The sequence below is a fragment of the Natator depressus genome, chromosome 5, assembly GCF_965152275.1.
Source record: "Natator depressus isolate rNatDep1 chromosome 5, rNatDep2.hap1, whole genome shotgun sequence".
NCBI lineage: Eukaryota > Metazoa > Chordata > Testudines > Cheloniidae > Natator > Natator depressus.
This window is the reverse complement of record NC_134238.1, coordinates 124,026,530-124,098,618: the sequence shown is the minus strand read 5'-3', so window position 1 is coordinate 124,098,618 and position 72,089 is coordinate 124,026,530. Positions and strand designations below refer to the sequence as shown.

At 44.5% G+C, this 72,089-nt stretch overlaps 1 protein-coding gene across 1 annotated transcript; it reads left to right on the top strand.

Moving 5' to 3' along the window:
• The first annotated feature begins 19,313 nt into the window (after positions 1-19,313).
• MELK (maternal embryonic leucine zipper kinase) lies at positions 19,314-58,695 on the top strand. The gene is made up of 18 exons (XM_074952147.1): positions 19,314-19,417; positions 21,723-21,823; positions 22,127-22,212; positions 22,710-22,826; positions 23,751-23,894; positions 24,807-24,875; positions 26,041-26,133; positions 27,732-27,830; positions 32,625-32,693; positions 33,817-33,915; positions 35,088-35,174; positions 37,515-37,646; positions 42,820-42,960; positions 43,847-44,075; positions 48,441-48,540; positions 49,039-49,207; positions 56,986-57,089; positions 58,412-58,695. Exons 2-18 carry the CDS (start codon positions 21,760-21,762, stop codon positions 58,587-58,589), a joined length of 1,980 nt encoding a protein of 659 aa, XP_074808248.1. The 5' UTR covers positions 19,314-19,417; positions 21,723-21,759; the 3' UTR covers positions 58,590-58,695.
• Positions 58,696-72,089: the final 13,394 nt, after the last annotated feature.

Here is a 72,089-nt window from a genome sequence, read left to right as displayed (position 1 = left end):
GCTGCAGAGCAGATGCTATAAGCTAGAGCAGCTCAGAATTCAAGGACTGTGCCATCCCCCAAAGCAGCCCAGAATTCAGGAGGCACAAAAATGGTGCCTAGCTCTTTGCCCCTCCCAGGCTGTCCTGTCAGGAGGCTCAGCACAGGATCTGGCTCAGTGGGGCCATTAGAATTCACACATTCTGCTGAAGCAGGGAAAGGGATGGTTATTGCATTGTGACTAGATATCGGGCCAGAGTATGGCGTTTGGCCACTGGCCCCAGGAGGGGGCAATGCAGAGCTGTGCTGCCCTGTGGGGAACTTGGGAGGAACTGGGTATCAAGGAGTGGCCAGTGTGCATGAGGAATGCCCAGGCTGCACTGTCTCTGAAGTGGGGCTGCCTGCTCCCCTGGTGCAGAGGCTAGTGCAGAATTGGGGGAGACCATGGCCCCACTTCCTTTGGGGTGCCAGGCACAGAGGGAATAATATCTAGGATCCCCTGTGCAAAGAAGCACCGTGTGAGAGCCTGAGACAATCCAGCTTGTGGTGGGGTGTGGACGGAGCAGGGAGTGATGATAGAAAGCCTCTCTATCTCAGGTCTGTAAAATAACCCTTTGCCAATGGCACGCACATTGCCCAGAACTAGGTTTTCCAGTACAATATATGCTCACGGATAAAGCACATGCATCAAGGCTAGTATGGTGATGTTGCTCTCTCCGCTTTGAGGGTGTGCGCCCACCATTCTGTACCTGTGATTGCAATCTGGGGGGTTATATTAGATCCCCCACTGCTGCTGGCACATAGCAGCAGCGTCCAGGAGTGCTTTTGATCATTTGTGGCTGGCCAAGAGATTGCAACCATTTCTTTCACATGTGGGGACCTCACAACCATGATCCAGACATATGTCACCTCGAGACTGGACTACTGCAATGCTCTCTATGTGGGGCTACACCTTAGGTCAGAAGCTGAAGGCAGCAGCCTGTCTACCAAGCATATGCAGCACATGTCTATTCTCCATGTTCTGCACTGGCTGCCTTTCCATTTCCGGATTGAATTTAAAGTGCTGGTTTTGATCTGTAAAGCCCAAAGGGACGGGGCCTTGAGAAGCCGCCTCTCTCTGCCTGCCGTACTGCCAGAGCTGCAGTCATTGGAGGCACTTGAGTTGGATTCCCCATGATTAAGAAAGTGGCCTGGCGGTAGAGCGTTTTCTGTGATAGGGTCTCGGCTGTGGGACCAGTTTGCAGGACAGAGCCCAGATCTGAAAGACATGGACTGCCTCGTCTGGGCGAGAGAGGCCAGACATGTTGGAGAGCGGGGAGTTGGGTGTTCTGAGGGTGATCTGGTTTTGTTTTTGTGCTCAATGTGAAGATGATGCACAGGCTCTAGCTGGTAGAGAGTACAGCTTCCTTGGCTGCTGGGAGCACATGAGGCCTCTGCTCAAGTCCCTCCACTTGCTCTCAGTCAGTTCAATGCCTTGGTCCTAATTTTCAAAGCAATTAATGGATCAAGGCCCAGACATCAAAGACCAAAATTCAGTCTCTGAAACAACTTCTCTGGACAATGAAGATCACAATGCCCCGGGATGCATGTGGGAACTGGGGACAAAGCATTTTCTGTCAAGGATCTGGCTATGGAACAGGAGAATCCTGAGTCTAACAAGTTTTTTCAAGGCCTTCCTTTTTTCCACCAAAAGTGATGCTCAAAATTCAAACCCCCATCCTACTGCAACCCCCGAAAACCTACTGTTAGCAGTTTTGACCCCAAAAAGGGAGGAGTGCCAGAGACTCCAGGACATCTACTAGGGATTTTACTTTTGCTATTGAATTTACATGGAAGGTGCTCAGATCCTACCTGGATGGGTGGCAATATCAAACTAAGAGAGCTAGAATGTCTGGTGCGATAGCTAGATAGATTATTTATGGCAGGGGTGCCTACAGCCTTGGCTAGGCCCCATTTTTCTCCTTTGCATACAGGTATCAATAATCATCACCGAATGAAGGGTGCTGTCAGTGTGAGAGGCTTGGTTCAGCTTGCCCTCACTTCCAAGAAGTCAAGTCAGAAGCTTGTAGTCTGAATTCCATGTGAGAAGAAGAAAGTGGAACCCTCTGAGTTCTCAGAACTTCACTACTGGCCACATCCTGCCCAGTTGTCTGCAGCGCTTGTGATGGGACAGAACCAGTGACGTTCTGCTAGCAGGGATTCGGGGGCTGAGGTGGTGCTGGCTGGAGGAACAAGAGCAGCACGATTAATGCTTGGGTGTCTGTTTTTTTTGGGGGGGGCTATTAATTTGGGGGGTTATTTTGAGCAATTTTTGAATTTTCTGTAGATGTCCAAAAATTGAGTTGGGAGCTCTTAGTTGGGGGCTGTAATGAGTAATGGGCCATGGGTCACTTGCAGGTTTAAACTAGTGTAAATGGTGGATTCTCTGTAACTTGGAGTTTTTAAATCATGATTTGAGGACTTCAGTAACTCAGCCAGAGGTCAGAGGTCTGTTTCAGGGGTGGGTGGGTGAGGTTCTGTGGCCTGCGATGTGCAGGTCAGACTAGATGATCATGATGGTCTCTTCTGACCTTAAAGTCTATGACTCTCTGAGTACTGTATATGATAGATGTTACTTATTAGAGTAGTACATACTGTAATGAGTAATTGCTTTGTACTGTTCCCTAGTATGCTTTAACGTAGTATTGTTTCAAACAGCGCAGTGTTGCAGTGCACTAGGGAACCTTTAGTGTGCAACATCAGGGTCTACAGGATCAATTAATGCACAACACGTCAGCACGCTTTAGAAATCATGCCCCATAGTCTACGTTACTGTTCTCTGTAGACAAGCCCTTAGATACGGGTAACTATTTCTGGTGTTTTTTGGATAAACATTTGTCATAAATATAAAGGGAAGGCTAACCACCTTTAAATCCCTCCTGGCCAGAGGAAATAACCCTTTCACCTGTAAAGGGTTAAGAAGCTAAAGATAACCTCGCTGGCACCTGACCAAAATGACCAATGAGGAGAAAAGATACTTTCAAAGCTGGCGTGGAGAAACAAAGGTTCTCTCTGTCTGTGTGTTGCTTTTGCCGGGACCAGAGCAGGAATGCAGGTCAGAACTCCTGTAAAGGGCTAATAAGCAATCTAGTTAGATACGCGTTAGATTCTGTTTTGTTTAAATGGCTGATAAAATAAGCTGTGCTGGATGGAATGTATATTCCTGTTTTTGTGTCTTTTTGTAACTTAAGGTTGTGCCTAGAGGGATTCTCTATGTTTTGAATCTGATTACCCTGTAAGAAATTTACCATCCTGATTTTACAGAGGTGATTCTTTTACCTTTTCTTCAATTAAAATTCTTCTTTTAAGAACCTGATTGCTTTTTCATTGTTCTTAAGATCCAAGGGTTTGGGTCTGTGTTCACCTATGCAAATTGGTGAGGATTTTTATCAAGCCTTCCCCAGGAAAGGGGGTGTAGGGTTTGGGAGGATTTGGGGGGGAAAGACGTTTCGAAGCGGGCTCTTTCCCTGTTATATATTTGTTAGACGCTTGGTGGTGGCAGCAATGAAGTCCAGGGGCAAAAGGTAAAATAGTTTGTACTGTGGGGAAGTTTTAACCTAAGCTGATAAAAATAAGCTTAGGGGGTTTTTCATGCAGGTCCCCAAATCTGGACCCTAGAGTTCAGAGTGGGGAAGGAACCTTGACAACACTGATTTCATAGTTTTTGTGTCAGGGTATTTTAAGTGTTTCTTGGGTAAAACTGAAAATGAGAAGCCCTATAATGCCCTGTATGTGTGCAGAGCAAGGAAGGAGTGGCAGATGGTACCAGACAGTGGCTCTGCGACCACTCCATGGTGAAGGGGGAAAGATTTCTTCCCCTTAGTCCATGCCAGACCCCCAGCTACCATGCCTAAAGACCTGAGCCTGGCACCACAGGAGGATTTAGCCACTCAAGTGCAGTTTCACAACAGCCAATGCTGCACTTGACACATTCCAATGCACTGAAATGATCTGGGGCTCTCACTAAGGAGATATTCACTACCTGCATGTTTATGATCTCTCCTGATAGCAGAAATACAGACTGTATAAATACACTTACTGGTCAAAAAAGGAAACCGGGGTTGGATTGTGAGTATAGCTTTAAAGTCTAATCTGTGAGGCCATGAAACACAAACTTCAGGAAGCTAAAAAGCAATGATATCTTACCTATATGACCACATTATTACACACACATTTCCCCAGGGAAGGTGAAAAATCAAGATTCATTTTGAACTAGTGGTGGGAAAAGCCACCACATGAAGGGTCACTCTTCCTCTCACATTTTCTTTGCTTGTATTAGGGCTTCCGGCAGTCACCTGCAGGGGTCAGGAATGAATTCCCACCACCCCTAATGTCTTCCATGTGGCGGGTGGTTTTTTTGTTTTGTTTTGTTTTTTTGTCTCCTTCCTCTGAAGCATCAAAGATGTCCATAGCTGGAGATGGGACATTGGATGGGCCAGAACTCCGAGGTGGTACTGAGCATTCTCTCTTTTGGCTGGCTGGTTCTTGCTCACATGCTCAGGGTCTAACTGACCACCTTATGTGGGCCTGGGAAGGAATTTTCCCCAGGTTAGAATGGCAGTGACCTCTGGGTTTTTTGGGTTTTTTTGCCTTTCTCTGCAGTATGGGGTGCAGGTCATATGCCACGATCAACTGGGTGTACCTCACTTTAACCAGTTCCTTACCATTACAGGGGTCTGGGGCATTGGTGCATCTTCCTCCCTCCTATTCTCTGCCTGTGGCACACAACAGCGTAGCCTCCAAGGGTTGTAATACTTTGGTCTACATTAGTGTGCAGGTGCTTGGTGGTGTTGGTGGCCTGTGATACACAAGAGGTCAGACTGGATGATCAGGTGGGCCCTTCTGGCCGTAACCTCTATCACACTATTGTCTCATCCTTTCCAATCTAGTTTTCCATATCCTCATTGCTACAACCCTTTACCTACACAGAAAAAAAAAAAGGAATCTACCTTCATTTGATGTTTGTAGAAGGATGCTCAAATTTTAAAACATCAAATGAAAGATGATTATTTTATTTTATTTAAGTATAAGTAGGCTTGGAGGGATTCAATTTTTATCAATAAATGTTGGTAAACATCGATTTCAACTTACACACAAACCAACAAAAATATTTCCATCAATAATTATCAAAATTTACCAGTAGGCAAAGTAAGAAAAATGCTTCTTGTGGATGTATTAGAGTTTGATGTAGGGGTATTTACTTGACTTTGACAATTTGTGTTTTAATGGTTATAAAACTTTATCCTTTTGAATCTGAACATCTATTGTCATTAAACAATTATTATCTAATGCTCCCATAATTCCATGCAACTGTGAACATTTAAAGCAATAATCTTAAATAATGCTTAAATATAAACACTGATAATTATTTGTCAAAATTATTTTTAAAAAATTGATTGTTGCTAAGCCTAAGTATAAGGAAAGAAATTGTGAGGATAGGAATGGGGAAAGCTATTTTGGCAGGTAAGGATCCACGCAAAAAGAAAAACTTAGTTTTCATTTCTCACTTTAACACATTTGCATCTTTTTTTTACAAATATCAAAATAGGTTAATTCCTCATTTCACATATTTTAGACAGCTGCCATCAATTAGTGACCAGCAGTTTGGATTTGATTCAGTGAATAACTGTGCAGCTGCTCTGAGAGGTTGAAACATTTCTGGTTTCCTTTAAAACACCAATTTGAAAATGGCTTATTCTCACAAATCGCATTTTAAAGCGAAACTAGAGCCTCTTATTCAGCTAGATCAGAGGTGGGCAAACTACGGCCCGCGGGCCACATCCGGCCCGCAGGACCCTCCTGCCCTGCCCCAGTGCCCCGGCCCCTCCCCCGTTGTCCTCCCACCCCCGCAGCCTGAATGCGCCACGCCGCGTCGCCAATGCTCTGTCCCGCAGCCCGTGGCTGGCTCTGGCATGGGAAGGGAGCGGGAGGTCCTGGGGCGGCAGTCAGCGGACAGGGAGGCGGGGGGGTTGGATGGGTCGGGGGTTCGAGGGGGGGCAGTCAGGGAGCAGGGGGTGGTTGGATGGGTCGGGGGTTCTGAGCGGGCAGTCAGGGGACAGGGAGCGGTTGGATGGGGTGGAGGTTCTGGGGGGGGGGCGGTCAGGGGATGGGGAACAGGAGGGGTTGGATAGAGCGTGGGAGTCCCAGTGGGCCTGTCAGGGGTGTGGATAGGGGTTGTGGCAGTCAGGGGACAGGGAGCAGGGAGGGTTGGATGGGGGGGGCAGTTGGGGGCGGGGGCTCCCAGGAGGGGGCGGTCAGGGGACAATGAGCAGGGGGGGTTGGATGGGTCAGGGGTTCTGAGGGGGGCAGTCAGGGGGTGGGGGCCAGGCTGTTTGGGGAGGCACAGCCTTCCCTACCTGGCCCTCCATATAGTTTTGCAACCCCGATGTGGCCTTCGGGCCAAAAAGTTTGCCCACCCCTGAGCTAGATTATTGTGAAACCTAACAAGTAACATTGGATCCACTTCATCACTTTTAATATCTTTCCTACCAATGAAAGTGCTGCCCAGCACTGAGCTATTCATGTACACAATATAGTTTTTAAATAACTAGCCTGACTCTGCGACCCTTATTCCCATAAGTATGTGATTGCTGCAACTGATTTCACAGGGATGATTTATAGTGTGGGTAAGGATTACTCATGTGAGTAAGGATTGCAGAACCCAGCCCAATATCTGTTATTTATGGTAAATAATCTACACAGCAATCAGATTGCATTAGGGTCTCTCCAGCTTAGCACAAAGAAGCCTTTTTCCTTTTAAATCTATCTAATATTTTGTAAACTACATAGTCTAGACATATTTAGGAGGCGACATTAATGAGACTCAAAGGCAGCACTCAGCACAACCAAGAGCCAAATGGATACACACTGTCACATCAGTCACACATGGCGATTTTGTTTCTTTTTAACTTTATAAATCACACAGATGGAACTTTCAAAACAAAACAAAACTAGCGATTCACAGTGTTGCCCACCCTCATAATTTTATCACAAGTCTTGTTGTTTTAATTTAAGCCTCAGCTCTTGGACCCTGTGATTGCACGGAGTCTCTCAGCTTTCTTTCTTTCTTTCTTTCTTTCTTTCTTTCTTTCTTTCTTTGACATTTCTAACCCTTATGAACATTGAGAAACACTGGAAAATGCAACCCCCACCCCCAAGCCTCCAAAACCAGACTGCAAATTAAGAAACCCCAACCTCTCTTACTTTTAAAACTCCCATGTGTTTCAAGGCCTGATTCACAATAGTTGAACAATCTGGACTGGCACTACTGAGGGGGAAGAAATACTTCTTTTAGAATCTTAGGATATTATTCCATATGGGGGAAGATCACCTCTATGCACAGAACCACTGTTTAAGCCCTACTCTGTGGGATCAAATGACGTTATTTTTCTTTAATGTAGAGGAGGGCCTTTAATATTTGTGCCTTATCTATGTGATCATTAGGTCCATCTCCCTGCCAGGATAGGACTGTTACCTGGAGGACATTTTAGAGTATTTTTTCCAGTCTAGCTTTAGAAGTCCCAAAGGGCAAAGCTTCTACTTCTTTCCTTGGTAGATTATGCCACAGCCTAATATGTGTCACCATCAAGATTTCCTTTTTATTCAGTCTAATAATACCTGGTTCTTACATAGCACTCTCTATAAGAGGTCAGCATCTTTCTGCCCATTTTGCAGATGAGGAAACTGAGCCACAGAGGGAGGAAGTGACTTGTCCAAGTCATACAGCCCAGCAATAGCTAAGCTGAGGAATGAATCTTGGTCTTCTGAGTCCCAGGCAGATGCTCTATCCATGTAGGGCAAGTCTACACTTAGTTGGGGTTGGTCCTGCTTTGAGCAGAAGGTTGGACTACATGACCTCCTGAGGTCTTTTCCAACTCTAATCTTCTATGATTCTATGATACACTACATTGGCATAGCCAGGGCTGTCCCTGGGGCAGGGGGGCGGGACCTGGGACAACCCCCCACCCGAGGGCCCGCCCCCACTCCACCCCTCCCCAAGCCTCCACCCTGCCTCTACCCGCCCCTGCTCCGACCCCACTCCACCACTTCCCCCAAGCCCCCATCCCGTCTCTTCCCGCCCCTGCTCTGACCCCACCCTGCCCCAACTCCATCCCTTCCTGCAAGCTCCCACCTCGCCTCTTCCTGCCCCCGCTTTGACCCAGCCCTGACCCCACTCCACCCCTTCCCTGAGCCCCCATCTTGCCTCTTCCTGCCCCTGCTCTGACCCTGCCCCAACCCCACTCCACCCCTTCCCCCAAGCCCCTGCCCCGCCTCTTCCCACCCTGAAACTCAGAAGTTTCACGGCAAAAAGAAAACCACCTTCACAAGAGGCATATAGCTCTTACCGCTGTTCTTTCTGCGCTGTTGTGAAAGTGAAGACACGTTCTACCAGCGTAAACTCCTTTTGGCCTCCGGAGGATATCCCACAGTTCCAAAATTGGCCACTCTGGCCAGCATCTCCGCTGCTTAGATGCCAGGTAAAGGGACGTCCGCCCCTCCCCCTGTAAGCCCCGGGAAGTTTGAAACTCCCTTTCTCTTTGCTTGTAGATGTGGCGGGGAAAGCAGCCAGACAGCAGGGTTTTTTTTAAAAAAATGCCAGGAAAGAAACAAGGAAGTAGTGGGGCTGCTGGGACATGAAGCAGGGCAGCACGGAGCACTGAGCAGGGACCCAGAATGCCTTCCGCTCACCCCCCCCTTCCTACAAGACCTATGGGGCGGGGCCGCACTGTGGGATCGCTCCTCTACAGCGCTGCTCTCATTGGTGATGGAAGTGCTGGTAGTGTAAACGCTCTCTGACGCCTGAGGAATTGAGTGAGTACACAAACCAGCGCTTTACTTTCACTGGTTCCCTATCACCAGTGAAACTTACAGCGCAAAAACTCTACACGTGTAGACATACCCAAAGTCGATGTAACTTACATCACTTGGGGAGGAGGGGAGTGTCGTTTTCACACCCTGAGCACTGTAAGTTACATCGACTTAAGCAGTAATGGAGACCAGCCCTAAGATCAGGATGGGGGAGGGATAGTTCAGTGGTTTGAGCATTGACTTGCTAAACCCAGGGTTGTGAGTTCAATCCTTGAGGGGGCCATTTAGGGATCTGGGGCAAAAATTGGGGATCAGTCCTGTACTGAGCAGGGGGTTGGACTAGATGACCTCCCAAGGTCCCTTTCAACCCCGATATTCTATGACACACTGCCTCTCATTCCAAGTTCTTCCCATTGCTCCTAATTATACCCCTAAATACCTGCTCTCTGTCCTTGATGTTTACACCCATCGTACAGCTGTAGACTTCTGTTTTGTTCCCCTCACCCATATTGATAGCTTTTGGCTAGCCAAGCTGCACTTATTTCTCTCTCCTAATCTTTCCTCTTAAATCAATCTCTCCAGCCCTTGATCTTTTTGTTGCTCTTCTTTGAATTCCCTTCAACTTGTTAGTTTCCTTCTGGTCTGATGGTGCTCAAAATGAACACAATAGTCTAGATGCAATCGCACCAGAGCCCTGTAGGAGATGGTACTGCCTCCCTATACTGTGGCTTGAGTCTCATCTTCTGCCTATGCAGCTCAAAATTGCATTGACCTTTTCGGCAGCCATACTGCTTTGTGAATTCATGTCTAATTTCTTGTTCACTAGGGCTGAGGTCTTCAAAGCTGCCTGAGGGACCTGGATGTCCAATACCCGCTGAAATTACTAGGCATCCAAATCTCCCATGTGGTTTTAAAAATCTCAGCCTGTCTCTTTCAGCATCACTGGTTCACAAGTCTCTCCACTGTGCCTCCATTGCAGTCAAGGTGTTCTAGATTATTTTTCCCCGGCTGTGTTAGTTTGTTTTTTCCCCAAGTGCAATTTCATGTTGTCATTTTTTTACTCTATTTCTAAACAGCAACCTTTGTATTATTTTCCTGTCCTAATGAGTGTTGGCAACTCCTTCCAATTTAACAGGATCTGCATAGGTTGTTAGCAATACGCTGCATGTTCCCTCTCTTAGGTCATCAGTAAACGTATTAAATAAGATATAGCCTAACATCACTCCTTGTACTACCTGCCGGACACTTCCCACCAGTTCAATACATCTCTGTCTACCAGTCCCCTTTGTTGGCAGTCTTTTAGCTTTCAGTCCACATGAAAGTATTCGTAGCATGCCAGTTTGGATTATTTTTTCAAGTGAGATTTTGTGAGACACGGTATCAAATAGTTTACTAAACACCAAATATGTGACATTTACTGCATTCTCGTGCACTAATTTTGTAATTGTTCCTAAAACGTTCTAATATAAAAATAAACCAATCAAATGTGTCTAACATGGCCCAGTCTCCATAAACCTAAGCTACCTATTCATTATGGAATCATTACATTCTGCTCATAACTAAAACTGTACTAATAGCAACCGTAGTCCTCTTAATTAACAACATTTGGATTCTGTTTCCATGTTCAAACCTACTATAATTAACTGCTGCACAACAATTTAGGAACAATGTCAACGTTTTAGGTGAAATATTTACTATGGGCTGTACAAATTAAATATTTGCATGCATCCTATAAAAAGTCTCCTCTTTTGAATGCCAAAATGGCAACAATCAGTATCATGTGATGTTCTCAATGGCAGAAGTTCCTATAGTATTTGTGTATAGATTAGAGTTACTAGAAATCTCCTTGTTCAATCTCTGGAGTACAGCAGGAACATAAACATGAATCTAGAAAGAGAGAAGAAGAAGGAGAAAGAATTATCAAATGAAACTCAGCCTACAAAAATACAAGCTAATCAGTTTCAGGGAAAAAAATCCAGAGCACAGACATACCATGTAATGAGAAAGGAGACAGCTGACAAGCAATAACATAGAGAAAGATCTAGCTAGGATAGTGGATAGCACATTAGGTGAGGGGCCAGATTCGCATTTGGTGTAAATCCACCTTACACCAGCTGAGGACGTTGCAGCTGAGCTTGCCATGGGAAACAGCATTACAGAAAAGCACTTGCTTTACTGGGCAAAGGCATCAGCTCACAGAATCAAAGCAGTTTGGTTTTAATATCCCATGTGATGGAACTTCCCCATTCCCTTTGGGAAACTGCTTAAAGGAAAGTGCCTTTTAAAAAAAAAAGAATTAAAATAAAGATCAACCCTTTCTTCCTTTTTGCATTGAGGAGTAATGGTGGAGAAGCCGTGGTGGTAGTAGGGGGGTAGTGACAGCTATGGGAGGCTCTTAGGCAGGATGTGTCAGGATACGGTGGAACATTTGGATTCTGTTTCCATACTATGTTGTAACCAGTTGGTTGCAAACGTAGTGTAGATGGCTCCTTAGATTACACGCTCGTCAGAGAAAGGACACATCTTCCTGCAAGTCTCTAAGGCCCAGATATCTAATAGTATTTAGGTGCCTAACTTCCACTGAAATCAATCAAGTTATCTTACTTTTGAGGATCTGGGTCTAAGTCACCTAGCACATGCTTTACTCCTACTGCCTGTCTCTAACTATTCTCAGGCTGTGACAGTCCTCCTGCCCACCTGTCTGTCAGGTTCTGGCTTTTGGTCACCCCTCTACATTAACTCAGGAGGAGGCCTCAAAGTTCAACTTTGTAAGATAGGGATGTCACAGCAGTTCTAGAAGACCTGGACCTAAACCTGGGTCTTGTAGATGGCAGTGAACAGCACTAGAACTAGGCCACTCAGATGTCAGATTTAGAAAACATTATTTAAGAATATCATTTATTTAGTTAAAAGAAAAGGAGTACTTGTGGCACCTTAGAGACTAACCAATTTATTTGAGCATAAGCTTTCGTGAGTTACAGCTCACTTCATCGGATGCATAAAGTGGAAAATACAGTGAGGAGATTTATATACACACAGACCATGCAAAAATGGATGTTTACCATACACATTGTAAGGAGAGTGATCACTTCAGATGAGCTATTACCAGCGGGAGAGTGGGGTGGGGGGAGAGAAAACCTTTTGAAGTGATAATCAAGGTGGGCCATTTCCAGCACATTTCCAGGAGTTAACAAGAACATCTGAGGAACAGTGGGGGGAGGAATAAACAAGGGGAAATAGTTTTACTTTGTATAATGACTCAACCACTCCCAGTCTCTATTTAAGCCTAAGTTAATTGTATCCAATTTGCAAATTAATTCCAATTCAGCAGTCTCTCGTTGGAGTCTGTTTTCGAAGTTTTTTTGTTGAAGAATAGTCACTTTTAGATCAGAAATCGAGTGACCAGAGAGATTGAAGTGTTCTCCTACTGGTTTATGAATGCTCTCAAAGAAACTGCGTAACCACCTGATCAACATCCTCTACAGCAAACAGGGAAAGATTAAGAATGAGCTCTCAAAACTGGATACTCTCATAAAAAACCCACCTTCCACACAAACTTCCTTGTGGCTGGACTTTACTAAAACTAGACAAGCCATTTACAACACACACTTTGCTTCTCTACAAAAGAAAAAGGACACTAAATTATCTAAACTACTACATGCCACAAGGGGCCACAGCAATGGTTCCCTCAACCCACCCAGCAATATTGTTAATATATCCAACTATACTCTTAGCCCAGCAGAAGAATCTGTCCTATCTCGGGGCCTCTCCTTCTGCCCCTCCACCCCCACGAACATGATACAGTTCTGTGGTGACCTAGAATCCTATTTTCGACATCTCTGACTCAAGGAATATTTCCAACACACCTCTGAATAACATACTAATCCACAGAGACCTTCCTACCAACACTACAAAAAGAAGGATTCTAGGTGGACTCCTCCTGAAGGTCGAAACAGCAGACTGGACTTCTACATAGAGTGCTTCCGCCGATGTGCAAGGGCTGAAATTGTGGAAAAGCAGCATCACTTGCCCCATAACCTCAGCCGTGCAGAACGCAATGCCATCCACAGCCTCAGAAACAACCCTGACATCATAATCAAAAAGGCTGACAAAGGAGGTGCTGTTGTCATCATGAATAGGTCGGAATATGAACAAGAGGCTGCTCGGCAGCTCTCCAACACCACTTTCTACAAGCCATTACCCTCTGATCCCACTGAGGGTTACCAAAAGCAACTACAGCATTTGCTCAAGAAACTCCCTGAAAAAGCACAAGAACAAATCCGCACAGACACACCCCTGGAACCCCGACCTGGGGTATTCTATCTGCTACTCAAGATCCATAAACCTGGAAATCCTGGGCGCCCCATCATCTCAGGCATTGTCACCCTGACAGCAGGATTGTCTGGCTATATAAACTCCCTCCTCAGGCCCTACACTCCCAGCACTCCCAGCTATCTTCGAGACACCACTGACTTCCTGAGGAAACTACAATCCATCAGTGATCTTCCTGAAAACACCATCCTGGCCACTATGGATGTAGAAGCCCTCTACACCAACATTCCACACAAAGATGGACTACAAGCCGTCAGGAACACTATCCCCGATAATGTCACGGCAAACCTGGTGGCTGAACTTTGTGACTTTGTCCTCACCCATAACTATTTCACATTTGGGGACAATGTATACCTTCAAATCAGCGGCACTGCTATGGGTACCCGCATGGCCCCACAGTATGCCAACATTTTTATGGCTGACTTAGAACAACGCTTCCTCAGCTCTCGTCCCCTAATGCCCCTACTCTACTTGCGCTGTATTGATGACATCTTCATCATCTGGACCCATGGAAAAGAAGCCCGTGAGGAATTCCACCATGATTTCAACAATTTCCATCCCACCATCAACGTCAGCCTGGACCAGTCCACACAAGAGACCCACTTCCTGGACACTACAGTGCTAATAAGTGATGGTCACATAAACACCACCCTATACCAGAAACCTACTGACCGCTATGCTTACCTACATGCCTCCAGCTTTCACCCTGACCACACCACACGATCCATTGTCTACAGCCAAGCTCTACGATACAACCGCATTTAATCCAACCCCTCAGACAGCGACAAACACCTATAAGATCTCTATCAAGCATTCTTACAAGTACAATACCACCTGCTGAAGTGAAGAAACAGATTGACAGAGCCAGAAGAGTACCCAGAAGTCACCTACTACAGGACAGGCCCAACAAAGAAAATAAAAGAACGCCACTAGCCATCACCTTCAGCCCCCAACTAAAACCTCTCCAACGCATCATCAAGGATCTACAACCTATCCTGAAGGACGATCCATCACTCTCACAAATCTTGGGAGACAGGCCAGTCCTTGCCTACAGACAGCCCCCCAACCTGAAGCAAATACTCACCAGCAACCACACACCACACAACAGAACCACTAACCCAGGAACCTATGCTTGCAACAAAGCCCGTTGCCAACTGTGTCCACATATCTATTCCGGGGACACCATCATAGGGCCTAATCACATCAGCCACACTATCAGAGGTTCGTTCACCTGCACATCTACCAATGTGATATATGCCATCATGTGCCAGCAATGCCCCTCTGCCATGTACATTGGCCAAACTGGACAGTCTCTACGTAAAAGAATAAATGGACACAAATCAGATGTCAAGAATTATAACATTCATAAACCAGTCGGAGAACACTTCAATCTCTCTGGTCACTCGATTTCTGATCTAAAAGTGACTATTCTTCAACAAAAAAACTTCGAAAACAGACTCCAACGAGAGACTGCTGAATTGGAATTAATTTGCAAATTGGATACAGTTAACTTAGGCTTGAATAGAGACTGGGAGTGGTTGAGTCATTATACAAAGTAAAACTATTTCGCCTTGTTTATTCCTCCCCCCACTGTTCCTCAGACGTTCTTGTTAACTCCTGGAAATGTGCTGGAAATGGCCCACCTTAATTATCACTTCAAAAGGTTTTCTCTCCCCCCACCCCACTCTCCTGCTGGTAATAGCTCATCTGAAGTGATCACTCTCCTTACAATGTGTATGGTAAACATCCATTTTTGCATGGTCTGTGTGTATATAAATCTCCTCACTGTATTTTCCACTTTATGCATCCAGTGAAGTGAGCTGTAGCTCACAAAAGCTTATGCTCAAATAAATTGGTTAGTCTCTAAGGTGCCACAAGTACTCCTTTTCTTTTTGCGAATACAGATTAACATGGCTGCTACTCTGAAACCTGTCATTTATTTAGTTATACTCATTCCAAACAGTCTATGTGACATATTTGGCTACCCAAAAAGGATTAAAGTGTAAGGGAAAAATTTGGTATGCTTAAGCTAGGAGTCAGATAAATCACGAGGTATATTGTTACACTAAGGTCAATTACTACCACAATACTGCCTTTCAACATGGAATACCTTGATCATTATGTCTCACTAGAATAGTAGGGATCTAGATGGGCTGTGGAGCCCAGACCTCAATAAGTAGGGGCAGGATTTCAAGGAGGCAAGGCAACAACTAAAATCTGAGGTAAAAGAGACTTCATAGGCTTGCCAGGTATTCAGATATGTTTGTGAGATTTTAAATATGTTTGTATATTTCAGGACACATGGAAAATCATATTTGAATTACGTAACAGATAAATATGACAGCAAAGTCTGACTACGTCTGCAAGCCCCAGCATCCTACAGGCATACAGCTACAAAGCACAGCCGAAATACGGCTGATACTGCTCAGATTATTAGGAGTGCTAGAGGCCCCAATTGAGACTGAAGCCCCGTTTTGCTAGGCACTACACAAAAATACAGAACAGAGACAATCCCTAGCATGAGCAGACTGAAATGTAAACTGACAGGAAGACACAGTGTGAGGGAAAAGATCATTAACTCAATTTCACAGATAGGGAAACTGAAACGCAGAGACGTTAATGGCAGATTTCCAAAAGCCCTTTCTGTTGCCACGCAATGGACAGAAGGCAGCCAAGGAGTAAGCACACTGCCAGATGCTCACTGGTGCCCTAATATGAGTAATGAATCTCCCTGGATTGCCTAGTGTATAGGGCACTACATTGGGAGTTAGGAGGTCCATTCCCTCAAATACTGATCTGTTGCGTAAACCCGGCAAGTAACTTAGGACCAGATTTTCAAAAGTGCTGTACTCCCACTGAGAACGGACACCAGTCTTTTCAGTCTAAGCAGAAAAAGGTGGGAGGGGGGGAACTGATTTGCACAAATATCACATAGTAGGTCCACAGCAGAACTGCGAATAGAATTCAAATCTCCTGACTCCCAGTCAGGTACTTTATCCTCTAGCATATGCTGCTTCTCTTGCAGGCGCCAGATTCAAGATTAATGTGCCCACAAAATTTCACCCTAAGAAGACTACATGAAAGCACCAGAAAACAAAATAAATGGACTTGTTACTGGAAATGTGGCCACCAAACATCATCAAACCAGGAGGAAACAAAACAGCATCCCAGCAGGGAACTGAGAGTTTCGGTTAAGCAGAATCAAAGTGAGTCATTTTTGGAAGAAGCAGCCTGTGCCAGTCCTAACCCAAAGAAAACATCTTGACTGCTCCTAGAGGCGTTAGCACAGCAAAACATGAAGCTCAAATCCCAACCAGATAGGGGACAGTCATGACCCCACATTAGACTGCCCAAGACCAAAGAACATCAGCTTCCTTTGGAAGCCCCCAGAACCGCTTAGTGCAATGGCAATCAACACTGGCTCCCCCAGATTTAGAGGTTTTTAAGGCCTGGATTGACAAAGCCCTGGCTGGGATGATTTAGTTGGGGTTGGTCCTGATTTGAGCAGAGAGTTGGACTAGATGACCTCCTGAGGTCTCTTCCAACCCTAATCTTCTATGATTCTGTGAATCCGTAAAAGGGCTTTCCACCAGGCACTGTGAACATCAGAGAAATGGCAGGCTAAGTGCTACTCCGATTTAGGAGCACAGAGACTTGCCATGCCAGATCAGAGCAGCGGTTAATTCAGTGTGGTGTCCAGGAGACAATGCAAAGAGGGTTAGAGAAGAAATTGAGCAACAGTTTGAGGAGGCTGGGCCTGAGAGCACTGAGGGAATAGGAGACAAGCTGTGTTGATAGCCCTAGGCATTCAGGAGTCAGGCTGACAAATCATGGGATTGGCTTAACAATCATAAGATTTTGCAAATAACTTTTCTGGGGACCTTCTGGTGTTGGAGATTTTTGTGTTCCCATTTTCAAATTTTTCTCCACAATGGCTTGAAATTTATTAATTTTTTTAAAAGAACAGTGAGCCACACATAATCCCATGACTCCAGGAGCTGGGGCTTTGAGACAAGCACCACGAGACTTGTGGCAAAGTGGCAGGAGCCAGTGCCACAGGGTTGTGCTAGGGAAGGCAGCACTGTGCTAGGACGGCTCGGTGTGGAGCTGTGCCAGGGGTGACATGGTTGAGCTGGCACATAGCCCAGCTCCATGCCTGGACTTAGAGTTGCCAGGTGTCCAGTTTTGGACCAGAACACCCAGTCGAAAGGGGACCCTGGCTGTTAAAAAGTCCAGTTGGTGGCGCAGCGGGGCTAAGACAGTCTCCCTGTCTGCCCTGGCTCCGCGCGGCTCCTGGAAGCAGCCGGCATGTCCCCCACTCTGGCTCCTACACGTAGGGGCAGCCAGGAGTTCTGCACGCTGCCTCCACCCCAAACACCAGCTCAGCAGCTCCCATTGGCCGGGAACTGCAGCCAATGAGAGCTGCGGTGGTAGCACCTGTGGATGGAGCTGCGCACAGCGCTGCCTGGCCACCCCTGTACCTAGAAGCCGGAGGTGGGGACATGCTAACTACTTCTAAGAGCGGCCTGAGGTAAGCGCTGCCCGGAGCCTGCACCCCCTCCTGCTCCCCAACCTCCGGCCCCAGCCCCACCCCAAAGTCTGTACCCCCAGCCGGAGCCCTCACCCAACCCCCTGCCCCAGCCCTGATCCCCCTCCCGCCCTCTAAATCCCTCAGTTCCAGCCCAGAGCACCCTCCTGCACCTCAAACTCCTCATTCCTAGCCCCACCCCAGAGTCTGCACCCCCAGCTGGAGCCCTCACCCCCCCCAAAGCCCAACCCCCTACCCCAGCCCAGAGCCCCCTCCCGTACTCCGAACCCCTCAGCCCAAGCCCGGAGCCCCCTCCTACACTCCAAATCCCTCATCCCTGACCCCACACCAGAGCCTGCACCCCCAGCTGGAGCCTTCACTCCCCTCCCACTTCCCTGCACCACATCCCCCTGCCCCAATCCGGAGTCCCCTCCTGCACCCTGAATCCCTCATTTCTGGCCCCACCCTGGTACCCGAGCCCAGAGCCCGTACCCCCTCCCTGACCCCAAACCCCTTCCTGAGCCCGGAGCCCCCTCCCACACTCCAAACCCCTTGGCTCCACTCCCCAGCCCAGAGCCTCCTCCTGCACCCCAAACCCTTTATCCTTCACCCCACCCCACAGCCTGCACTCCCCTGCAAGAGCCCTCACCCCCCCCTCCACCCCAACTCCCTGCCTCAGCCCAGAGCCCCCTCCCATACTCCAAACTCCTTGGCTCCACTCCCCAGCCTGGATCCCCCTCCTGCACCCCAAACCCTTCATCTCTGGCCCCACCCCAGAGCCTGCACCCCTAGCCCAGAGCCCTCACTGCCCCTCCACCTACCCCAGCCCAGAGCCCCCTCCCACACGCTGAACTCCTCATTTCTGGCCCCGCCCCGGAGCCTGCACCCTAAGCTGGAGCCCTCACCCCCTCTTGCATCCCAACCCCCTACCCCAGCCCAGAGCCACCTTCTGCACCCCAAACCCCACATACCTGGCCCCACCCCAGAGCCCGCACTCCATGCTGGAGCCCTCACCTCCCCTGCACCACAACCCCCTGCCCCAGCCCAGCACCCCCTCCCACACCCCAAAAACCTCATTTCTGGAGCCCCCCCGAGCCCGCACCCCCTGTTGGAGCCTGTACCCCCTCTCACATCCCAACCCTGAGCCAGCCCAGTGAAAATGAGGGAGTGAGGGAGGGTGGGGAGAGTGAGCGGGGGCGGGGCCTCGGAAAAGGGGCGGGGCATGGGAGGGGCCTATGAGGGCACGTCAGGGGGGCGGGACTAGGGTGTCCCATTTTGTGCAAGTAGGAATTTGGCAACTCTAGTCCTCCCTGTGAGATCCCTGGGATGGGGGGAAGCAAATAACGGCCATGGTCCCTGGGCCCTGCCACGCGCTCAGGGCACGCGCGTCTGAATCAATCACAGGGATGGGGCCGAGCAGGCCAGGCCCCGCGCAGCCCCTAAGGCAACTCTAGCCAGGACTGAGGCGGCAGGGTAAAAGCCACTCCCAACATGGCGTCCAGCTCAGCCCACACCGGCACCATTGACCCTCCTCCCATGTGACTCCCCGACACATCCCGCCCCTTCCGGGACGCCGCTTCGATCCGATTGGTCGGCTGGCCGCCGCGGCCGGAAGAGGCTGGGTTGGCAGGGAAATTTAAACGTTGGAAGCGGTAGTAGCCGCGGTGGCTAGCGCTCGTTGTTTTCGACCTCGGGAGCTCCGCGTTGCCTAGCGACCCCTCCCGCCGGGCAGGTGAGCGGGGTTCGGCGGAGCGGGGCGGGATAAAATACAATAAAATAAGCTAAGCGGGGATCGGGGGCGTCAGTGCGTCCGCTCCCCCCCTCCCCCCGCTTAGTCGCCGAGGCCCCTCCCAACGCTCCGCTGCCGCCCCCTCGTCCTGCCCGGCTCGCTCTTCCCGCCGGCCCCCCTCCGCCCCCCCGGCGCCGCCGCCGCTCCCTGGGCCCCTCCTATCGCTGCCCGCCCGGGCTCCTCCCATCAGCTGGCCCCGTGCTGGGGGTGCGCTGTAGCCTCCGTTCTTCGAGGCCCCTGGCTGCTGGGGTGGATGGCCCTCGGGGCCGCCTCGTGCGCTGGGGGCTGTGTCACTGCCAACCCCAAATGCTCAAAAATCCCCGGGCAGGAGCCTGGCAGCGGTTTGGGCTCTGGCAGTGATAACCGGTGCCCGAGCCTCCACAAGGGCTAGAAATGCTTCAATGCTTCAGAGTAGCAGCCGTGTCAGTCTGTATCCGCAAAAAGAAAAGGAGGACTTGTGGCACCTTAGAGACTAACACATTTATTTGAGCATAAGCTTGTGTGAGCTACAGCTCACTTCATCGGAGTGAGCTGTAGCTCACGAAAGCTTATGCTTAAATAAATTTTAGTCTCTGTGGTGGGACAAACGCTTAAATGTAAGCTGAGGCTCCTGTCATCACAGGACTCCAGGAGCTGGAGCTTGGAGCAAAGCCACCAACTAGCATGCAGGTTGGGATAAAATCCTAAGAGTTGGTGACAGTGCAGAGAGGTTTTATCTGGAGTTAATTGATTGCCAGTGAATTCATGGTAGCAGTAGATGTACGAAGGCTAGTCTGGATGCTGCCCAAATGTTTATTCTGGAGCTTAGTCTATGGTAAAGCACAAACCCTGTGTCCTGGAACAAATATGTGTGGCGTGATCAGATGAACCTATATAAATGTGATAGCTAACTTGAGTTACCTGGCAAGCCATTAACGCTGAATAAAACGTGTAGTGTGGATATAATCCTACGCTGATGGAGCCAGCTTTGACCCTGACTAACTCCTGTGTTAACACCGGTCTATGTCAAGTGTAATGGTGCAGTTGCCAACCTGTTAGCCTTACCCATAGCTGACAAGATTTTGTCATGGATATTTTTAGTAAAAGTCACAGGCAAACAAGAAAAATTAACAGAATCTGTGACCTGTCTGTGACTTTTACCAAAAATATCCAGGACAAAATGGGGCTCTGTGGATCCCCACACTGCCTGAAGGGTGGCAGCTGCTCAGGGGCTAAGAGCTGCCTGCAGCAGCTGGGGGCTGCAGGATACCCCTGCAGATCTGGAGGTCCCCTGCTACCTGTGGGGTCAAGGAGCTGTGGGGTGCCCTGGCTCCTGTGTCAGCTGGGAGCTGTGGGGTACCCCTCCCCCTGTGGCAGCGGGGGTTCCTCTGTGGCAGCTAGGAGTGGCAGGCTGGGAGGACCCTGCAGCTCCTCACTGCTGAAGTCATGGTGGTCACTGGAAGTCATGGATTCCATGACCTCTGTGACTAAATCATAGCCTTAGCTTGGGTCATGACCTGTTCCCTGGCCTAGACTAGACAAGGCCTGTGTCTCTAGGGCTGCTGTAAATTGAGGGTTTTGTGACCCAGATATGTGTGCTCTTATGATCCTATTGTGATGGGCATAACTATGGTGACTGGCCTGGCATAGTAACTGTTACAATATCCTTCACTCCAATCAGACTAGCCTGATAAGGAAGGGGAAGCTGGCACTGTTACAGAAATACTACTGTTTGTACACTATGCAATGCAGTTATGAAACTGGAGTGCTGACCTCTGCACAGGGTTGAAATCTGAAGCTTTTCACTGGGCTACAGAGTAAGTGCAGAAGCTCTAATTTACAGTAATCAGTAAACACCAGCCAAATTTTCTTATTCTGAATAAATTAAAATGTTCAATAGTATCAATTACAGTCTTGATGTGGGAGGTCAAGTGTCAGTGCCGTTAATGAGATGAAAGGAAAGCCACAAATGGGAGCTGGTGAGCACTTTAGTTTGTAACTTGGTTAGATGGCAGAAGTAATCATCTCTTGGGTACTGACATTTGATATGATAGTGTGGAAATATACTCTATTGAGTTTGCAGTTAGACTCTAACTTCAGCATGTTCTAGGCATACAGAAACTTGCTATTGAAGCAGATTTTCAGGTAGATTGTGTCTTCAGTGAATGTTAAGTTTCAAGGTCACATTTTGATTATATTTTGTTAATATAGTAGAGTTTCTTAGGTAGAGATCTTAAAACATAATCGTGTTCTCCTATGTCATTGCCAGGATTTCAGAAGTACTGCTAAACTTTGCCTATCTCAACATGGGTGTAGATGACTATGAGGAAATTCTCAAGTACTATGAATTATTTGAAACCGTTGGGACAGGTACATTTTCTTATCTCTTTTAAGACTAAGTTTTTACTATTTTACTTTGTTTCAGCTTCCCATCCAGATCAAAACCAGATTGCTATGGTAGCAACTAGTCTAGAGATCAGATTTCACATGCTAATTTTGCTGAATAAAATTCTGAGATTTTTAATCCAGAAGTAATCCTCTTTAGTACTTTTAGCTGTAAAAAGCTTTCTTTAAACTGTAAGACTTGCTCCTGTAGTGTGACTTTAATAAAGGATTATTGAGGAGAAAATTAATGTTTATCTTGGATACTTACTGCCTCTCTTCTAAATTCAGGTGGCTTTGCCAAGGTTAAGCTAGGTCGCCATCTCCTTACTGGTGAAAAAGTTGCAATCAAAATCATGGACAAATTGGCTTTGGGGGTAAGTCTAAGTAGCATGCTGCTTGAGGTTCAGTTTTGTAATGGGAGACATCCTCCACTTTTACTCGTGTGAAATGTTTGTCATGTGTAGAACTGTTAGCCACTCTTCTAAAGTCTCTTTCTAAAACCAGCAGAACTTGCAAGAATGTTATTAACTTCCCCAAACACTCATTTTTGGTGTCACTGACATTGAGACACTCATTACATTATTTTAAACTGTGAAAAGTTGCTCCAATTTAGGACCAAACAATTTCTTGACAACTTTTGCAGGGAAAAAGTAAAACTTTTTCATTGTAACAATTGCATTAAACTTGTGTGTCTCTGACCTGTGTACCAAATTCTGAACTCTTATAAGTTATACCAACCTTATACTTGGTTGACCTTAATTATATACACTTGAACATGTCTTTAATTGCAGTAGTGTTAATGGTAGGAGCACTGCACAGGATTTAGAAATAGCCATATTTAGCAACTGTATAACTGGCTTTCGTCTCTTAGGATGATTTACCACGTGTTAAAACAGAAATTGATGCAATGAAGAACTTGAGTCACCAACATATTTGCAGATTATACCATGTGATAGAGACATCCAAGAAGATATTCATGGTCTTGGAGGTTAGATATTCCAGAAGCATTAATACTGTGAATCTAATGTTACTAATTCAGTCTTTATGTATGGGATGGCTAAAAAGCTCATCTTTGAGTCCCTAGCAATCCCTCAGCACAGATGACTAAATAGGGCAGACATTGTAAAAGGGACACCAGTTTAAAATAGGTTACTTTCAAAACTTGTCTTATAGATGCCCTCAAAAGCCTCTCAAAATTTAAATCAATATGTTTGGAAGGATTCAAATAGTCACTTGCAGTGTGTGCAGCCTGAAATTGTGGCTCTGCTCTTGGGCAAGAGAGCCATAAAGTGAAATAAGAACCTAGCTGGCAATCTAAGATGACAGCATCCCTCCAGCCTATCTAACACCTATATGCCTCCCCCTGACCCCACAAGAAAAGTACCTGCATAATCCTAGTCCATCCTGCCATTGATGCCAAACTCGCTGCTCTATTAATTTCTCAAAGAGTTTCTATTTTCATACTGCCCCCAGTCAAAGTGCTCTTTACTGTGGTTTGTTCAATCACTAATCCTTCCCTCATTCAAGTTGCTCCTAAAACTTCACTCCAGCAATGCTCACAATGAGTCAATATTCACTCATACTTTCACTTTTTAAAAATATGGCCAAGAAGTACACCTGCTTAGATGTAGTTATTGCATAACCAAATTCTGCCACCTTCCTACTGCATGTTATGCTGCTGTTGTCATTACTAAAAATCTGTTCACTCTTTCAGACAGGGGTCAGGTCTTCCTCTTTAGTACAGCACCTAGTACTGATTGGGGGACCTTTGGGCACTACTGCATTAGAACTAAAATGACTGTGTACTATACAAGGCTGGCCAGGACATCTTCTTTACAATGTCTTACAAGTGTAAGGTTACTTAGTAGATCACAATTTTTGCCTCAAATACCATTTTCCTGTCTCATTGCAGTATTGTCCTGGAGGAGAGCTGTTTGATTATATAATCTCCAAGGATCGCCTTTCAGAAGAGGAAGCTCGTATATTTTTCCGTCAGATTGTTTCAGCAATTGCTTATGTGCACAGTCAGGGGTATGCCCACAGGGATCTCAAACCAGTAAGTTTGATTTTGTTTCTAAAAATCTGACTACTGCTTTTAGTACTTATCCAGTACCCTTTCAAATGGGATGGAATCTTTTTTAGCTGCTAAACCTCTCCTCCAAAGTAAGCTACTCTATAAGGACTGAAGATTTTGTTTTTATTTCTTCTGTGTCTTTAGCTTTTTTTTTCCAAGGTATGTTTTTTTCCTAGCCCAGTTCTACTCTCTCAGCCAATAGGTGTGCCATAGTTATATATGGCTCCCTCTGGAGCCTGTAAATGCTGTTTCAGAAGGGGATCACCAAAGATCAACATCAGAAGGGAGAAAGCTTACTTACAATGAACAAGGGAACACTTTGTACTCAACTCCAGACTTCAAGCTAGTTACAGTCAGTCTGTTCTTCTTTCCTCCATATTCCGCTTCTAATAGCAAATCATACCTTTGTTGCCCCTCCATGTCACTGTATTCAACTCAGCATCACAAGTGCCATGTTCTTTTTCAGATCTCCTAATTGGTGACATTAAGAGGGGTGTGGTGGGAAACATCCTGCTGTTCTCACCCTATGACTTATTAGGAAACCCACTCCTTCAGCATGCACTCATTGTAGGAAGTGGTTTTGTATTTATGGACTGATTAGAACATTTTGAAGAGGATGAAATCCCTAGGGGAGGAACTTCAGTGCATGACAGCTTACTGGACAATGTGTGGAATATTGGTCTCAAAAGATACCATCATCTGGGGAAGAGGCTGAGCATTGCTTGTAGCCATTAGAAGAGATGGGCCTATGGCCAAAAGGATGGTGGTCAGGACTAGGAAAGGATGGTGGACAGAACTGATCGATGGCTAGAAGATATGAGGGAAAACTAAATTATCCTGTGGCTGGGTTATCCTGTAAAGTGCTCTCATTACCACCACTCTCCTTTTCTTCAGGAGAACTTACTGATTGATGCAGAGCATAACTTGAAGCTGATAGACTTTGGTCTCTGTGCAAAGCCAAAGGTGAGTGTGCAAAAGTAAATTATTTTAACTACATAGTAGTGCATCCAAATACTTCAGATATCTAAAGGGTGTTTAATAGCACTCAAGTCTCCAGCCAACACTTCAGTTACTTGAATTCCAACTACTCATTGTAAAGAGTGTTGATGGGCAGTGGGTGGGTTTCTACTTCCAGCTTGAACTACTGTGTGATCTTGAGTTGTTTTGTCTATTTTTCTCTTCCACCCTTTGTTATCTGTTGTAAGTTCCTCAAGGCAAAGTCCAACTCTTAATATTGCACTTAACACACAGAGGCCCCAACAGATATCAGGACCTCAAAGTGCTAATAATTAAAATACAAATAATTGACTGGATATGCCTACTAGAACTAGATATGGCTATGGGTGTTCCAAAGGTATTTATCTAGGGGGTTGTGGACCAGGAGACAATTGTCTGTACAGGTGGCATGCAGAGGTCTGACTTCCAAACCTTATCTCAAAACTTCTCAGATTTAAAGCTGTGGTGTTACCTTAGATTTCTACATTTAGTAATCTAAACCTAGAGCAGGCTAGACTGAGATGAATGGTAACAGGAAGCAATCCCCTGGGTAGAATTCAATGTAAAACCAAAGCAGAGGGTTTGCTGTTGCCTAGAACTCTGCGGTTTAGCTGACCAGCAAGATGTTCTAATTTATGAACTGATTAAAAGTACAGATGAGGGCCGATCACTGATTAGGTATTGGAATGTCACTTCAGTCCTGCTGTCCAGAACACATCCCTATCAAACACACCGCTTGCTTTAATGTGTCAACACTATAGATATGGACTGGTTTCCCACTGTTGTGTGTCTTGTAAAGAAGGTGTGAGAGCTATCTGACAAATTCTGTGTAGGTGTAACTGGTCCCATAAAGGAACATTAATTTCACTCTCTAGATGGGGAGATGAGCAGCTGAGACATAGAATAAGTGACCTGCCCATGGTAATGCAGGAACTACCAGAGCTGCACCTAGATTTCCAGCATAGTTGATGGCTTAGCCAGAGCATTTCTGCTTAGCACTGGTATATATGATCACACAAGACACGCCACAGTGGAGAGTGAGGCCCATAATCTTGTGCTACGGTATAGTTAAAACTAAATAGTTAAATTTCCAATTCAAGTCTAATGTGTCTGTTCAATTGTTCTGCTGTAGGGTGGCCTGGATTACCAGCTGAACACATGTTGTGGGAGCCCAGCTTATGCAGCACCAGAGTTAATTCAGGGCAAAGCTTACATTGGCTCAGAGGTATTTAATGCAATGTCTGTCCTTGATACAGAGTGTCCTAAATATGCTTTGAACTTTACATATGTAAACACTAGCATAACTAGACTTGGCTTTAAAGTCTACTTCCTTATGTAATTGCCCCTGCAAGTCTTTACTGCAGGAGTCTTGCTTAACTGGGATAGTGGTGGATTCATGCTAAAGTAGCACACAACACACCATCTTTAGCACACTTCTCACTGTTCTTCTTGACTAGTTCTCCTTATACTGCTCCTTCAGTGTCTTCTTGGTTGTGTCCTGCAGAACAACATCCTGAGCTCCCTCCAACACTGAGCCTCTTCATGAGCTCATCCACTCCTGGAATTGCCTCTACACTAATAACTCCCAAGCTTTTCTCTTCCCTCTGTTCAGTCTCCTCTGCTATTGTCTCAGACTTCTCTTCTTGGAATTTGTGTTAAGTTAAACAGAACACATCAGAGCTACTCCTCTGAAGAGAATACCACAGTTTGTTCCCTTTCTAAGGCCTACTGTTGTCTTTGCCTCTTTCCCTCACGTTAAAGCTTCTCTTTTTTCCATCCCTGCTGCGGAAACAGAAGATCAAAGCTAGGCTAGATAGCTGTAACCTCCTTTCCTAACACCCATCTTGTACCTAACCAATCTATCAAGGTGTCTTCAAACTTCCTGAATTGCTGCTCTGACACATCAGCCTTATCCCAAAGTTTCTTCACTTTCAGTCCCCCTAGACATCAGTGTCAAACTCCTCCTTGCTCTCCTATCTCTTTGCACCAGTGTCTTGGCCTACATCTTGCTTGTCACTAGTCGCTCCTGCTTGTGGGACTTTTGCTCTCCACCAATTCAAACTCCTTTCACGTTTCCCTGTTTCTGCTTAGCGTTTCCTTTCAGGCCAGAGTGAGGAGTGCTTGCTCTGGTGCTCTATACCTAGACTTGGTGGATTTGATTTAAATTGATAGAGCCCAGTAAACCTCTATTTCGGCTGACACTGAAATCAACCAAAAAAATCCATCAGTAACAATAGTGGGCATGTGCACAGCCTCCCCATACACACCTTGTGCCTGCAGGGATTTGGTGTCACTGGCCCCATGGCCATGTCACAGCTCCATTCCCTCCCAGGATGGTGGGGCCACAGAGTGCTCCCTACTTGGTCATGGGGCCAGTGACACTGGATTCCCTGCAGGCGCAAGATGTGGAGAAGGTTGTGGTCCTGGCAGAGCAGAGACACACACAACTTTCCATGTCCAGACTCAATGTAGCAATTTCTCTCCCTATGGAAATCAAACAAATCTGGCTGCACTTGAAGATCTGGGAAGAGGATGTGGCTTTAGCAGTGCTCTGAGTAGCAATTACTCCAAAGTTGAATCAGGGAAAGCTAAACTAGCCACTTCTGAGTGTGCTCTTCTTTGGACAATATCCTTTAGCTCCAATATCCTTTGACGTAGTAACAAAATTACTTCAGTGATGTGTGGTCCCTGTATTGAGAATGGACAGAACATTGTTTCTCATTAAGCAGTTGTACACATCCTTGGAAAATGTTGAGCTGCCAGATCTTTTAACCTCTACTCACTTTTACTTGACCCTTCATGGTGTTGGTTTGTTCCTTCTAGGCAGATATATGGAGCATGGGGGTTCTCTTGTATGCTCTGCTATGTGGATTTCTCCCCTTTGATGATGAGAATGTCATGGCTCTCTACAGAAAGATAATGGTACGTAGTGCCTTACGAAATCCAAACTATCAAGCGTAAGTGAAGACCCTTTGCATAGCAAATAGGCAAGATGTCATGCTTCTTGGCCTATTGCTCTCTGGTGATTGAATGTATTGCTATTGTCACGTGTTTAATAGTTTCTTGGTCTTTGCTTTTGTGCCGTTTACAGTATATGCACTTTCTGTTAGAGAAACTGATCCATGAGTAAACTTTTTTCAAATCCAAAATGGGTACATCAGTGCAAAAGTAGCTCTAAAATACATGTAGTGAAATAATGTAGGCTGTTAGTTCTGCTTCTTGCCAAAATAAAGGATTAAAAAGACCTCAGTTTATTATACCCACTGGGGAGGAGGACCCTTGTAGAATAGGGCTAATGGTTCATTTATCAGGCTTGTGATAAGGGATCAGTGTGAAGCAAATGCAGATACAATAGGATTTAATAAAAATTCTTCAGCTGAAGAGAGCTCTTTAAAATACCCACAGAAACAAAACTAGATTTAGTTTGTAATGACAGGGCAGAAATCAACTTTGGGTTGGAGGAACTTTGGATCAAGTGATTGTAGAAATCAAATCTACAGTACAGAAGTAGTGAATCACCAGTGAAGACTATATTCTAAAACGAAAGGAGCAACATTGCCTCAAATAGAAAAGAGGAAATGAGGAGAACTGAGTGGGGGGCAAGAAAGCTGAGTGCAAATACTGCAGATATAGAATGAAATGGTTTTCCAAGGAGTTTCCACTGAAACGTGCAACCATAGGGTTAGAAGGGACATCTAGTCTAACCCCCTGCCAAGATTCAGGATTTGTTGGATCTAAACCATCCAAGACAGATTGCTATCCAGCTTCCTTTTGAAAACCTCCAGTGAAGCTTCAACAACCTCCCTAGACATCTGTTCCATGGTCCTACTGTTATGCTATGCTGTACTTTGAACCCATTGCCTCTTGTACTGCCCTCTGTAGCAAGAGAACAGCTTTTGACCTTTTTTTTTTTTTTATGGCAGCTTTTCAAGTATTTGAAGACCACGATCATGTTCGTGTCTCCCCCCCCCCCCCATTCTTTTCCAAACTAAATATGCCAAGTTCCTTCAGCCTTTGCTTTCCATACCTTTTGATCATCTGTCATTCGCCTCTGGATCCTTTCCAGTTTCTCTACATCCTTTCTATACACTGGGGACCAAAATTGGACACCGTATTCCTGCTAAGGCCTAACCAGCTCTGAGTAGAGCAGTACTGTCACCTCCCATGACTTGCATGCTATGCCTCTATTAATGCAACACAAAATTGCATTTTGCACTTTTTTTTTTTTTTTTTGCAACAACGTGGCATTGCTAACTCATGTTGAGGTTGTGATTCACCACAACTCCCAGATCCTTCTCAGCACTGCTGCTGTCGCACCAGTTATTCCCCATTCTGTATTTATGAATTTGGTTTTAGATCTTGTCCCTCAGTCTTTTTAGAACTAACTTGTGTAGTGGGATCAGTAGTGATGAATTAGCAAGAGCGAAGGGATTGTCAAATGAGCATAGTAGCCCAACCTGCTTTCCATGATTCAGTGATGCCTTGGGCACGGTTTCATTGTACTGACACGAAAGATGATGCAGCAAACAACTTCCCCTTGTCTCCTCTCTGCTCTTGTATATTTGTTCACTTCCACCCTCCCCTGACCCCTGGGAGAGGGGTGAGAAGGAAACCATGAACCAGCTAGACTAAATTTCTATACCAGGTAAAGTGGAGTAAATCGGGCAAGTCAGGAAGTGCTGCTAGTATGTGGTCCCTTCCTACATGCTCCTGCTTAATTTATCAGTCAAACATGCTGCTTGGATGCAGGAATTTGGCTTGAAGCATCCCAGAAGGTCCCTTTCTTTGGCATGGCAGCCAGACAGGGGGTGGGGGGAAGAGAAAGGGGGCATGGAAAGTGACGGACTCTGTGACCAACACGGAGCCCTAATATTAGTAAACTGAGGAATTTTAGTTGGGAGTGCTAATGCAGGCAATACTTGATAAGGATTGTTACGTAAATGTTCCTGGACCTAGAGGCTCTGGCACGTACTTTCTCCAATAGATTTAAAAACAAGTACTCACTTTCACACCTTCTGTTGAAGGTACATGTTCTGGTATGGCCCAGAGTGTATATGAATGCTTTAAATCGGAGTTTAGAAAACATATAGATGGCTAGGCTATAACCCATACAAAGGACTCAACACAAGAGTCTCTGAGTTGAATCTTGCATAGTACTTTCATCGTTATGCCATATGCTCTGGCACTAGAGTTGACTGATCTGAATTCACAGAACATTGGCCACCTAAACCTGTCTAAATGCATTCAGATGAACATGCTTTAAGAACTTATGTTTGAGGACAAGAAACAAGATACAACCTTCCTAATTAAAAGATCTACCAACGTAGGCTTGTTTCTACCACTCTGAATTCCAGTTTCAATTTTTGATTTATTTACAAATTGGAAAATTGATTCAAATTAGGACTTCTATGCATTGTTGTGGAATTTAATTTCCCACATTATAGATTTTGAAATTTACTGTAATCTCAGCTCAGGACTAATGTTCCGTGTCACAGTATAGTAGTCTGCTGGTTGAATCTAATTAGGGTGTTGTATCGCTTGCATGCAGTATGTTTCTTTGCCTAGAATGCTCTATGGTTCCTCACTTGGGAATAACATTTGACTAAATGCTTCCTGCTTTGATTGAAAATCAAATTGACAGCTCCTCAATAAGAGGCAAACTTCCCTCTGATTATATTGTGCATTCACTGGCTATATTTACAAAAATGCTTAACTGTTTCTAGCATGACTACTAATAAATTGAGGTTTTTTTTTTTTTACTTCATCGCTGTTCATATGCCAAAGCTGTATTTAAGAGCCAAACCCATATATTACAGCTCTCCTTGGAATATATAAAACTATATATAGGTTTCACCTTGGATTACTTCTAGTGTTGAATTGCTTTATAACAGCTATCAAACAGTAATTTCTAAATTCATTAGTCCTGACTAAAAATAAAAACAATTAGAATTTTTAGATTTCTAATGTGAAACCACTGGGGTTAAAGAAATGTATCTCTGTATATTACCCAGACTGTAATTGAAACAGCTGTCTGCAGAAATGAAACTCTCACAAGACTTAGTGCATTTCATTCCAGCTTTGTAGTTAAATCACATTTCACAATGATTCTTTACTGACTTCGTGTTAGTTTCATTTAGTGTATGTGATGCCTTTGTAGTAATTTCAGTTTGCCTTTCCTAAAATTTGGAAGTAATTATTAGTGCTACATGAACAATGAATCATTGGATTAGAAGAAACACACATACTCTAGGTTTTTAAAAATCCTTTGCAGTTTTTCTAGTTAGTGAGTGCCAACCTCTACGGCTCATGTCCAGCATTAGAAATATAAATAAATGGAAAGCGGCTAAATGCAAGGCTGCTCACCTTTTGGTGTAACAACCAATCCTACTATAAAAGCACAGAATATGTTAAAGCCAGATGAATTTTAATACTTTGTCTAGAAGTTGATTTAAACCTTCATACTGTTTTTATGTACAAATTACAGTAGCACCCAGAGCCTAATGAAAGACAAGTGCAAGTACTACACTTGAGAAGGAAAAATCAAGCAACTATAAAATGGGAATAACTGGCTAGATGGTGGTACTGCTAAGAAGGATCTAGGAGTTGTGGTGGATCAGTAACTGAATGAGTCAAACATATGATGCAATTGCAAAAAAGGCTAGTATTCTGGGATGTATTAACAGGAGTGTTGAATGCAAGGCATAGGAGATAATTCTCCTGCCCTATTAGGCACTGGCGAGGCCTCAGCCAAGGTACTGTGTCCAATTCTGGGCACCACTCTTTTAGAAAAGATGTTGGGCGTATTGGATAGTCCAGAGGAGAGCAGCAAAAATGATAGGTCAGTTTTTGTAAACCTTATATGAGGAAAGGCTAAACTGGGCATGTTTAGTCTTGAGAAGAGACTGAGAGGCGGACCTGATGTATGAAGACTTACATTAAGGGCTGTTGTAATGAAGATTATGATCGATTGTTTTCCATGTCCTATCAATGCTAGGATAAGTACTAATGGGCTTAATCTGCAGCAAAGGAGATTTAAGTTGGATATTAGGAAAAACTTTCTAGCTCTCAGGGTAGTTAGGCTCTGAAACAGGCTTGCAAGGGAAACTTTTTTAATCCCTATCATTGGAGGTTTTTAAGAACAGGTTGGACAAACCCTTGTGAGGGATGGTCTAGGGTTACTTGGTCCAGACTCTGCGCAGGGGACTAGACTTGATATCTCAAGGACCTTTCCAGGCCTACGTTTCTGATTCTATGCTTGGTGCCTCATTGTGCTAGGGGCTATAGAACCACAGTTCCTGTTCTAAGCACTTGCACTCTTCAGACTGAACGCCACAATTGGTGCAACGAAATGGAATGAATAAGGGCTGCGGAGGCAAATATGTGGCAAAGCTGATGGCTGTGTTACTCTCATGTAATTTACCTGCTATCTCGTTTAATTGTGTTCCTGGAAGTTCAGCCTTCTTTCCACGGGACTAACCTAGCATGAATCTATTTTAACTTAAAATCTAGTCACATTTGTCTTCAGTGAAAGTAATGGGAATGATGACACCTTTTTGTCAAGTTAGTCTAAATATGCTGAAAACGGCACTTCCTCTAGCTCCACATTCTATTATGGGTTTTCAGACTGAAGATAAATGCCCATAAGACATCCAAGCAATTTAATGAAGTTATTTGTACTACTTGGCCAAAGTTCACTCAAACTTTTTTTAAATACAGAGAGGAAAATATGAGGTTCCAAAGTGGCTTTCTGCTAGCAGTATACTGCTTCTCCACCAGATGCTGCAGGTAAAGCAATTGGCTCTAGCCCAGAGGTGGGCAAACTGCCGGCGGGCCACATCCAGCCCACAGGACCGTCCTTCCCGGTCCCTGAGCTCCAGCTGGGGAGGCTCGCTCCCGGCCCTCCCCCCTACTGTCGTCGTGTGTCTTCCCCCCCCCCCCCCCCCCCCGACCGCAGTCTGAGTGCACCTTGCTGCCAGTACTCTGTCCCACTGCTCTTGCTGGGCAACGCAGTGGCGTGGCTGGCTCTGGCATGGTAAGGGAGCAGGGGCTCCTGGGGGAGCAGGGGGGATTGGATGGGTCAGGGGTTCGGGGGGGGCTGTCACGGAGTGGGTGGAGTTGGATGGGTTGGGGGTTGGGGGGGGGGGCAGTCGGGGACAGGGGATCCTGGGAGGGGGGTGGTCAGGGGACAAGGAGCAGGGGGAGTTGAATGGGTTGGGAGTTCTGAGGGGGGAAGTCAGGGGGCGGGAAGTGGGAGGGGGCAGATTGGGGAGGCAAAGCGTTCCCTGCCTGGCCCTCCATATAGTTTTGCAACCCCAATGTAGCCCTCGGGCCAAAAAGCTTGCCCACCCCTGCTCTAGCCAGACCATGCTTTTTACAGTACTGTTCCACTACTCAAAATAGCATTGAAATATTGACCCCCCAAAAGCCTAAAATACATCATCTTATTTAAGAAACTTTTTTCAAGAAAATTTAACTGGTCCCTCTGCTGAAAGGGCTGTGCTCATAGAACATCGCCTTAAGCACTCTGCATACCATGGTGCAGCTATTATGTTGCTAACCTCAAACTTGTATTCAGGAGATTGTAACCTTACTGTATAAACTTACTGCCTAAGTGTGCTTTTATAGCAAGCTAGATTTATAAAACACAAATTAGCTGCACTACTGTTAACCATGGTGACAGTGTCATTCATCCCTTCAGCTACTGTTAATGTAGGTTTCCTTAACTGGCCTTTATGTTTTTGGGGAAAGAAATTGAATCTAAAATATCTTGCCAATTTCTACTTGAGATATGTTAAAGCCAATATTCTAGGCAAAGGATTAATCTTACTAGCCTCTTATTTCTCTGAATAGTAACTGTGGTATCCACTTTGTGAAAACATTGACTGACTAGATTCTCACTGCCCATTAGGTGGATCCAAAGAAGCGAATTGCAGTTAAACATCTATTGAATCACCCCTGGCTCATGCAGGATTACTCCTATGCTGTTCAGTGGCAAAGCAAATACCCAGTGAGTACACTAACTAGAGGATTACTGTACCACATTGTGACTGGAGCATAACTTCTTCCTGAATTTGTGCCTTAATGGATGGTATATGGTGACAGTGTGAAGGCTTAAAACCTTCATCCTTCTAAGGGGCCGACCTAAAGATGACTGGTTACTTCATTCAGCAAGTAGCTGCTGATGAATTCTTCAAGATTCTCTTCTCAGAATGCATATCCAAGATGACACTCAATGTAAATTTCTTAATCCCTATGAAGGGGAAAGACCTCAGTGTGCTAGCTGCAGCATTTGCAATCTAGTTAAGTGGTGGGTTTTTTGTTTTTTTTTTTTAAAAGGACCTCGTGGGTATTTTCATATCTAACTGGCCAGTTAGACTCTGAGTACTTGTGATGCAAATGGATAGTTGTATGCAGTAAGGTATAGATTTTTTGAAAATCAGGTACCTGGGTGCTGCAGAACCGTTCAGACCTAGGATATGGAGTGACTTGCGTAGTGCTGTTATGCAATTTTATTAATTTCCTGTAATCTCCTGTTTGGGATAGTCTTAAGTGAGTTTTTATTGAAAACTCTAAAATTATATCCCCTTCACCAAACACTGCACTAGCCAGAGAAGTTAAGCCAGCACAAAAATGAAAATCTAGCAAAGATTAGGTGTAGGTGATAAGCAGGAGGGAAAATATTCAAGTATGTACAGCCAGTACCCACATTTGGCCATTGGGTGTCATTGTTTCTCTATGCAAAGAGCTTCTTTACTGTACATGCAACATCAGTGTTAACTCATAACTGCAAGCATTGTACAGCTGCACACTTTAATAATTTTTTGTTCCTTTTTAAGTAGGGGAGGAATTGAAGTGAACCAATTTTTATCTCCAACAAAATCATGTCTCTTTAGCAGTGACTATTATTTACCAAGGGTCATGGTGGATTGTCGATCACTGGTCGTTTTTAAAAATCAAGGTTGGATGCTTTTCTAAAAGATCTGCTCTAGGAATTATTTTGGGGAAGTTCTCTGGCCTGTTAGACAGGATGTCAGGCCAGATGATCACAATAGTCCTGTCTGGAGATCTTGGGCTATGAAGCCAAGAGCCATCTGGCTTCATGGGAACATCCCATTCAAAGGCTGATCTAGAAGCTTTCACACAGTCTGAAGCTTTCACATTACCAACTTGTTCTTGCAGCTTGGGCATCTTGATGATGACTGCATAATAGAGCTTTCAGTGTTCCATAAATGCAGCAGGCAAAGTATGACTAAGTTAATTTCAGAGGTAAGTAACCCAAATAACTCTCTTAAACTTTGACATATTAACAACTGACTCCAATACTTATTGATTCAAGTATGAAACTTAAAGCTGTCCAGTGTAATCTGATCTATGGATTGCATATTGATTACTTAAGAATTCCCAATTATCACTCAGAGGTTTCGCAGGTTCTTGTCACAAGAACAGGCAGATTATTAAAATTACTGTTGAGTTGTGAACCCCGATGTGCATGGTTGAAACACTCTTTACGAACTCTTCTGTATTATTTATAATTTATTAATACATTATAAGTCAAACACTCTAACCCAGCAAGGTAGATCGAGATAATACCAAATGTACATCTGAATATCCATACTTACAACATCCCTTGCAGAACAATCTGAAATGTTAGCCATTGTCTTCCTCCTGGCACCTCCCAAGGGTCAGTCAGTCTCTCTTCTCTCCCTGCACACAGGCTAGGATACAACTTTTATATGTTATGTTACGCAGATGCCACTATGCCTAATGCATATTCAGTAGGGGTTTCTCCCCTCTTCATTTGTATTTTCTTACCATACTAATATCAGGGTGCCCTTTCCTATAGGTTAAGATAATAAATTGGGATCATTAATATACTATGTCAATTCGTTGCAATGGTACTCTTGTGGTGTGCAGATGTTTCTATCCTAAAATATCCAAATGCTGGTGTTTCGCTAATACTCCCTGAGTTGCCTGGTGTTATGTACAAACTTCCCCCTTAAATGCTCTATTCCCAGTTCCCCAAAACTTGGATGAGCATTGAGCCATTTATTGGTGCCAAAGTTCATAGGCCTCAAGTCTTATCTAACTCCTGTAAGACACTGGCTTCAGCATACAGGCCTGTAGGTTCCTTGAGTTACTGCTAAATAAAATAAATGCTAAAGCTAGCTCTATGGGCTACACAAGACAGTTATTTTAGAGTATTTCTATTTTAATTGTAAGCTCAGCTGTAGTTAGGACACTAAATTTTGTAAATCTTTTTTTTATTTTTCCCTCTTTTCCCTCATGCATCATTCCCTGGTGTTTCCTAAACTTTGACATCAAATTTTTAACCATGATCCTAGTGTCCTATTTGGAATCCCTTGAAGATCAAGGGAAACTTACAGTGGTTCTTTACTAGCTGTGACTCCATGTGCTGGGATGATTGTTTCAGAAATCATTCAATAATTTCTTGGAGAACAACTTTAGAATACTATCTAAACAGGAGAAATCTCAAATGCAATGCTGAATAGGAAGTAGAGAAGCAATGTCTTGGTGTTTGAAAATAAAATGGGAAAAGTGGTGGAATAATGTAGCTATTCCATTCATTAGTACAAGCAATATGAAAATGTGGATTGTATTCATGGCTACTGTGCATTTTTGTTGGAAGTTTCCTAGCTGAATTCCACATAGAAGTATAACGGTTCTGATACTCCTAGTTTCTATAAGATTTAATAGTTAGACTAGACAGTAAATACTGTATGCTAAGCTATTGAATAGTGAAAATAACTAACTTAGCTACTTGGCAAACTTGAGAACCCAAATTCATATGTAATGTCACTGCATCTAGTGGTATGCTGAAATAGCTCTTTCAGAGGGAAAGGCAGTTCTCCAGGCAGTTGTAGAAATCAACTTCTTGATTGGAAATTGCATAGTGTGCAGCTAGTATGACCCACATCTGGGGGAATGAGAACTGCTGGCTAACACATCTATACTTACTCCTGCTCTACAGCTCTGGAACTAACTTCAGAGAACCATGATGTAATCTCTGGCTATTAAGATAAGTAGCTCTGTTCATCCAGGATACACAAATGATGCACTGACATAGCTCTCCTTAAATCCTTTTAAAAGGATTTAATGAACGTAAAGTAAGCCTAATTTCACACCCCATCCTGGGAGGCTGGCAAGGACATACTTATCTTCCAGATGGGGAAACTGACACAACTCCATTTGCCTGAGGTCCTACATTGATCCAGTGACAACTGGAAAAGAACCAAGACTTTCTGGCTGAAACCCTGGCCCCACTGAATTCACTGGGAGTCTTGCCATTGATTTCAACTGGGCAGGGGTTTCACTCTCTCTAGCCTCTGCTGTAATCTCTAGACCACGTTTCCAACTTGCTTGCAGGAAGGGTGGCAGAGTAATAACAAGCACAACCTGATTCTGATTTCCTCCACACCAGTACAACTCCATTGAAGTCTATGGCATTATAGTGGTGTGATCATAGACCTGAAGAGTCCATAACAGGTAGATTGTCCTTTGTGCAAGAGAACAGGTGTAACTTAAAGCAGTGTTTTTAACATGACTCTCTTGAATAGTAGCATTCTGACAAAGTCCTCTTGGTTTTAGTGGAAATACGATCAAATATCAACAACCTACCTCTTGCTTCAATCCAAGAAGGCTCATGGTAAGCCTGTCCGTCTATGTCTTCCCTCTCTAGCGGTAGAACACACTAGCATCACACCATCCAGAGAACTGAAGGTAAGTTGTAGGCCTCAGTACTGAACCATGTTAATGCAGTGTTTGCTTTTGCACTGCCTTCAAAAATAAGATGCCATTTAAAAGGGACTGTATAAAATCTAAATTGCTCTGGTCTCATAACATGAAACATTATATATAGAAGGACATGTACTTTCAACTGCATTTTCGTGGACTGAAATAAGCTAAGGCTGTCACTGAAAACTCTTATCTAGTCACTTCCTAGCTTTATAAAGAACAGAAGTTTCTGCTTAAATTTCTCTTGGTACATAGTTAGATTTATAAATGTAATTTCTTCCTGACCTAAAAACGGAGGGCATCAGTTCAGTGTTTGGGCACTGGTGTACTACAGCCCTATGGGGAATGCCATGAGCAAGTGGGCAGTTGCACCCATCCAAAGACTGGACTGGTGCTTTGCTGTATTTGAGAGCAATTCAAAGAATGCAGTGATAACTAGTGAAGCCCTTCATGGGTGTGTCCCAAGAAACCACCACCACCACCACCACACTATGTTCTATTTCAGTAGTCGAAATAAACTGTTACAAATGGCCCTTAGATTTAAATGTCTAAAGCTGGCATGGAGTTTGACTATTTAAACTTAGTTTGATTCTCTATTGATCTGATGGACTTCATCTTCAGGCAGCTGTCCAGGACCTTGTATAAAGGGTGATAAAAGGCTATATTCAATTTAACTTGGAGTTTGACAGCTTGTATTCTGATAATTAGGGCCCTAGCAAATTCACAGCCATGAAAAATACATCACAGACTATGAAATCGGGTCTCCCTGTGAAATCTGGTCTTTTACATGCTTTTACCCTATACTATACAAATTTCACAGGGGAAACCAGCCTCTCTCAAATTGGGGGCCCTGACCAAAAGGGAGTTGCAGGGGGTCATAAAGTTATTTTAGAATGGCAATACCATGACCCCTCTTACTTCTGCGCTGCATTCTGAGCTGGGTGGCCAGAGAGTGGTGGCTGTTGGCCAGGCACCCATCTCTGAAGGTGGCACTCCACCAACAGCAGCACAGAAGGGTGGTGTAATAGAGCCGGACTCACCCAGTGGCGCCTCCTGCTGGTTTTCCTTGGGAATTAGCTCATCAGCCTCTGGAGCACCCCCTGCTGTCTGGTGATATGCCTTACCGCCAGCCCCAGTCCCTCCCAGGACCCGGTGCCTCCTCCCACTGGGGTGCTGCCCCCTGGCAGTAAACCCCAACAATCCCTGAGGGTCTCCCCTCCCTAGGGAACCCCACCCACTACCCCACCTCACCTCACCTCAGTCTTGGCTACTGCCAGTCATCGCTTAGCCCCGCTCCCCAGGGCAGACTACAGTGTATCAGCCACTCATCACAGGCGAGGGGGTCTGGACCTGCTGCCTCTGTCTACCTGTGGGCTGCCCCCTTGCAACCCCAGTACCTAATCAGCCCTAATCTAGGCCTCACAGCCTGGGGGTTTCCAGGCCAGAGCTCACCTGCTCCCAAGGCCTTTTCCCCTCAGCCCTGCTCCAATCTAGGTATTCCCTCAGGTCCCTGCAGCCAGACCCTTCCCTCTCTGAATGCAGAGAGAGACTCTGGCTAAGCTTCAGCCTAGCAGCCCCTTTATAGGCCCAGCTGCTGCCTGATTGGGGCATGGCCCATTTCCCCAATCAGTCTAGCTTCTCTTGCCCTCAGCCCTGGCTCTCTCCCAGGGCTGGCTTTTAAGCCCCACAGGGCAGGAGCGGGTAACCACCCCGCTACAGGTGGCAATACCATGCCATCCTTACTTCTGCACTGCTGCCTTCAGAGCTCGGCAGCTGGAGAGCGGCGACTGCTGACTGAGGGCCCAGCTCCGCAGACAGTAGCGCAGAAGTAAGGGAGGCAAAAGCCTACGATATCATCCTTCTGTGCTGCTGCTGGCGGCGGCTCTGCCTTCAGAGCCGGGCTCCCGGCCAGCAGCTGCTGCTCTCCAGCTCGGAAGGCAGCACTGCTGCCAGAAGCTGCACAGAAGTAAAGATAGCAGTACTGCAACCCGCTTCCCCCCCCCCCCCCCCCGCCAATAACCTTGCAACACCCCCCTAGCTTCTTTTTGGGTCAGGACCCCCTACAATTACAACACCCTGAAATTTCAGTTTTAAATTTACAACTTTTAAAATCCTATGACTCTGAAATTGACCCAAAATCATGGTCCATTTTGTAGGGGCCCTATTGATGATGGTCAATCTTGTGTCTAACTTTTGTGTCCACCAAACAAAGTGTATTTTAACTACTACTTCCTGATCACTTTGTTACTGCCATTTGAAACTGCAGATTCCAAAGAGTTGTGTACTTGACTCCTTAAAGGTTAAACCTGCGCTTCTGAAACACAATTCGCGTGAACTCTTCGTGAGCAGTCAGTCCTACAGCTACATATTTCATATATTTAAAAACTCCTCAAAAGGACAATCCCAGTCTTGTGCTCTGCTTTAAGTCTCTGGGCCTGTTCTGTAATTCCCAATTCTCAATTGCTAAACCTATGTACATACCATATCTGTGACCAGGTCAGTCACTTTTTGACTTACTGTAAATTGAAAACCACTAAATTTCCAGTTTGAGACAGCAGAAATATAAACTCCAGGGTAAAACATGCATCTATTTGAATATAAAATTTACTATTAGGAAAACATTTCCAGATTGTTGGGACTGCACATGAAGAGGCATGTCAGAGCAAAAAGCAAGAGGCAGTCTTTCTATACAATTGGGGTGCACCTGTTCCTCAAATATTATATTCAGGGCATCCCTTATTAAAACTGCATTGACAAATGAGAAGGTCAGCTACAAACAGGCTTGAGAGCAGGTATCATGAAGAATAATGGAGTTAAATATGTATAATGTGGTTAGCATGGTTATAGGTGGGCATAACAGTTTGTCACTGAAAGGTATAAATTTCAAATGTAGGATTTGTTAGGATGAGGCAAGGGAATGGATGGACCTGAGAAGGCAACCTTTCTGACCACATCTATTACCCTGGAGACTTTTTGCCAGGATAAGTTATGGAAGCCTCATTGGGATATTTAAAAGTAGACTTGGCAAAACACCACCATTAACAATAAGAGCAATCCATCAGAGATGAGCCAGATACCTCAAATATCTCTTCTGTAACACAGCACATTAGTCCCAGTATGATACACTGGGGATACACTTAACTGCACAGTAAGTGCCCTACAGTGTACCATCTGAAGATCTGTTGATCAGCCATTTCAGCATAGGGAGCTGACCTACTGTCCGTGAAACTAAGCTGGCAGGACTTCTTAATTTAGAGTTTGTTTTTGTCTGTGGTGTTAGTGGCTTGAACATAATCAACTGTTATGACAAGCAGCTTGAAGTACACAGGTTTTCTAAAAGAATGACTTGACTAAATCCTGCCTGGAATGACAGCTGGAAATAGTTTTTTCAGTGACCTATAGAAGCATTTCTATAATGGAGTGAATTTCTCCTTGTCCATCAGGTCCTGTTCAGCTATTCATGGCGTAATGGGACATAATTTCAATTACAGAGTCTGGCTACTGTATTCTTGGCTGCTAACAACAGGTGTCTGATAAGGTCTTTATAGTAATCATCAGTGGCACATCTGGTCATATAGCAGAAAGCTACACTTTGGCTTTCAACAGTAATGAAACATCTGATCTTGGCAATATCCTTGACCACTGGCCAAAAGCCATTTGTCTCCAGACAAAACACGATCGTTCCTTTTTATAATGGCCTTCCAGCTGAGGACTGATAGCTGACTTTATTGCTTGCCATTTCGTTGGAGTGGTACATAACAAAACGAGGCCTTCCAATGAGTTTTTTGCAATACACAAAGGGATCTATTGAAAACCATCTCCTGTCCAGTCACTCTGGATTAGAAATTAAATATGTAGATTGTTGTGAGACTTGTATTTCATTGGGGGTGGTGGGTGTTCCCTAAAGCTTGGAGCTAAACAGGTTCAGCAGAGGGTTGGAGGAAATGCTGTTCTGGGTTGACTTTATTTTTAGTTTAAATACTAAACCTGACACTACCATGTAATGCTAAAGGTTGTTCTCACTTTGTAAAACTGGAATTTGACTTGAAGGGAGAATTGATCATGGACCTTAAATATTTGATCTTAGACCATGAGGGGTGCTATTTCCGCCCCTTTTACTACAAAAAGCAATATAAGCATCTGACTTACTGCAAAACTAAGGCAGGTCTACACTAGCTCTTACTTCAATATAACTGAAGTCGCTCAGAGGTGGAGAAAAGCTGCTGCTGCTGCTGCTGCCGCCGCCTCCTCCTCCCCCCCCCCCCCCGCCCCCCAAATCTAAGCACTAGTGTAGACAGCAGTATGCCGCCAGGAGACACGCTACCACACTCGAGGAGGTGGAGTAATTATGCCAACAGGAGAGCTCTCTCCCACTGGCAGAGTCTGCACTAGCAGTGTAGACCTGCCCTGAGTAGCATAGCATATGCCACTAGCTAAACTGAAGGTAGCATAGCAGGAAATGCCCCCTGGAGAAAACAAATGCAGGTACTCTTCAAAAGATGTGGGCCATGACATTACTACACAATGGCAGCAACTAAGGCTGCAGCATACAGAAACATGGAAGCAAACTCTTCCTGACTTCTGGCAGTTTGAAGGAGCCTGCACATAGAATTGTATGATTTGACATCCGTTGAAACCTTCTCATTTCCACCAGAAAGTGAAGGTTTTTGCTGATGCACTCAGCTTTAAATAGTTGACTTCCCATAACTATTTGTTCCAAGGTATCATATGTAATATGACTTTAACCAGCTGTTTCCCATATTCCTTCACTATATTTCCTTTTTGGTTTGTATATATTTTGCATCTCCTCATGGGACCACTTTTGTAGTGTTAGCTAGTGGGGCAGCAAATTAAGGAGCTTAATTGTAGAAATCAATGGCAGGTGTTGCATTTTTCTGCACTTGATGCATAGGCTCCTTGTGTGTGTTGGTGCTTTCATCTGATGGCTTTGCTTATTAAAACTTTCATTGCAGACTTAGCCCTCCAAACATGATTTTCAGATGACATGAGAACTTCCCATGAGATACTGCCGATAACTAGAAACTCTAAAGGGCAAAGCTATAATTAAAACTAACTCTAAAAGTAATGATATTCTTCTGGTGAAAGTTTTCACTTCATGTCTCATTGGAATCTTTTTTCTTCTTTTTTTTTTAAATAGTCTAAAAAGAACCTGACTTATGAAGATGTGGAAGACTGTAGGGAAATACCCTGTGCATTTGGATCCATGGAATTTTCAGATGTGCTTTATGAGGAGTCTCCATTTGCAGGCTTCGCTCTATATATGCCCAAAACAAAGCAGGTGCTTGAAGAATTACAATGATTTCCTAAAACAGTTGCTCTTAATTAAAGGGAATCTGCATCTTTAACTCTTTTTTTTTTTTTTTAAATGCACACTGCGTTTATGTTTAAGTATCAATATCAATGCTTAGTGCTACATAAGATAGTCCCTGGCCAGAAGATCTTACAAATTAAGACAGAGACAAGAGCCTTTTGGTTGTCAGATGGCTATTACCATGAACTGTAACCCCTTTTCCTAGCTTGTGGGTCCTCATTTACTTTAATGAGGAGAGGCAGGGGACCTGATGCTCGCCTTGTGTGTGGGCAGTGCAGAAGAAGAAACGGAAGTGGGGAAGGATACAAAGGGGATGGTGAAGCTGGCATTATTGACAATGAGGATGTGCCCAGAGACGGGGGGAGGGGGGGAGAAGCAGCCAGGCTCTCAGCCCCCATGCTGTCCCTCTTAAGTTAGTGGAAGTACTCCTAATGAGGACACACACTATCCTTCTTCTGTCAGTGGTGTGGACATGAACCACTGCAGTGGTTGTAAGTAGACTTAACATAGATAGACTTAAGTTTCTAGTGTAGACATGCCCTTAACTACTTTGTGGATGGGTTGGAGAGAAGTGATCTGGGATTGGGAGGCCAGGATGGGAAGCTGAAAGAACTAAGGAGGATTAGGGCACAGGGTAGAAAGGGTTTAATTTTTTTGTTCAGGGAGAGAATAAGTAGTGACTTAGATGTGTGGGCCAAGAGGAAGAAGTCTGGAGCACTGGGCTGCATGTGTAGCTATGTTGACCTGACCCTTGTACTATATACTGTGTATGGTCAGTATACTGGCAATATTTTTAACTTTGTCCAGAGTTAATTCACCATCACTCTCCCTTACCTAATCAAATTTCTTGTAGCATTCAAAGCATCAGACACCATTGGATAATGTAGAATTTACACCACCTCCAACTCCAGTGGCAAGAAGAGCAGCATCAAAGAACAGTGAAAACAAAGAGAATTCTGACTTGGCATTTACTATCAAGAATGAAGAGCCATTTGTGCTTCCTGCACCAAAGACTCCTCTTAGTAAGAGCCAGAAGGAGAAGAGGATGCAAACCACACCAAATCAAGAACTTCCCTCCACAGGTGTGTCTTACTCTAGACTTCCATTAGCTATGTATGTGTGGTGCTTAGGGTTTGAATAGCGGGAAAATGTTCCACTCTAGCTAAAACTTATACCTACAAGAGTTCCTGGGTGGCTTATTCCATCTTGTGATCCTAGACTGTACAATATTCACCGGCCCACTCCTCTTGCTGTAAGAGGTTACACTACACTACACAGAGGCAATGCATCTTAGCACTACTGTTAGCTTACTATGTGCTGCTCTACATGTCACTTCTCTTCCTCCTCTTGTTGCTGCAGGATTGTGTATACTTTTTGAATGTACTTGGACACTTACAGCAACTAGCTGAAGAGTTTCCACTGTATATAGTCACAACTGACTGGCACATTACAACTTGGATACTAGAAAAGCGTGAAAGGCAATCTCCCGTCCCTTCTTTGTTGCCTCAGGATAACTGTTTTGAATGGAGATAGGAGTATTTCCAATAAGTCCTCTGCCTGGGCTTCAGATCACTCCTTTGGGTTACAAAAATACGTCCGCTTCCTTTCTCTTCCCTGATTTAGTCTCCCTTTCAGATTCTCATGCACTAGCACAATGTCAGCATGTGAAATCTAAACATTGCAATGGAGACACTTCATACGCTACACTAGTCCAATAATTTAAAAGCTCTGTTCTTTCTGGAGTTGTACTCCTATGGCTTTCTTCAAAGCAATCTTCCCAAAGCTTTCCACCCCAACTAGTCTACAGATCGTTCTAATGGGAGCAAACAACCTAACCAGGATTAAGATGTAGCTTTATAACAAGTTATAAGATGGGATTGCATGTCAGCAGGGAACTGGCCTCTCACCCAGGATGTCCCTTTCAGTTTCCTATTACATCCATATGAATTATAGATCTTACAGCCATCCTGCCTTCCTCTTCAACCTACTAGAAATGTTTGCACTATTGCCCATTGATGCTATACGAATTGTTTGCAAAGCTCAGACATGAGACTCCCTTTGTAGTAGGTGTAACAAAGTATTTAAAACAGGTGAATGTGCTGCTCCATACTGTGCAAGGGAATACAATTCAGAATCCTCTTGTAGCTTTCTACAGGCTTTCAAGGATTTTCAGCTGGCAAAGGATCTTGACTCAATGCTCAAGCAGAACATCCTCATTTAAGAGTATTTCAGACCTTAATTTTACACTGACTTGATTGTACCCTAAAGGCAAGAGTGAGGCACAGTAACTAATCTGTATATGGTTTACTTTCGGCTACACTTTCTGTGGAAACATAAGTGGCAGACATAAGGTCTAGAAAAAACCAGGGTGATTCTGCTAACCTGAAACCAAAATGTAATTAAGGCAAGTTTTTCTTCAGAAATTGAAAATACTTCCATTTCGAAAAAGGAAATACCAGTACTCCATGATAAAGACCAAAGCTGATATAGATACTTAAGGCAGTGCATGGCATTGTGCCATATTTATGCTTGACCTCAAAAGTTAAAGATACATACACACAGAATTGTGGGAAACCATAACAAAGTAGCCTTTACCAGATTAAAGTTTGAGGATTCACTAATGCACCATATATGTTTAAACAATTTTTATTATGGCAAGGTTAGGCCTTTACCATAGGTTGCCATAAATTCAAATTTGATTTTAAACAGCAGTATTAAATTTTAATATTTGTTTCATTTTTTTCCCTCCCTGTTCAGAACAAAATCTGAAGAGGTGGCCATAATGCAGTTTCTGGATGGAAGCTGTTCAGGCTTTTTTCTGGTTAAAGTTTACTGGTACTTCGTGTCTGTGTTAGGGGTCCAGCATCTGCCACAATTCACGGCAATAGTGGCAGAGTACCCACCCAACTGCAAAACTTGGACCTCTGTAGCAGCCCTGTAGAAATCACTCACTTCTTCCCAGTCTGACACTCAGCTGGGCACAGCAGGGATGCTGGTGATCAGGACCACCACAGGGAGGGAAGGAAAGGGATCAGCTGTTGGCTCTAGGAAGGGACTTGCTCTCCTCCCCTTGACCCCAAACTGAGAGTGGAAAAGAAAGTAAGAATCCATGCAGTCCCTCATCCCTGAAGGAAAATGGAACCTGGGCAGGGTTGTAGCAGTTCCTCTTCCCTGCTAAACCAGACCTGCATTCACCTGCACACGGGATCTAAACTTCCGAAGTAAGGTCTCCTGATTTCTGCTGTGTATCTCACTCCATTTCTACAGCAAGCTGGAATGTATTTCAAACGTTCAAACAGGGTTTATTTAATTGATTTCTAATTCCCTTGTTCATTCACTGGAATTTTAAAGAACTATTTGAATGCATCTCTGCATTTCCATTTCAGGACCTGTGCTCTGCAGAACTCTATGGGAAGAGTAGACTGAGTGCAACTCTTAAATGATCTAGTAATACTCGTGTTGAAGGAATGGGATATGCAATTCAACCAAAGGGGATCACTGGGTTGAGCTGAACTTAAATGTTTCTTGCCCCCAAATGCATTGGACTTGGAGCTACACACAGCATGGCTCTCCTTTGAAGAGAGGCAACATGTACTGCTTTAATCAGCAGATCGCCCTGTATTTTAGCGTACCTGTTTTCTTAGAGAAATGTTTGCTCCTGTTGGCTTGGCTGGGCTACTGTTGCCTGATAAGACTTTTACCAAAATCTTAGAAGGCAACTGTTCTGCAACCCACTGCCTTCCATGGGGTCACAGGTGGGTCAAAGTTGGCCTGCATAACTTATCACTGGCAGTAATGTGTGATGGAGAGAAACCTGGCTTCAGCCTTGGTGCCCAGGCTGAGTTTGCAGGGCTGTCTCCTTACGATTAAAGGCATCACTATAGTTGACATTTAGCTTTATCTATAATGGGGTGGGGATAAGGGAACAGAAGCATTACTTGTATCTTAACAGCTTGGATTTCAAAACCAAATTGAAGTACAACACTGTACTGAAAGCCCTTGAATTTGCTTACTCTGGCTGTGAAAAGTATCAAACAGGAAACTTAACTAGACAAATGGCTGTCTTGCCACAAATGCTGATTAGACTCTATGCCAGGCACATTAGTGGTAATCTTGAATGATAGAAATGGCAGTCCTAGAATACAAAACCCCATGGAGGAATGCAAAAGCACTGTTGAGGCAGGGGAAGGGACTCTGGGGGAGAGTGTACAAACTGGGATCTAAGTAACTGATGTCTGGTCTTGGTGTCTACAAACCATAATCCTCAACCTCAGGAAGTGGGTACTTTAAATATCTATGCCCATTTTACAGATAGGAAATGGAGGAGGTGACTTGCCAAAGGCTATACATTGAGTCACTGGCAGAGTTGGGACCAGAAGCTAGTTCTATCAAACCCTCATCCTATATTCTAACAACTATACTGCTTGTCCCAAGTCTGAGCAATTCTTAGTGCCCTGGAGAAATGCCTCACTCAGTCTGAATCTTGAATATAATAGAATCATAGAATATCGGTTGGAAGGGACCTCAGGAGGTCATCTAGTCCAACCCCCTGCTCAAAGCAGGACCAATCCCCAACTAAATCATCCCAGCCAGGGCTTTGTCAAGCCTGACCTTAAAAATATCTAAGGAAGGAGATTCCACCACCTCTCTAGGTAATGCATTCCAGTGTTTCACCACCCTCCTAGTGAAAAAGTTTTTTCTAATATCCTACCTAAACCTCCCCCACTGCAACTTGAGACCATTACTCCTTGTTCTGTCATCAGCTACCACTGAGAACAGTCTAGATCCATCCTCTTTGGAACCCACTTTCAGGTAGTTGAAAGCAGCTATCAAATCCCCCCTCATTCTTCTCTTCCACAGACTAAACAATCCCAGTTCCCTCAGCCTCTTCTCATAAGTAGAGTAATAGTACCTTGTGATTCTTATTTAAAAGCAGTTACGGTATTCTGTATGGTTTCAGAGTAACAGCCGTGTTAGTCTGTATTCGCAAAAAGAAAAGGAGTACTTGTGGCACCTTAGAGACTAACCAATTTCTTTGAGCATAAGTTTTCGTGAGCTACAGCTCACTTCCACAGATGCATACTGTGGAAAGTACAGAAGATCTTTTTATACACACAAACCATGAAAAAATAGGTGTTTACCACTACAAAAGGTTTTCTCTCCCCCCACCCCACTCTCCTGCTGGTAATAGCTTATCTAAAGTGATCACTCTCCTTACAATGTGTATGATAATCCAGTTGGGCCATTTCCAGCACAAATCCAGGTTAGCTTCCCCCCACACACACACACACACACACCACAAACCCACTCTCCTGTTGGTAATAGTATTCTGTATGTTGCAGAGATGTTAAGGTGGGGACAAGGGGGAGCTGGTTTAAAATATCTGCAGCAAGGAATTTCCATGATCGAAAAAACATACCCAATTTGGTTTTGGTCCTCTTTTTCAGCAGAGAGAAGTCAGTGCGCTAAAGACACCCCAATTAAGAAACCCACAAGTCCAGCAAGTACAGGTCAAATGGCTGCAGCAGTCATTAGCCCGGAAAGACGGTAAGTATCTAGTTATTCATGCCTATTGCTGATTTTTAAACTGGACTACCTTAATCTTCATATAGACTAGGAAGGCTTGTTACAACAGCACCTACTCTTTCATTGTCTCGTTTTGTTTTTTTTTTAAACCTCCTTAAACCCCTTTCCTACATAGTAGGAAAATATTAAAGGCAGAAGAGTTTAAAATTACACACCTCAGTAGTCTTGGACATATTCCTGTTTTCCATAATTACAAATTCACCCTTATTCCACTGCCCCAGAGGGCAGCTGTTTTCTATATACAATTCCATTTAAATCCCAAATGACTATTGAATGGTAATTCTCATAGCATCCTCTTAGTCTCAGTTTAGCTATAATGTATTCCACTTGTCTTTCTAAATACAGAGCTGGGGTCTGGTAATACTTTAGTGATGCATCTGAAATGACTGACTTTCAGGCACTGAGAAAATAGAAGGCCTATATATATATATATTTTTTTTTAATCTCTTAATGTGTCAGGTGTCGCTCAGTAGACATGGATCTTAATCAAGTTCATGTGGATAGCGGCCAAAAGAAGAAAAGAGCCAAAATGTTTGGAAGTCTGGAAAGAGGCCTGGATAAAATGATCACAATGCTAACACCAGGCAAAAGGAAAGGATCCACAAGAGATGGCCCAAGGAAATTGAAGGTAAGATTGCTAGGATATCTCCTTTATTTAAAGGAGATGGATTCTCATTGGGAAAGTCAATGATGTCTCCACATCACTGTTTCGAACTTCAGTTGTCTGAACTGTGTCCATTCTGCCTCTACAATAAAGTACAGGTGCCTTTGCAGTATTGCACCAAATCTACAAAAGCCCCACTTATTGCCAAGGGCCTCTGCTAGTCATGGCTCAGGCTAGGTTTGACCAACTATTTCAGCCAGTTAGTTTTGTGGAAATCACTGCAGTCTGCGTCTCTTCCAGCTGATCTATACTTGTCGTCCTATAGGGAATGCAGCTGCAGTCAGACAACTCTGGATCCTGCTCAAAATTCATTCTTGCCTGCAAAGTGTCAGGGTAGCACTGGTAACCAAAACCCCAAGCTGGTATAAACGCAGCATCTTGATATAAAAGCCTTGATACGAGTGGCCCTATCTGAAAGTAGCTTATGACAGCTCAATGAAATCTGATCTGTCTCCGCTATTTAAATCCTCAAGGGGAGATCGTCTCCTTGAGTGGTTATAGAGGAAGTTAACAATGACAGCGACTAGAGTCTTTGGAATCGAGAGAATTTGGACTTAATGAACTGACTGTCCCTAGGTTACAAAAGGGTTTCCAGTGCTCTAGGGCATTATAGAAATCAAATGTCTTGGGAAGTGTATATCTTAAATCTTATCTCCAACTAATGTATCAAAAGTTCATTAGGTGTCGGACTGTTTAGGTATTGCCTGTGAGCCCAAATGAGGGGCTTGCTGCCAACATACTCAGTTGTTTGTCTGATTTTCAGTCCACTCAGACTCTTGATATTGGCAGCCTCTCTGGTTCTTACTGGTTTCCAAGCAGGAAACCTAAGGTGAGGTTGAAGAGATTAGAGAAATGTTAAACTATAAATCTCAAAAATGCTGTTGGGATGCCTCTTGGGCTCTTAAGACCCAGAGGTATCTGGGCATATACGTGCTTAATACTCTCTCCAGGAGAGCTTATCCATCTTTTGTATTGTAGGGCTTTTGGTATATGCTACCATTAAAGCACTAATATAGTATCACTTAAAGGTAAACTAAAGGACAAATGTGGCTGAATTCCACCAAACTATCATAATGCCAATAAACGTCAGTGGCGCGGTAATGGACACTTGCGTGTATTAAACAGTGACTTGTACAAAACCTATTTAAAGAGTGGTGGTGCTGCTGCTGCATCAGAAAATTCTGCAGCTTATAATACACCGGAAATTTCATATAAATAGAGCATGGAGAAAAAACTGTCTTGATTCGTAACTCTGGAAGTGGTGAGGCTTTTTTGAGGCCTAAAACAAGTCTATTCAAATAAGTGATGTATGTCTTTAGCTGGCTAATTACTTCTTGAAGCACCTGCTGACTAAAAGCTGGTTATTGTCAAGAAAATGGCACGTAGGAACAGCTATCCTGGGTCAGACCAAAGGTCCATCTAGCCCAGTATCCTGTCTTCCGACAGTAGCCAGTACCAGGTGCTTCAGACAGAGTGAACAAAACAGGCAAATCGAGTAATCAATTCCCTATCATCCACTTCCAGCATCTGGTAATCAGAGGTTTAGGACACCCAGAGCATGGGGTTGCATCTCTGACCATCTTGGCTAATTGCTATCAATGAACCTATCCTCAATGAACTTAGCTAAGAATCTGGTTATAGTTTTGGCCTTCACAACATCCCCCATCAGAGCTTCACACAATGCACAGTCAACCTGTGGAAAAGTACTTCCTTATGTTTGTTAAACCTGATACTTATGAATTTCATTAGGTGACCCTGGTTCTTGGGTTATGTGAAGGAGTATATAACACTGTCAACGCCAGTCACTATTTATTTTATAGACTTCGATTATATCCCCTTAGTCATCTTTGCCAAGCTGAACAGTCTGTCTTTTTAATCTCTCCTCATGTGGAAGCTGTTCTATAACCTTAATCACTTTTTGTTGCCCACCTGCTAACTGTAAAAGCTGGTTATTGTCAAGAAACTGAGCTCTAAGAATTGATGGAACTGGGGTTAATGAAGTGCTATCACCACATTCCAGTCCAGAAAGCTTTTGCCAAATGGCACTGGTAGTATTGTCAGTCATCCTCTGACAAGTCCAGCACATGCTGGGCTATGAGCCGACTCATCTGATAGGAGTCCAGACTGCACTAGGAATACAGAAACTTGGGTACTAGCAGGCAAGTGCATGCCAAGTCTGTACTCCAAATGTTGCTGCCATGGAGTCCATTTCTCAGGCCTGCGGTACCTGCAAAACTGCTAGTGTAACTTTGAATGCTTTGGAGTAGAGCAATGCAAGATACTCAATTTTAAAGTTCCTGGAGAAGCTTTGCCAGTGAGTTGGCTTCTATTAGATTTCATCTCTAGGCCTCCCATTTCAGACTCACTTCCAGTTGCTTCTTGGTAATCTAAAGGTAATCTTTTAGGACATAGACAAAGTGCTTGTACAGCCACCTTACAGTTGGTAGGAATAATACTGCATACAGTGTACCCAGCTTCTATGTCTAACGTGTGGCTATAGGAGCCTTTTGAAAAGGGATATCGTGTCTATATATAGACACAAGTCCCTTATGTACAGTGGTAAAACATGTAAGCTAAAATGGCTCCAATACTCCAAGGGTGAGTTTCTGTACTGTGCTGCTTAGAGGCATAGTACACAACTTGCAGCCCAGGGGAAGGGTCCTATGGTGGCTTTAAGCCACTTCTTTTTCCTGCCCCGCGCGCCCCCCCCCCCCTTCCCATTCTTGGGTTGTTCCAGGATTGAAGAGTCCCACCCCCGCCAAGGTAACTTGGATCCCAAGTGTTGTCTAAGTTATAGCAGTTTCACAGGTTGTCCTATGGGCTACAGCACTGCTCCAAATCCCTGCAGTGCTGCAAGTTGTGGCCATTCCCTTGACAGGCCACCTACACCAGGACTTGCAATGAAGTCTTCTTAGGACAACCTTAGGGCTGTCCTCCATGGTGCCTATACCAGGGAATCCTGCCCTGCCATATACAGGGTTTTTTTGGGCCCCTCTGACACTCTGGGCCTTTTGATCCAGTGTAAAAGGGCCAGAGCAGGGATGAAGATCTCGCCCTTCTCCCTGATAACAGGGAGAGTTGATTTTCCTCAACGCTGAAGCTTCTGTCCGTCTTGTAACAATGTCTGACCTTGAGACGCTGTTGGAACAAAGCATTCCTTGTTGCTGTTGCTTAGTTTGATTACTTCAAGTAGTGTCCCTATGAGTGCTCCACTTCAGGTGCAGATGCACATCTCAAGCCCCTAATCAAATTTTTCCATGGGTAGTGTCTGTTCAGCCTGCGCATGTGCTCTGCTACCTCATGCCACACACCAGGGGTACATAAGGCTGCCTGGGCAAACTGCCCTCAGTTCCTTCTCTATCACCTCAGCCTGAACCAGAGCACTAGCATGTCTGCCTTGAGTGTGCCTCTGTGTTGTGGTGGTGGTGGTGGTTAGTTGGTATTTCTATTAGTTTTCATTGTTACTATCTAACTAATTCTATTGTAGTGAGAGGTTTGTGTGTGGTTTATCCCCACCCCCACATTTCCTCACTCTTTTCTGGGAAGCTTATTCAGCATGGCTGGGCATGCCTGGCTCACCAGGTTTCAAACAGTGCCTCTTGTTGGGAGGCTATCCCAATCAGCAATGGCCACTTGAAGTGTATCCATTGCTTGCAAGAATCCCATATCTCACAAATGTAAGTTTTCACCTGGCTCTCAAATCCTAGACCCACTGTACATCTGTCTCCAGACAGATCCAATGCCCCTTTGATGTCTGCTAAAGTCTCCCTTAAGAAGGGGAAGATCTCTGGTTCCAAAGAGGAGCTCAGTCTTGGCAGCTGGCTCCTTGTGGTGGAAGAGATTCCGATCTTTTACTAAGTCTACTGTGTCAGAGACGTTGAAATCTCCACACTATACCATGCAGGCAAGACTCTTCCTCTGGTACCAGCAGAGCAGGGAGATCCTGGAGTATTTCAGAGAAGCCTGGCTCCAGCAGGTACCTGGTATAGCCTACAGGATTAGGAAGGTCCAGGATGTGCACTTCTCTAGATCAGCTCCATCTGCATCAGTCTTACCAGTAGTGTCTTTCCACTGAGCTCTGTTGGTACCAACAAAATTGAAGCACCAGACCTTTGCTGCTGGTGCCTGCATGCTCCAGACCAATGATACCATCCACTTCAACTGCTGTCGGTACCAAGAGTACCTTAGGAATTTTGCTACTCCAGGGACTTGTCAGTGTTTGAGCCAGAGTCCCCACTGCTTATGAGTACCAGACAACTCTGTACAGAGACCAGGGTCTCAGGATTACCATGGCTTCCCAGTGCTGCAGGATTCTCTGCCCTCTTCTGTTTTGGGAGAGGTCATAAAGGAGGATGAAAGAAACAATCAGTCTCCTAGTCAGTGCAGGATTCCCCTCTCCATTATAGAAACCCATACTTTGATAAGGACTCTCATCCACCTCAGGGATGGTGGGATTGGTCCTGGGTCCTCTCCTGTATGGGCCTCCCCAATGTCCATAATGGGATCTTTGGATGGTGGTGTAGCAGCAGTTTGCTGGACACCTGCTCCATTGCACTGGGAGACTAGGGTGACGGTCACCTCAACCAAAACCTCAGCACAAGGAGACCTTTGAAGAACAGGACGGTAGGGCAGGCAGAATCATAGAATATCAGTGTTGGAAGGGACCTCAGGAGGTCATCTAGTCCAACCCCCTGCTCAAAGCAGGACCAATCCCAGACAAAGGCTACTCCTCAAACCCCTATTTTGTCTTCTCCAGACAATGCAGTTATGCTTCTACCATCAATGGCCAATAATTGGTCAGTTCCAGGACCTTGTCAAGAGGGTGGCTGACTAAGCTTCTCAAGAGGTATCTGGAGGATGACTCTCAACACAAGCTCCTGGCTGTTGCTAACTGCAGCACATCTATCTGGGCTGCATTGCCCATTAATGAAGTATTTTTGGATCTAGCAAAGACTGAGGCAAACTCCTGCAACCATCCCACCAACTAATAAGTGACCTGATAAGAAATACGTTCCCCGAAGGGACTCAAAATTAGTTTCCAACCCTCACCTAATTCCCTGGTGTTGGATGCTGTAAACAAGCAGGGTAAACAGCATTACTCCAAGCCTGTCCTTTATCATAAGGGCCAGAAGAGGTTACCCCTTTTTTGGATGAAAGGCGTACTCATTTGTGAACTTCCAATTTCAGATCACAAACTATCACGTGATCGTGGCCAAGTATGACTTCATGAATTACAATAAGTTTGCAACCTCTACTGAACACCGTCCACAGGAGCTTAGAGAACACTTCCAAGCCATCATTAAGGAGGGTCAGAAGAGCCAGAATCTCTCTCCAAGCATCCTTGGATGCTGCCGCAAGGTCCATCTCCACAGCTATTGTCATGTGCAGGGCACTGTGGCTCCAGTTGTCCTGGTTCCCTAGAGAGGTTCAGAGTACTGCTGAGGACCTCCTATTTGATGGTCAGAAGCTCCTCCTGGAGACTAGGGATGAGTCCCACACATGCTGAAGGACTCCAGGACCACACTGAGGTCTTGGGGGGGGTGGGGGGGGTTAATATACCCCTACAAACAAAAGAAGATTTAGTGGGTCTCAAACTGCCTAGAGATTGCACCTGGGACATTTCTCTGGCTTTCACAGAACCACCATACCTGCTAGAAAGACCAATTCCACAGCAAAAGAGCTGCTCAACCTCTTTCAGCAAGTACCCAGTCATCACTGAAACAACTTTGATGGGTTGGCCAAGGGCTTGACTCCTCCCTCAGTTTGCAAGCTACAGCCTTTTGCCCACCTTCCCCATTTCTGGACCCCATTTCCAATAGACCTGGTAATGTATTACAGACAAGGGGGTCATGGAGGTTAGCATCAGACTACACAATCCTCTGCATGTTCTCCCCCTTCCTCATCCCTCTTCAGGGACCCCTCTCATGAGACTATACTGAGTCAAGAAGTTCACTCCCTCCTTTTTATTTAGGAGCAATAGAAATGGCCCCATCCCTCACAGGGGGAAAAGAAGGACAGAGGGTGGAAATCACAAATTTGATCTTCTATGACTAATCAAAGAGTGAAGTCTCAAATTCAGGATGGTAACTCTGGCAGCCATCTTCCCTTCTAGAGGCAGGAGCTTGGCTGTCAGCCCTTGACATACAGTATGCCTATTTTGCCTGTATTGCTATATGGATACCTACATATTCCCATGGGCATGAGCCATTTTACATTCGGAGTACTTACCTTTGGCCCTAAGGGTGCTTTCAAAGGCTCTAGAAGGAGTAGCTGCTTATCTTTAGCAAGAAGCAATTCTAGTTTTCCTGTATCTCGACAACTGGCTATTCAAGGACTGAACTTCCACCCAGACACCTTTCTCTTCCAGGAATTTGGTCTCCAGCTGAACATTAAGAAATCATTATTAGCCCCTATAGAGAGAATACAATTCATAAGGGTATATTTGGATTTGTTGGCAGCCAGGGCCTGCCTTCCCACAGACAGATTCATACCTGTTGCCAAATCTGGTTGGGACAATTAAGGAAGCCCTGTACTACAGTAAGGAACTGTTAGCAGCTCCAAGTCCTATGGCAGCTTGCACCTTTGTGACTGAGCATGTAGGACTATGCCTCCACTGCTTTCAGGGTTGGTCAGAAGAATCTGTTCCTCAGCCAGAGACAGCTTGGACAAAGAGGTCACAGTTCCCCTTGAGGTGAAGAACTCCCTAGACTGGTGGGGAGGGGGGAGGGATCAATGAAATGTTTGGTCTGACCAGCTCCAACAATATCTGACAACACACATCACTGAGCGCAACTAGGATAAGGAGCACAACTTGGTACCCTTACAACTTGGGGCATATGATCACCTTTGGGTGCTCCACTACCTGCCCTCCCTCCCTCCTGCTTTGGACTGGTGGTGGTTGGATGCTCAGAAAGAACTGAGGGCAGTTTGCCCATGCAGCCCTATATACCCTGGGGGTGCAGCACATGGTTGTGTAGAGCAATGGTTTTCAAACTGTGGGTCGCGACCTGACACTGGGTCGCAGCGGCTCTGGTCAGCACTATCGACCAGGCTGTTAAGTCCCATCAGCGGTGCTGCCCAGCTGAGGCAGGCTAGTCCCTACCTGTTCTGACACCACGCTGCGCCCCCGAAGTGGCAACAGGTCCGGCTCCTAGGCGGGGAGGCCACGGGGCTCCATGCGCTGCCCCAACCCCAAGCACTGTCTCTACACTCCCATTAGCCAGGAACCAGTCAATGGGAGCTGGGGGGAAGGTAAGCAGTGCCTGCAGATGAGAGCCTTGGGCAGCTGCTTGCGCATCTCCGCCTAGGAGCCGGACCTGCTGCTGGTCGCTCCCAGGGCGCAGCGTGGTCCACAGTGCCCCTGCCTCATCGTCGACCAGGAGCTGCCCAAAGTAAGCCTGAGCCCCCAAAGTCCCTTCCTGGACCCCAAATCCTTCATCCCCAGCTCTGTTGGGTCACTGGCATCAACAGTTTTCTTCAACTGGGTCACTAGGATTTTTTTTTTTTTAAACCACTGTTATAGAGCACATGCACAGGCCAAATGTATGCTGCTAACAGGAAAACCACCTCTAATCAAGGGCTTGAGGCCCGTGGTGCGTCCTTAGGCAGACATCCCTCAAACCAGTTACTGCATAAGATGTGTAACCTCTTAAGACATCCATTGCCACAGAACCTCTGGTGTTTGTAAATATTAAAAACAAGTTTGTCTTTCTGATTGAGCTTATTACATTTTTTTTTTTCAGGCTCATTACAATGTGACCACAACTAAACTACTGAATCCAGACCAGCTATTGAATGAAATAATTACCATCCTCCCAAAGAAACATGTTGACTATGTACAGAAGGGGTAAGTAAAGTGTCAGGCAAAACTAATTCCAGCTGGTCTTTGCCCAAGTAGCTAGTTCTCTGGTTTTGCTAAAGCAAAGCATTCAGCTTCATTCCCCTCTCTCCCTCACACTGCCTCTTGTTAAATATTGTACCTCCTCTTAGACCATATGAGACACATCCATGTAGTAAATATTGTGTATCTGATGCCAAACAAATGTACCCGTAAAATTCCTTAACTCTCACATACGGATGTTAATAGTCAATATCCTGTGCTGATCTGTCATGCATGTTGTAGCAACTTGCTTGAAAAGCTGAGCAAACTGAGCTAATCCTATCTCTTGTGATTTCATTGACAGCAAAGACTCATTCTGATACTGTGCTGTTAGCTGAGATAAGACACTTTAGTGCTATCATGATGGAGATCACTGTGACCTCCATATAATACCACTTAAAATACTATAAATCCTAGCTGACGCAATGTGAGCCTTACTACCTGTCCGTACAATGCAAGCCATTGAATAGATGTGCTTTAACTTGCAGGGTCTGGTGGCTAGGGAGTGCTCTATTCCTGGTTCTGCTGCTAACTGACACTGGTCAAAAGACTGTATGTGTCTATACCGAAATTTCCTAGTGTTGTAAAATGGGGATCATAATTCAGGTAATGCTAGGTTTTGTTTATAAAATGCTCTTCCCTTCTTGAAGGGAAGGCATTTAAAAAGATCCGCCTCCTCGTATAAGTGTCCAACTTCATGTTCCAGGAAGATGCATTTAGCTGCATTAAAGTGACAAACTTCTGTGACCTGGTGATTCAAAGATCAGAGCTTGGTCTTTCACTCCTCCAACTGGCAATAGATGATCTGTAGTTGGCCCTGTGCAGTGCTGCATCTGCAGAGAGTAGGATGGATCAATTTCTCTTCATCTGGAAGATGGCTGCAGTCTGAGCCTAATGCAGGAGGCTGGAGCAGCCTCACAAGAGGGATGTTGCTGTCATATCTGCAGAAGATAGTCTGACTAGAGGAAAAATATAAAATCATCCCCACGCTTTCTATTCTTCGCCATAGATCTCAATTCCCAGGAGAGGCAGGCAGCAGTTCTTGTGGCTAGGGAGCCCTTGTGCTCTGCATTAACATTTGCAGACAAGGTATCCTCTTACAAAAGGGAACTAGCTTTCATTTCGCCTAACCTTGTTTTGAGCTGTTTGCCCACACTGCTGAATCTCAATGTGCTACTTTGTGTGGGAAGTATTAATTGTACCCACTTAAGCTTTCATGTTGCTAACCTTCTGATGAGTATTAAAACAACTCAATGACTATTCTATTTCTCCTTGCCTTGTCTATGCAGCTATACCCTGAAATGTCAAACCCAGTCAGATTTTGGCAAAGTGACAATGCAATTTGAGCTAGAAGTGTGCCAGCTTAGTAAACCTGAAGTAGTGGGTATCAGGAGGCAACGGCTTAAAGGCGATGCGTGGGTCTACAAGAGACTAGTGGAAGATATCCTATCTAGCTGCAAGGTGTAACTGATGGAGGATTCATATCCTAAGTAAGGGTGGTTTTACACTGCTTCACGCTAATTTTTTTTAATCATCTAAAAATTGTTCGAAGAACAGATCTGTTTTTAAATATATTAATTTGTAAATAAATGTGACAAACTTATCTGTCCTTGTCTCTTAATCATGTATCTTTGTATATCAACTGTCTCTAGATGTCCCTGTCTCGTATGGGTATGAACTTTCAACTATTTGTATTCTGCAAATGTAATTTCTTTCTGAAATAATAAACATTTTATAAATATATTAAGATGGGCTCCTCTCTTGGGTATAAAATTAAGGTCCAAATAAGAGTTGTTAATTTTCTAATACCAAAAATCTTTACAATGTCTTGTCTTAAAGTACATGTTGGGCAGAAAACAGATGATGATTCGTTTGCATAATTCTTTTCTTGTCTAAGTAGGATTTATTGAGATCGTTAACTAAGTCACAGCTGTGGTTACCGTTTAAACTATATGCTCATATATTGAACAAAATAGGATTGACTTCAATAAATGTTAAGCCAACAATGCTAGGATTTAAAGTATTAAACTCATAAAATTTTATTATGGTAATTCATTACTAGGCCTTAGTAATGGCTAACAACTGTGTGCATGCTTTCTGATCCTGGAGTGATAGCACTTTGAAGCTTCGAGCTACCTCGGGGATTCCAGTAACTTCTCCATCCAAGCTGATCTAGAGGTATTTCAGACCGGTGGGTGCAGAGGCAGTAACTAAGCAATTCAAGCTGACATTGGGGACATGGCTGGAGTCTTGGTCTATGGATACTATTACTATTCAAACATGCACAGCTGGTTAAGCAAACCTACAGGAGGCTGAAGTTTTTGGTAGCTGTTGTGGCTCAGTAGTTATAAGGTGGCAGAGTTGCACTATTACAGACAAGGAGGGTGAGGCAATACCTTTTATTGGGTCAACTTCTGTGGGTGAGAGACAAGCTTTTGAGCTTACCCAGAGCTCTTCAGGCAGATGTTGCCTTTACAGTGTGTTGCGTTAATCATTACTAAAGGGTGAACTGATTCTGTGCTACCCATCCCTGTAAAATACCACATAGAATCATGGTGATACAAGTCGACACTAATTTAAATCCAAAGAGCAGTGGAAAGGAAGAATGGATTTGTTGGGATTATGTTTTTGCAAATGCACACAGAGCAGTGCAAAGAACTCTGCTAAAATGTTTTGTAAAATACAGAAAAGTGACAGTAACTAAGCATTTTAAGTAACTCTTCCTGGGCTTCCCTTTACATAGCCCTGCATATCTTACACAGCTGCAGCCTGACCTTGAGCCAATCAGACCTGGGAGAGGGAGAATATTAAAGTTACTAGGTGCTTCCTGGTGGATGCAAGACCAAGATATAGTTTCTATAGAGCTGTGTCAAAAATCTAGAACACTCCTACAGACAAGATTTTTCTATGACCGCTCCCCAACTGGGGTGTGCCCCCTGGGGGGTGCAGAGGAACACTGAGGGGGTTGCCATGACCCTTCTCCCCACACACCCATTTCCTGGAGCCACAGTCCTGCTTCCAGTCCCAGGGAGTGGGGTTGCAGACATGCTAAGGGGGGATGAGGTAAAAGGTTTAGGGACCACTGTTCTGACATGCTGGTAATAGCTGGCTTGCTTCCCTCTGAGCATTGAACAGACTATCGTTGATGCAGAAGTGTTTGGATATAGACTCTTCATTAGTGTTCAACTATCCCAATGATGCATTCTCTTTAGGCTATGCTACACATTCAAACTGTCTGAAGATCAGAGGGAAGAATGCCTTGCTATGTCCTAAAGCAGAGCAGCATAGATGGTTCTGTTGAAACACTACCTTGTGAAGTAGATGTTGCAAACTACAGTTTACTAGTATGAATATTTTCATATGAAGAACACAGGCATAGTCTTCCCACCTCCCATAACTCTTGAACAAAACCTATTTAGTATTTCAAAGACTGAAACACAAACCTTTTGAACAATCTGAATTATTGTACGCTAACAAGGCTTGTCTAATAGTCTTCATAAGTGCCTAAGAGCTGCATGGATGATTTAGAATAATATAGAACTTCCGCTGTCTCCTACATTTGTGTGTCAGATTTCTGCTTCTCAACCCACATTCTACTAGATAACTTTATGAACGTACACCTGGTCTTTAGAGCATGACACTCTAGCTGCACTTGCTGGTCATGTATCATGGTAGCATCCAAAAGCCCATTGTAGGTGCTGCACAAGCATACATGGTCCTTGCCTTGACCTTAACCTAAGTTTAAAAAGTGTAATAGGTGATGAATCTAACAGTCAAGTTGTCCAGGATCATGTCAGATTTTCTAGATGAGTACTTTGCTAATTCCTCCTTAACCTAGCCTACTTGGCTGACTTCATGTTGGTGTAAGAACATGTGAATCTTCAGTGATTTGAAGGTCAGGGTAGTGGCCCTGAAACATGACCCTATGATGCTGGTCAGATGCAGAGATCTAGCAGAGGGCGATTGTGACAACACAGTACTATCATGAAGGCTTTAAATGAAAATAATTTGACAAAACTCAAACCAGGGTCCTTGGACATGAACTAGTTTCCTGGTTGACGGACTTGGTAAAGGAAAGGTAATGGCATAGAGAATACACTTTAAAGTTTGCAGTCAATACCAAGCTGGGAGGGGTTGCAACTGCTTTGGAGGATAGGATTAAAATTTAAAATGATCTGAATAAACTGGAGAAATCGTCTGAAGTAAATAGGATGAAATGCAATAAGGATAACGGCAAAGTACTCCTCTTAGGAAGGAACAATCGCGTGCCCACATACATAATGGGAAATGGCTGCCTAGGAAGGAGTACTGCAGAAAAGGATCTGGGGCTTATAGTGGATCATAAGCAAAATATGAGGTAACAGTGCAACACTGTTGCAAAAAAAAAAACCAAACACAACCCCCAAACAAACCAATCATTCTGGGATGTATTGGCAGGAGTGTTGTAAGCAAGACGTGAGAAGTAATTCTTCCGCTCTACTCTGTGCTGATTAGGCCTCAACTGGAGTATTGTGTCCAGTTCTGGGTGCCACATTTCAGGAAGGATGTGGACAAATTGCAGAAAGTCCAGAGAAGAACAACAAAAATGATTAAAGGTCTAGAAAACATGACCCATGAGGGAAGATTGAAAAAATTTGATTTGTTTAGTCTGGAGAAGAGAAGACACAGAGGACACAACAGTTTTCAAGTACATAAAAGGCTATTACAGAGAGGTGGGAGAAAAAAATGTTCTTATTAACCCTTGAGAGTAGAACAAGAAGCAATGGGCTTAAATTGCACAAGGGTGGTTTAAGTTGGACATTAGAAAAAACTTCCTAACTGTCAGGGTGGTTAAGCACTGGAATAAATTGCCCAGAGATGTTGTGGACTCTCCATCATAGGAGATTTTTAAGAGCAGGTTAGACAAACACCTGTCAAGGATGGTCTAGATAATACTTAGTCCTGGCTTGAGTGCAGGAGACTGAACTAGATGACCGCTTGAGGTCCCTTCCAGTTCTATGATTCTATGTTGCCACTGCTGTTTGTGCAGCAGCTGGCATGTTATGAGTGCTCCTGGCAACAAACACCTGTTAGAAGTAAGAGTGAGACCTTGCAGAATGGCAGAGAGAAACTTATATGACTGTAGCTCAGGGCTTGCAGGCAGCGATTGATCGATCCAGTGATGGTCAATATTTTCACCTCTGCTCAGGGGTCAATTTATCGTGACACGATAAATTGACCCCTGAGCAGAGGTGAAAGTATGCCGGTACGGTCCAGTATGGCATACCGGCAAGAGCCAGTATGCCGTGCTGGACCGGATCGGCTTCCCCAGGCTGGTGATTTAAAGGGCCCAGGGCTCCCTGCAGCGGCCGGAGCCCTGGGCCCTTTAAAGCGCTGCCCAAGCCCTGCTGCCAGAGCCCCGGGGTAGCGGCGGCAGGGCTCCGGTGGTGATTCAAAGGCTTTGGGGCTCCCAGCCACAGCCAGAGCCTCTGGGCCTTTAAATCTTGATTTAAAGGGCCCAGGTATTTAAAGGCCCTGCCTATTCCAGTTGAGGCCACGCCCCCCTGCTCAGGGTTCTGGAGTACCGGTGAGTCCTTTAAGTTACTTTCACCCTTGCCACTGAGCACTCTCCCGTTGACTCCGGTACTCCACCAGAACGAGGAGCGCAAGCGGAGTCGACGGGAGAGTGAAGACAACCCGAGTAAGTAGATTTAACTTCGTCGACTTCAGCTACACTATTCCCGTAGCTGAAGTTGCGTATCTTAAATCAACCCCGCATGGTAGTGTAGACAAGCTCTCAGATTGTGCCTGTATGTGGCTTTTCCTACTCTGGAGTCCCATTGCACACGTATACTCAGTGGGCTTCAGAGTATGAATCTGTATACTCGGGCTGCAGTTGTCTTGTAATGAACTACCAAGTGTACAAACCATTACTGTGTGATGAACAGAACTGCATGGTTATTACTGTGCAAAACAAAGACTGCTACTTCCCTTGAAAGCAAACGGTTGCAGTGCAGCCATGAACTTACTGCTTCTTCCTGTCTAGTGACCATACAAACAGAGAGGTAGGCTATTTTAGGCATCTCTATTTTAAAGTGCAATGCAGCAGTGGCTTTGCCATCACAACAGTCTAGTTCCTCTTAAGCAAATGCCATAATTGTTCATTTCAATTTCAGAAATAAGCATTCTCTAATGCATGTCATTTTGTGATGTGTTTAGAAGCACATCCTCCATCGCTGTCTGCATCATAGGAATGACAAGAGTGGGATGTTATGAAAGCAGACTGTAATTAAGATGTTTTGTTCCTCCTTTTTAAACTAAAAACAGTTGGAAGATAATTGATTCAAGTTGTCTTACATCCTCTGATGTGTGAAACAAGGTTCCTCTTTACAGGTTCCAGTACGGATTTATTTATTTATTTATTTATTGCCTGATATTCTTTACTCTGAAAAAATGACACATCAAGTTGAGAATCAGGGGTGGGCAAAAAGCAAGGTTCCTTTCAGTGCTTATGCAAAGCAGAGGAAGGACTGAATATGCCACCCATCCCATCTTCTATTTGGAGAGCTGCAGCTCTGGGACAGCTGAATGCAACTGGCATGCATGGCAAATACAAACAGATTTTTTTTTTAAAAAGCTGAAGGCTACTCGAATGACAGAACCCAAGTACTATTTGAATGTTTAAGTGTTGTGCCCTGATACAAGTGGCTTAGAGGATCCAGATTTGTATCCATGCAAAATTCTTGATTAGATGTGTTTTGACTAGCTGTAAAACTGGGCCAGCTCACAGGGGCTCAGTAACCAGCTCCTCTTGCCCGGTAGCTGCATAGTGTGCTCCAGAATCTCAGCTTAAACAAAATAAAAAAAAACACCTGGGCTACCCCTGCCCTGTCAAACTTGTGTGCCCCTAGCTGCTATAAAGCCCCAACAAACAGTACAGCAGGCACCCAAGAAACCATGCAGCTGCGGGCGTGCATCATGCTTTTTGGTGACAGGGGTCTAGATGAAGATGAGCTCCTAAGCCCAGAGGTGGCCCCCTCCACAATGTGACCCTGTCTCATGTTTTGAGCATGCTCAGAACTGTCTGTCTTTGCGTTAACCTCTCAGAGCTAACGGCTTCTTGCAAGCATAAAGGAATAATAGGGATTGATGTTGCATGCAGGTGTCCACTGAGGGGCAACAGCATGGCATCCCAGCTGCTGTAGGGTACCCTGATCCATATGGTGTTGTGCAGAGGGGAGGTGAACACCATCATAGCACGTCAGACTTTCTTACTGTAGCTGAGAAAGGTCATGTTTAATGGAGGGTGAGTTATAGGCTTCCCTGTCTTTGCATAGCAATGCCCATCCAGTGGTGTGGATACCGCATCTCAGGTGGGCTGTCTTGTCATTACGACTCTCTGGTGTAAAGAAACAGCACATGATAGCTCTGCATGAAGTGAGATGTACTGATGACGTTGGAGTGTGGTTCAAATCCTAACCCCATGCTGTGTCCACTGTGCTAAACCTGGTGGATTACATGTAAGGTGTGATACTAGATCTGGATCCTAGTGCTACTAGGGCAGCCAGTTATTCTCTTAGGTCTGTGTCCGAGGCACCCTCCAAACACAATTACTTGCCATGGTTAAATCACCAGCATCGGTGAGGTGTTGTGACATGCGATTTAAAAATAGATTGTCTATGGCTGCTGGAATGATTTGGTGATGCTTTTATAAAGTACGTTCCCAGGCAAGTCAGCAAGTTAAAGGAGTCAGCTCTATAAGGTGCTAACCAAATTCACTGTGCAGGCAGGCAAACGGATAGGGGAAGGCATTTCATTAAGCACCGGGAGTTCATTTGAGACACCTCTGTGCTCTGATGGGATCTGTGGCAACTTGGAGCAACTCTAACTTACTCTAGAGTGTTAGGGCCATTCTCATACCCACTGATGTCTGCTAAGTATGGTCCCTTGCACACTGGACATACCCCTTTTCTATGTGGTCAGCTGGACGGGTTTGCAGCATAAGTGCCAGGACCGTTCTTTACCCTGGTGCAGAATTGCTGCTCCGCAAACTTCACTGTCCCTGGAAATACGCTTGTACCCCATGCTTGCACAGTTATATAGTGTGAGGGGGTCCCTGGACTGTAGGACTGCTGACTCCTCCAAACTTAAAGAGACTAAGTAAGCAGTGTCTCACCCTAACAGATGATAGAAGTGTGGGACCAAACTTTCCCAGTTCTAAGTCTTTTTCTTGTAAATCTTCTTCCAGGTGTTGAGATGTGGAGGCGGGAGAGGCCAAGTGATGATGTCACTCTCCCTCTTTTATACCTTCTTTCAGCTACTAGAAAGATCCTTGCTGTGACTTGGGGGTCAGGCAGTCCCCATTGGTCAAGCAGTTTCCATTGCACATGTGCCTTCGCTAAGGAGTCTCTGGATAGTGGATTCTTTTCCAGACGGGCCATCATCACTATCTGGCCTTCCTTTGTTGCAACTGAAAGGCTGGCTGTGGGTGTTTCCCCACCTCACAACATAATTCAGTAGCACATATGGCAATAATTGCACGTACAGTGACAGCACATACAATCCAATAGGCTATTCATGTTCAACAGATCAAGACTTTTAAAATTATACCTCACAAGACATGCAATGTACAAAACATAATCGTATGACAGTGGTGAATATGGGGGTTCCAGGATGCGACTTTGAGGTACAGAGTGTCACACATAGCAAGCGCAGGGCAGCTAGGAATCTGGTTCAAAATTCCCTGTGTTTAGGTACATTGGCAGCTTCCGAGGCCACTGATGGTTTTGTTGACAGAGGATCCTGGTGGTTGACTCTTCTTTCCTTTGGAGCGGACTAGAGCTATTTGTGGGTAACTGGTCTTTTATCCAGGTGTTTGTGCAGGTTACTGTCCTTTGTATGTTAGAGTGTGTTAAATACACAGATGGATAAATATTCATAGATTCTAAGGCCAGAAGGGACCATTGTGACCATCTCGTCTGACCTACTGTATAACAGAGGCCATGCGACTACCCCAGAATAATTTCTGTTTGATCTACAGAATATCTTAAAAAAACAATAACAAAACCCACACCACAACTCTATCCAAAACTATTTGCCAGGCTAATGTGTTGACATATATGTGATGCGATGGGGTGTTCACCCCACACCAGCCTAGGAAGGGGTTAAGGAAGCTGAGAATGGGCCAGTTAACCAGCTAGGCCACAGATAAGGGGAATTAGGTGGGTTTAAGTAATCCCCTGAGTGATGATGGTGCCCAGCTGAGAAGGAACAGGCAGGGCTAGGATAGCTGGCAACAGAAGGGGGCCCCGGGGAAGTAGTCTCTAGTCACTCCCTGGAAGTAGGTGTGTTTGAGGCTACAGTGCCAGGTAGCCTGCAGTTACTCTGGGGAAGGAAGGAGTTTGGGCTGGTAAATACAGAGAAAGGGAAGCCAGAAGGTAGAGCTGAGAAGTAGGAAGATGTAGGAAGGAGTCCAGGAGAAGAGCAACGTGATCTGAGAGTGAGCAGGCCACTGTAGCTAGAGATAGGGTCCTTTGCAGAGGGCAGGCCTGGGTTCCACTGCCAGGCACGGAAGAGCATGAGTAGGCCACCTGAAACCGTTGGTATGGGAAGACTTTGATACCTCTGAAGGGGAAGACTTTAGCGACCTGGCTGGAGGCCCAGCCACGAGGACAGAGTACCCTGGGGGTCACAGGGAGCAAGAGAGAGACGATAGGGCGTGCAGCAAGCAACAAAAGGGGACCTCAGATCTGAGTGGAGCTAATCCCCAGACATGGCCATGAGGAGGGGCCCCCGCAGTGAGTAGAGTGCTCCGTGACACATGATATCAGCTGATGTTACTGTACAGTACGTGAAGAACCAGAAAGCCCAAATTGTTAGTCTGGGTTTGGTCTACGCTAATGTTAGCAAAGATCTTTGCTAACCTTGAGACAGAAGCTGAAACAAAAATGAAAATGTGTTTTGAAGGAAAGGGGAAATAAACAGACACATTATTAATCTAAAAAAATCAAACTGAGTAACTGTTCATGATGACAAAGTTTGGAATATGGGCACAACATAGAACGTAGCTCAGAGAAAAACATAACAAATTTGTTTTTCAGAATCAGTCAGGAGCTCAGACTGTTAGACTAATTATCTGCCCATTGTTTTACTTTAATTAAAGTCAATATATTAACCCAAGGGAATTATTCAGCTGACATCTGTAATTTATGAAAATAATGTAGCATTTTAAAAAGCAAACAAATAAGAATGCCATATGGAGCACCCCTCAAACGTCTAAAAGCCACAACCCATTATTGGTGGGACAGACAGATAACAAGGTTGTAGTTTGCTTCCTTTTAATACTTTTGGCAGTACTTGCCAGTGCCTAAAGCTTTAATCTGCTGGTCCTTGAAAAATGTAATAGCGTGACGTTTTCACCAAAAAGCTTACAGTATAATGTTCTGTGATCACAGCCTGTCTAACTTCTGGAAAATGGATTTTGTCACCTCAGAATGCTTAAATACATTCACCGCTTTGTTCTGTCATCTGTTAAGCACCGCATATCTGCTGACTTTCATACAGGCCCAACATCACTGAAGGCAATGGAGTTGTCCGGGTGGTTATATAGGGCATATTTGGCCTGCAAGATCTTCATTATTGTTGATGATGATGATTAAGCAAGAAAAGGAAAGAACTTTGCTTGATTCAGATCCTAGACCATTATAGAAATTAACTGAAGTGCAAGAAATATAGAACTAAGTGGTGCTGTTTAGTCATGTTTCAGAATGGAAACACATTTCACTGATTTGGTCAGCCTTTGAAAAGCTTTGATTTACTTAGCAGGGATTGGGGGGATTTTGTTACATAGTAGGAGGTTGCACTGTAAGGTTTTTCCCTTTAGGCTTTTATTTTGTTTTAATTGATTAAATTCATAGAATTTTAAGGCCAGAAAGGACCACTTTGATTCTCTTTCCAGTCTGACCACCTTCATTACCCAGACCAGAGGACCTTGTTTAGTAATTCTTGCAGAGAGGAATCATCGTTTTGATGACTGAAACCTGGGCACTTGGCAGTAGGTGCCCACAGAAATTAATTTAACAGCTCAGTGCAAGTGCTCCCTGCGTCATGGAATGTACTATGTCCCTACGTTCTTGAAAGTGAAGCACCTCCATTTCAGGAGAAGGAATTACCTCCTCCCCCCCAAACTCTCAACTCCAGCCTGCGGTTGTTAGAACTGAACTTGTTAGAACTGAACTGAAATGTGTATTTTCAGACCGACCTTTAACGATCAGGCCCCTTTAAGGTGTCTCAAGTGATGCACATTTGGAAAATTCCGCCCTGTAATGTAAATGAGCTCTAGTATACTTTCTAACCATCCTGATATGTAAAGGCAAAGAGCTTCAGTTATGAATTTTCTAACATCGTAAGTCTGAAAATAGAAGACTAAAGGATCTGTTGGGTCCTTGGCTGCTTTGGAAACTCAGGCCATTCATGTAGGCACCTAAATGTGGATTTAGAAACCTATATTTAGGGTCTCATAAAATATTTGGTCAATGTCATTGGTGCATAGGCTGTCCATTACTTCAGTGTGTATCTACCAACGTTAGCCAGAATGCCTTCATTCTCTCAAATTGGATCCCAACAGTCACAAAGCTGACATGGCTACTCTTTGGCTGGGTTTTAAGGTACCTATATATATTTATGGTAAAACCTCAGTGCTTATGCCAGATTTACACTACTGAAAGCTTGCCTGAGTATCTGTGATGAGCACCATATTAGTCAGCACTGAGGATTGACCCAGGGGCCTTTGGAGTGAAAAGCTCACAGCCTCTGAGGGTTAGTGGGGTTACAGACTCATACAATGTAAGACTCCAATCCTGCAAACACTAACACCTCTGAGAACTTAATAGGGCTCCTCGGGTACATCAAGTCACTCCTGTGCATGACTATTTCTAGGGTTAAGATCCAAGTTTCTCATCACTCCTGTCCAGGAGGGACCATTCCTTGGAGGAAGAAGATGGCTCAGTTTCCATGACCATTCAGGTCCTAGCCTGCGCTGAGCCTGCCTCCTAGCATCAATATTTGGGATGGTTTTTGTGATGTGGACCCTGGCCTGAGGCTACCAGCTCCCCTCACTTCACTGACCAAATGAAGAATGACTTCCTACAGACAATGACTTCCTGTTGCTGCATCCTGGGCTGAGCCAGGGGTCCTGGCTGCTCACACAAGTGGCTCCACTGCACTCAATGGGGTACTACTCCCGTGAGCCAGGTAAAGTTGAGCTGGGGTCTGATCTTGCTCAGAACTACTTTTGATTTCAGTGAGACCAGCATTTCACTCCAGGCTCCATAGCCCATTTTCAGTCCCATAGTAAATCTGGTTTTGCTATAGTACGTTAATATATTTTGTTTGGTCAGATCTGCACCTCGCATGTTTAAGTAGATTTGAATAAATTGGCTCCCTAGAAATCCTGTTTATTTCTCTAAGCATGTTCCGCAGTTGTTCAAGCCTTGACTAATCCAATTTTCCATAAGTCGGGGATATCAGATAGAGCAGATCAACTTATTCTGGGGTTTGCGGGTTTTTTGGTTTTGTTTTGTTTTTGTAATGTTAAAAGGTATTATTTTACTTTGGGAACAAAATACGCGGCATCATTTACACCCGTGTTCATCGAGTTAAAAAATCAGGCAGCCGGATTTATTTTTTATCAGTCAGCTCTGAAAAAGTGATATAGAATTAGACACCCTGTGAACTGCTTCTTTGGTCTAATGTGCGGGCTTCGCTTCATTAGAGGGTATCGAATAATCCACTGTCATCTTTGTTTTTATCGTATTAGTTTTTTGGCAGAGAATTTATTCAGTCTCCAATATATAGTTATTTATGTGCTACCAACTCGCTTTTTTGCATTCCCCGGAGAAAGCTCCATTAAAACTCTTAATGTGACACCACATATTTTTACTAGACTCGAAAATAGTTAGAATTTTAATTTAAATTGAAATGACTAAGTAATAGCTGGACAAATCATTCTGAGATCCCCAGAGCTCTTAATTGTAATTCTCCATTGTTTCTATGCATACATTTTCTTTCCATGTGCTCATTCTGAAACACTCACTAATTTTTTAAAATGTTCTATACTCACTTATTTAATATTTTTTATGGGTTAACAACTTCATGATTAAACTCTAATGTTACATATAAATGGTGGAAACAATAAGCCCATTCAAGTGTTTGGAAAATAAAGCGTGTTTATATTTTAAGATGAGTTTAATTTAAGGAACTTGTAATTTAAAAAAAAAAAAATTTAAAGGCGGCAGGCGGGAAGACAAGCTACCCTAGCAAAAGAAATGTACGGAGTGTATTGTGGGCCGTAGCAGCGCAATTCCCACTGCTACGACGAAGAGCAGCATTTCCCCAGGATTGCCAACCCCAAGCATTGCAATATTGTGAGATTGGCTTAAAAGTAACAAGACTTTTTTTTTTAAAATGAGGTTTGTGTATTATCTGCCTCCTGATTCCTAAGCTCTTCCAGAGAAGCTGCCTGCCTGCCCCCAGTTTGTGTATGTGATCATCTCAGATTCAAAACCCAGCCTTCACTGCACATTTTAAAACCAGCCCTGCCCACTGGCTACTTAGCAGGGGGGATCTACTCACCTCTCTGCACCTCGTGGGTGGGGAGCTGCCCTGAGGCTCTCCGGTTCCCCCTGTTTATCATTACCCTTTCTCCCTCTCATCGAAAGCTACTGGCCACTCAAGTTCTCCATCATGCTGCCCTGGCTTTCCCTTTCTGTGACATGTAGCCTCCTATTCTTGGATTCTCCCTCACTGCTAACCCACGCCCTTACTTTCACCTCCTCAGGCTCTTCCTGCTGCATCCCACCTTCCCCTGCACCTCCTCAGTCTGCCTCCTGCTCCCCACACTCTTCTGACTAATACACTCCTGTCCGGTTTCCTAACACACTCCTCTTCCCTACTGCCCCCAGTCCCATTCCTGACCACTCCACATTCTCCTGGCCTCCACATGTGGACACAGGGACCACCATCTTCCCTGAGCACAGCCTTGCTTCAGCCCCATTGAAAACAATAAGAGATGGCAGCCATCTTTTACTAGGGGCACACTCACTTTCACCTGCACAGGCTGTAGAAAGTAGCAGCCATCTTGGTTGAGGGCAACCTGTGGTTTCACTTCCATTGACAACCATGAGAGATGGGGGCCCTTTTGCATAAAGGCAAAAATGTCATGAGTGTAAGGTCAGAAAGCAGGAGATAAGCCATGAAACCAAAACAAACTATCACAGGACTTGCCAATTTTCACAGTTTTATGGTAACTCTGGCTTCTTTGTGCTACACTTCAAGGGTTTATGGTACCTCCCACACATGCTGGGCACAGAACTGATACACACGCTGGAGGCCAAAGTATACCATTCAAGTTGAAAGTAACTCATTTTGCCCATTTTTGGATAAGCTTGCAAAAAAAAAAATTAGAAGTAAAGGCCCAATTCTGCAACCCTGTTGACCAGGTACATTGAGGTTAAAACCACAACTTGCTCTGTTTGCACTAGCATTTTACACCATGTTAGTTATCTTGTTGTAGTCTCACCTTCTTTTCCAATTGTCAACATGACCTCAGGCCAGCTCACCCTTAACTACCCTCTCAGTAGCTACATGGAGAGATTCTGCAAGTGGTAATAGCTGTTTAATTTGTAAATCAATACTTCTGCAGTGGTTTGAGATTACCTTAGACCCCAGCCGTGGCAAGATATTTCAGCAAAGGGGAGTGAAAGAACAAAGTGGCCTTACTGTTACCTTTTGTAGAGAAATGCTTTCTCATGTTAAGCTAATCGGAACACACTGTTAAAGTCAGCACAGAGTATTTTGGAGGGGCACTGACTTGTCCAGGGATAACAAAGGAAGAAATGTCATGCTAATTAATTTGAAAGTTAATGTTACTTGTTAAGACTCGGTCACTTTTTTTCTGAAATAATCTGAACTGGTTAGATAAAATACAAC

Excerpts from the sequence above, each read along its gene's own strand:
- MELK (XM_074952147.1), top strand. The coding sequence starts at position 21,760 with ATGGGTGTAGATGACTATGAGGAAATTCTCAAGTACTATGAATTATTT. Across the intron at positions 37,647-42,819 it reads CACCATCCAGAGAACTGAAG|TCTAAAAAGAACCTGACTTA; the intron begins GTAAGTTGTAGG and ends TTTTTTAAATAG. Across the intron at positions 44,076-48,440 it reads TCAAGAACTTCCCTCCACAG|CAGAGAGAAGTCAGTGCGCT; the intron begins GTGTGTCTTACT and ends CCTCTTTTTCAG.